We start from the raw sequence: 64,660 nt of genomic DNA, 5'->3' as shown, positions 1-64,660 counted from the left end.
TAGTTTTGTGTGCAAACGGAGACTTGAGGGTTGGTTACGGTAAAATGCAAGCATCCGTACTGTGGCTAGGCAACGGTATATACAATATCCAAATACCATTGGGAGCAGCTGTATCTCGCCTACCTGGCAGTTGAAGGTTGATTACTGCCAAACTACAACCTAACAGGCTTCTGTACTTCTGGATACCTTGCTATCATATGGATATAATCGTGCCAAGTTGCCCTGCGTGGACTACTTATGCATGGGTGAGGGATTGATATAGAAAGAAACGTTAAAGTCCTAATTATGCGCCCAATTATTTCCTAGTTGGTTCGGGCATCAACTGTAGCACTTCCGAATCCAATCCAAACAAACTGTAATATCTGACCGAGACTAGAAACAAGTTAACTAGGTACCAAGGTATTCACACTTTTGAGAATATATACAGATCTGATATCTCTTTATTAGTTACACGTGTGTGATAAATCGCCGGTAAACTGCATGATGCCCCCAAATAATAGCTGTCATGGGCATATGAGCTATCACATTCAGCTCTAATGTGCGAAGGGGCCAGCCAATCACTTGCCCAATACTTCTCGGAAAAGGAAAACGTATGATGGCATATAATTAACCCACTTCAGGTTGCATATAGCGTCTTTCCTTGATGTGGCCTTCTTAATTGCCCGATTATCAATCGTTGAGTTGTCATAGTGAAGTATTTCAATGCGAGGCTATGACAGGTAAATATTAACGTGGATAAGATATTGACCAAAGCCTTGTCCTACTTCCATACCAAGAAGTCTGGAAAGATCTGCATAAAAAAGTCCCGGAGGTAAACAATCATTTCAGGGATTTGTCCTTGTTGAAGGGATAGGTTATAAGAAGTACCAGCGTTGAGGAATCTTGAGGGTAGCTCAGTGGATGGCTGGTACCTAACTAGTACTCACTGAAGTACCTAGGCAGTAGGCAAGAAATGACTGGAGGTTATGGTGAAGACAATATGAATACTTCCTGCTGTGACCAATCCATGCCATGCGGATATTTTAATCTTCGGCAAGTTGCTGTTGTTGTCACGGCTACAGTTCTGACTCATAGTATACATCCTTTTCTGTAGGTAGTAGGTACCTATGTAGAGAAGATGGTTTAAATGAGAGTATTGGGGCTGAGGAATATGTTGCGTGTGGGATGGAAACTTCACCTAAGAAGATAGCAACTGGCTTTACCGGTCCAATCATCGCAATATAAAAAACGCCATGTCGTCGATCATGAAGATTTTGCTTATGTAAATATCAGTATCCTAGCTGCATAATAGGTAGATATTGCTGAGTGTAAGGTAAGATACGGGATATTATGTACTTAATATGTATATGCATATATCAGAGAACTGGTGAGTCTTGGCTTTGAGACTAAAACAGCCTCTTTTCCATTTAACAAGCTTCCATTGGTCAATTGACTCGTAAATGTGGAGTGGATCCTTGTCTTGAATCCGTTCGTCCAACTTAAAGAACCTAGGTGATCGCCCAGTCGTCCCACTAGATTCAATTTCTCCACTCATCCACTCACGAGTCACATACACCTACCACGCGACCTAATTCCTTCAAGACGCGCCAACCCCGTATCAAAAATATCATCTGTCTAGGTACATAGGCGCATTTAGCCAATGTTAGATAGCTAATATTTCCAAGAATCGAGAAGTGTTCATCCAACACATGACCTAGTGTAATACCTGGTATCCTAGGAGATAAGGCACTAATCAACAACACCACCCAACGTACTTATTGAACCAATTGTTCTTGTCCTCCTAGTGTTCAATACTATGTCACCATCCGCCAAAGCTATCGAGAAGGATCTCCGCGACGGAGTTCGCGCCATCGTCGACGAACGCGGCTGGGACGATGTGACCGTGAACAATGTTCGCCAATATGTCGAAGAAAAAGCTGACTTGGAGAAAGGGTTCTTCAAGGAACCAGAGTGGGACGCGCGAAGCAAGAAGATCATCAAGGAGTTTGTTGTAAGTGCAAAGATTATACCCAATATCTAACTATTTCTATTGTATATAGCCGCTCATATATGACATATAGTCCAAGTTACTAGCCGAAGAGGAAGAAGCCCCACCATCCTCCCCTGTAGCTAAGGTCAAGTCTGAATCTAAGAATGGAGTGAAGCGCCAGTCGAGCGAGGAGCCATCTCCCATACCAAAGCGTCAGAAGAAAGCCGCTCGAGCCGTGCCGCCTAAGAAGACTAAGCCTAAGAAAGAGGACTCTGAATCGGAACTTAGCGACTTAGATGACATGAGCGATCCCGAGGAGGCACCGAAGAAAGTGACTACAAAGAAGGCAACTAAAAAGGTAGACTCGGATTCCGAACTGAGCGATCTCAGCCTATCAGAAGACGAACCGAAGACAAGCAAGGCGAAGAAGCCAACGTCGCGTCGCAAGTCTAAGAAAGAAGAGTCTGAGTCTGAATTAAGCGACCTGGAAGACTCGGAGGAAGAACCCAAGAAGAAGGCGAAGAGCTCGAAAAAGGCCGCGCCCCGTCGCAAGTCTAAGAAAGCTAAAGATGAGGGGGCCAGCGATTTGGAAGACTCGCCCACAATCAAGAAGCGCAAACGCGCAGCGCCTACAAAGAAGGCCACCGCCAAGCGCGTTAAAGCGAAACCTGCTAGCGAGGATGAAGCAGTCGACGAGAAGGATGAAGCGGCTTCAGATGTTAATGATGATACCAAGGCCGAGACTAATTTGGAAGCAAAGGCCACAGATGCACCTAAGCCCGAAAAGCCGGACGAGAATACCAAAACGGAGGGTGTGGATGATGAGGATAGCAAAGAGGCAAAAGCGGAAGACTCAGACTCTTCATTATCATCCGTCTTAGACGAGCCGCCCCCGAAAAAGCGCAAGGCTAGAGAGTCCAAAGGAGCATCGAAGCCAAAACAGACGAAGGAGGTATCGGGAGACGATGCAGAGATCAAGAAGCTACAGGGGCAGCTAGTCAAGTGCGGAATTCGCAAAATATGGGGTATTGAGCTAAAGAAGTACGGCGACGACAACAAAGCCAAGATCAGACATCTAAGAGGGATGCTCCGCGACATAGGGATGGAGGGTCGCTTTTCCGAAGCCAAGGCAAAAGATATTAAGGAGAAGAGAGAGCTTATGGCGGATCTGGAAGCAGTCACCGAGATGAATCGCAACTGGGGCAGCGGAAGCGGTGGGCGCGCCTCCAGAAGCAAGGCTACCAAGAAGCCTTCGAAGGCAGATATTGAAGATGACGAGGATGAGGATGGTAATGATGATGTTGATGATAATGAGGATGAGGACGAAGTTAAGGCAAACCCGCGAGTGTCTAAACGAATGGCTGATCTGGCTTTCCTTGGAAGCGATAGCGAGTCGGACTAGGGAGATAATAAGGCACGCATTTCTTGCAGGCAAATGGCGAAGCTTGTCAGTCCTTGGGCATATTATGAAGAGGTTTTAATGAGGATGTGGAGTCATGTTGCAGATATCCCTATTTGCTAGCATTCATCTTCTGAGCTACGAGACTGAAGACGGCAACTGAGCCCATGAATAAGACAGCATTGTAAAACTACGGCACCTATGTTAGCTGGCTTACAAGAGATGATAGTAATCATTGAATGGGCTATAGATGGTAGTACTCACAGCTCGACGTGAAACTTCTCTCTCTTCGTCATCTGACCTTGCCTCGATGAATAGCCGGCGGAGATTGGGGAAGTTTGCCTATATTGCATGAGCTTGCTACTGCAGGTAGTCTAAGCTATACGTTTAGACAGTAGATATAGTCTAAGCTCACCATGTGATACTAAGCTCGGAGGATCTGATTCTGATAATTACAATTGTATTGCTTCACAGCTTTCATATAAGTTTCTTTGCCGCTTGCCACTTGTAGAGATAGGAGGTACGTAGTAGAGTCTAGGTACCTAGGAGCTTGGGCCATTTTGCAAAGTCCTATCAAGCATGAAGTGTGGCTGATGGGTTACACGTTTGTGGCTTGAGAGTTTTTAGCGGGTACAGGCATCAGGAAACTCCTTGTAACGGTGGCAGTTAAACGAGTTAAACGGCCAGGGGTTGATTCAAATGGGTGGCATTCTTTCAACTTGCAACTTTCAACTATCCTCACCCAACCCGACGCTCTTTCATATCCATACCATACAAACGGATATATACAGCGAAACCCTGTACAAGGAAGAGGTCAAATATACCGTTATAAGCCCTGGAAGGGCCTCCTATTCTCCGAACAGCCTCTTTTTACCTCGCACTTCATAAGCCATAAATCGCTACGTCAAAATGTCGGCGGTCAGTCGCATTCGCGGCGCTTTCGCCGTACCTAGGAAGGGCGAGACGTTCGAGTTGCGAGCTGGTCTGGTATCTCAATATGCCTGGGAGAGGAAAGAATCAATCCAGAAGACTATTATGGCTATGACGTTAGGCAAAGATGTGTCCCAATTATTTCCAGATGTCCTGAAGAATATCGCGACTGGCGACCTCGACCAAAAGAAGCTAGTCTATCTCTATCTCATGTAAGTCGTCATTAGCTCCGCAAGTCCATTAGAACAGTAAATTTATGGGAGTGATAGGAACTATGCGAAGTCGCATCCGGACTTGTGTATCCTCGCTGTCAACACGTTCGTCCAAGATTCAGAAGACCCGAACCCCCTTATAAGAGCACTTGCTATTAGGACAATGGGCTGCATCCGAGTAGATAAGATGGTCGATTACATGGAAGAGCCTCTGCGGAAAACGTTACGAGACGAGTCGCCGTACGTACGGAAAACGGCCGCTATCTGTGTCGCGAAACTCTTCGACTTGAATCCCTCCATGTGCATAGAAAACGGATTTCTGGAGATTCTCCAAGAGATGATCGGCGACCCGAATCCCATGGTCGTTGCAAATTCGGTACAAGCGCTGGCAGAGATAGCCGAGACGGCACCAGAGACGAGGGCATTGGTTATAACACCAGCAACACTCAAGAAGCTGCTAATGGCTCTCAACGAGTGCACGGAATGGGGCAGAGTGACGATCCTTTCGACCTTGGCAGACTACCCCCCTCAGGATGTGAAGGAGTCGGAGCATATCTGTGAAAGAGTAGCGCCGCAGTTCCAACATGTCAACCCAAGTGTCGTGCTGGCTGCTGTCAAGGTAGTGTTCATTCACATGAGATTAATTAATGGCGATCTCGTGAGACAGTACCTGAAAAAGATGGCACCTCCTCTAGGTTAGTAAACCGTGCTCTCGTCTGAGTTAGTTACTAATATGTTTAGTCACCCTCGTTGCATCCGCCCCTGAAGTCCAATACGTCGCTCTACGGAACATCGATCTCCTTCTGCAAGCCAAGCCCGACATCCTTAGCAAGGAACTGAGAGTATTCTTCTGCAAATACAACGATCCCCCGTATGTCAAACTCCAGAAGCTCGAGATCATGGTGAGGATAGCAAATGAGAAGAATTATGAACAACTCCTGACCGAGTTGAAAGAGTACGCCCTGGAAGTAGATATGGACTTCGTTCGAAGAGCCGTCAAGGCTATTGGGCAGGTCGCGATCAAGATCGAGGGCGCAAGCGAGAAATGCGTCAATGCGCTACTAGACCTGATTGCTACCAAAGTTAACTACGTGGTTCAAGAGGTTATTGTGGTCATCAAGGACATCCTCCGGAAGTATCCTGGTTACGAAGGGGTCATCCCGACGCTTTGCAATCACATCGACGAGCTAGACGAGCCTAATGCGCGAGGTTCGTTGATATGGATTGTCGGAGAGTATGCGGAGAAGATCAACAACGCGGATGAGATATTGGCAACTTTCGTGGACGGTTTCATGGAAGAATTTACGCAGACACAGTTGCAAATTTTGACGGCCGTTGTCAAGTTGTTTTTGAAGAAGCCAGGCAGCAACCAGGGATTAGTGCAGAAAGTTTTGCAGGCGGCGACAGCTGAGAACGACAATCCTGATATCCGAGATCGAGCGTATGTCTATTGGCGACTTCTGTCAGGGGATCTCGATATCGCAAAGGTATAGTCCCTGGCCCCCTTTTACTTTCTTGGCTGCCAAGCTAACGACCTTTAGAACATCATTCTATCACCGAAGCCAGCCATCACAACAACAATGACAAGCTTGCCGGCAACTTTACTAGAGCAACTTCTTGGAGAGCTGTCAACGTTAGCATCTGTCTACCACAAGCCCCCTGAGTCGTTCGTTGGCAAGGGACGATTTGGCGCCGACGAAATTCAACGGGCAGCTATCCAGGAACAGCGACAAAATGCGGCCGAGAATCCGATCGCCGCGTCGGTTGCCGCGGCTGGTCAAAACGGACAACAGTCACAGAACAACATCGAAAATCTGCTGGATATCGATTTCGACGGCGCGGCACCGGCGTCGCAGGAGCAGAACTCGGCATCTGCCACGCCAGAGCGCGTAGCAAGCCCGGCCGCCGGGGCCCCATCCGGCGGAATGGCAGACATGATGGGTCTCTTCGACGCTCCAGCGCCTCAAAGCAATATTGCGGGCACTAGCGGCGGTGGTGTCAACGACATTATGAACGGGTTCGGTGGAATGGACTTAAGCGGGTCGAGTCAACCTCCGCCCGCGGGGGTGCAACTCGGCCACGCAAGCGGAAGCGCAAGTACGGAGCAGAAGACTTCGAACAATGATGATCTACTGGGTCTTTTCTAGGCGAAGCGAGGCCAAAAACTTCACTAAGCTGACATCCAAAATATCTGGGCTGATAGTAGCCGAGGGAAGGGGAAGGGGAAGGGTGACCCCTTGGATTTGCGATAGAGTGGACTTCGTAAGGTGTCACGATATAGTGGCAGTGTGCCTGTCAGGGGGGAAGGTTCCCTTAAGGAAGAGTTAAAATATCGGTACCTTGATTGGCAATCAGACCAAGGCTCAGTTTATTTTATGAGAAATCATGACGTGAAGTATTGCCGACTATTGTCTCTTCAAGCTCGGTGTTGGGCGCCTAGTTATGCCCTATGCCAATCAATGTCCATTGCTCCATTCCTCTTGCTTTAGCAAGCTAGTCCCAGTGCCTCCTGTGAAGACCTCGTCTCTTCCCCACGATGGGCATTTCGCTCAGGCGCCTATTCGTTTAACATTGGTATCTTAATCCAGCCACGTAGTTACCTATTCAACTCCAATCGCGACCTAAGCCAAGTCATCGCACGCCATCCCCTATTCTTCCTATCGTACAGGTCTTAGAAAGTGATTTGACATGGCAGACTCGGGCCAGTTATCACACAGGGGTCTCCATGCCATACCATGCCATGCTATTCCATGCCACTAGGTATCGAACCATACCCATATATGTATATACCATACACAACCAACCCCCTTCAAGCATCAACGCCGTCAACTCGTCCCTGCACGGTGCCTTCCAGAGGCGGGCCCTCGGTTTTAGCGTTGCTGGCCTTGTCGCGCTCCCACTCCTCGGGCGTCTGGCACTTGGCGCTCCAGGCGTGGATGGCGGCGATCTCGTCCTTCACGGCGGCGTTGACGGCGCGGTGCCGCTTCAGGCTGTTGAGGCCCGCGAAGGTCGGGGAGACGATTAGGGTGGAGAAGGATTGGCCGCAACCGCCTGTTGTTTGAGAAAGGGGTGGATAGTTAGCGCGGGAGAAGAGGGAAAGTAGGAATGGGAGAGAGTGGACGTAGAGATGGGTTATATGGACGGGTTGTAGGAATAGGAAGGAGCAGTTGGGAGGATGGGAGCGGGATGTTGACGGAGGAGGGAGGAGCGAATGATGTACCGGACATGTCGGTGACTTCGACGTGAACTGCTTGGAGACGCTCGGTGAGCGCCGCTTTCAGCGACGTCTCGGTGATTGTCGACTCACTCATCTTGGGCGGATGTGTGTGAGCAATTCGATTATGTCGATACTTTTGTAAAGTAGCCCTGGAGGTATTTATAAGTTGGCCCTGGTTGTTCGCGCGCACAATGACAAAGCGACGATTGCCCCGCGATGATGAAATAATATATCGGTTAGTAATACACACACAAGTCCGATGTTGGAGGGTAAGTGGGGTGTGGGGTGTGGGGATGAGTGGCTGAAGCTGCTGAGGTGGAAGCTTGGAACCCACTATTATTGACGTTGCACAGGTTTGCTGTGTCTCATCCGATAAGATAAGGTATACTACGTACATCCATCAATGTTCAAGGCTAATTTATCTAATAAACTTGCTAGTTAGTGATTGATCACTTCAGAGAGGGCGGGCTCCGAATGCGATGTTCTTCTATCGACAGTCTCATAACCTAAAGATTCTACCAAAACATATCTCATTATACTGTCCTCCTACTCCCACTTATAAAATCGGGAGAGCAAAGTTGATATCCAATATCGCAAACATCGGTGGACGTCATAGCCTTGTACTGCGAGATCAAACCAGGGGCTTTAAAGCTCATTACATGTTCAAACAACAGGAAAGGAGCTTTAGCACTTCTGGAGTCATGGCGGCACCACCCGCAGCTTCTCTTACTGATGCGGTGGTTGCGGCGATGAAAACACTGTCAGTAATCTCTATCGTCCCCTTTCATAGTATTACCTAAACCATACGTCGGACTAACGTGTTGGTTACACATAGCTTCCCGGAAGAGCTAGCAGACAGTGCATGGGACAACACGGGGTGTAAGACTAGCTTATATGATCTATAATATCATTTTTGAAACTAACGCCGACGTAGTACTGCTTGGACAAGCGCCATTGCCGCCGTCACAGAAAACCGAAAAGGAGGTTGGTAGCACAGTCCTGCTAACGAATGACTTGACGTCGGCTGTTGTCGATGAGGCTCTACAAGAGCGCGCTAAGATGATCGTTTGTTACCGTATGAATTGCGCCTCACTAATACGTATGCCGCTTCGGACAATGATACCACTAACCAACATCTCACAGACCCGGTCATCTTCAGACCCCTGAAATCCCTTACCACCAAGGACCCCATGCAGACCCTCCTCTTACGCCTAGCCGCCGAAAGGATCTCGGTCTATTGTCCCCACACGGCCATGGATGCAGCCAGTGGAGGGTTGAACGACTGGTTGTGTGACATCCTTCTAGACGGCGAACACCAGGTAAAGCGTACAGTGGTCCAACCTATTTCCCGACCTCTACCGGAAGGGCACGAATATACCGGGTACGGAAGAACGGTCGAACTAGGCCGACCCGTGACCTTGCAAACTCTCCTAAAACGGCTCTCTGCCGGCATAGGCGACCAGCGTTACATGATGATAGCCCTACCGCCAACCTTGAAGGGCCTTACCAACACGCAGGAAATCTCCAAGGTGGCCGTCTGCGCGGGCTCGGGTGCAGATGTACTCAAAAATACCGATGCCCAAGTACTAGTAACAGGCGAGATGGCTCACCATTACGCGCTTAGACATACGCAACTCGGCCAGATTGTGGTGACCGTATTCCACAGCAACTCGGAGCGCAAGTACCTGGAGACGCGACTTAAACCCATGCTCGAAGTCGAATTGGAGACCACGGCGTTTGGCGATACGCGTGTCATCGTCAGTAAGGCGGACCGTGACCCGTACGAGGTGATTGACGTTAGAGATTTAGCTTGAGCTTCGGAACTGGGACGTGCCGACTTCGTCGAAGTTGAAATAGACGCGGCAATCATGTACCATTTGTCGAAATTTGCCCAATTTGATGAAATAAGCCGTGGGATGGCGATGGAGGCCATCAGTCTTAATGGTTAGGACATCACCAGCTGTAGATACCCGATAATCACGAGTTATTCGTATTCGTATCTCGCCAATTGCCTTTACTCGGTTCACCTTTAAGAGCTGCTTCGCCGTCTTCTATGCATGCGTCCACATCAATGCCGCCGAGACCTTGCTCTTTCCATACCAATAGAAGCCTTCGCGGCATCTTCCACGCCTGTCTTGCATCCTCCAACCGTCCTTCACTGACAAGTGCTCGTATTTTGTCAGGGGCATCCAAGACTTCGGTAGCAAGTTGTTTCGTCCGCGCTCTCCGCTTCCGTGCCTCCTCCGCCTCGGTCCTCGCTGCATCCGGTGGCGCGACTGATTTCCGTAGCGAATCTCGTATTGCCGAAGCTTGCGAGTATATCTGAGTGATCGCCGGGTCGAGCGTAGAAGCCATCGGGTTCAACGGGTCCATATTCGTTCGCATCTTCATGGAGTATCAGCACCTCAATACTTCTTACACCCAATCCAACTTAAATGTATCCAATCAAGTCAGTATAAAATAGAGACACAAACCTTCCGTATCGTCTCCGTAGCCGTGATCAACTTGCTGTAATTATCATAAACCAACGCCTTCTTCTCCGCGTCCAGGGCCCGCGTCTCGCCCAGCACCCGCGTGTACAGCCGCAGCAGCTCCTCCATGCCGTTCTCGGCCAGCGCCTTCTTGACGAAGGCCTCCGCGTCGAAGCCCGGCTTGTCCATCTCGCTCGGCGCCACCTCCGAGTATTGCTCGTGCTGCGGGCCGCCGGAGGTCTCGCCGAACGGGTCCGTCACCTCGACGACGGGCGCCGCCGCCGCCGTCTGCTTCTTCAGGTTGTAGTACGCGCGCAGGGCCGCGCGGTTGCTCTTGTTGCTCGGGCCGGTGGTGGACGCCGGCGCGGATGTCGGCCCGGAGGAGGGGAAGGGGGCGCCGGAGAGGTTGGGACTGCCGGTGAGTTTTGGCGAGCCGATGGGCGAGCGCGAGGCGTCGAGGCTGGGCCGCGTCGAGGATGTCGGCGTCGTGCCTTGGTACGAGGGTACGCGCCGCGGGGGATCGCGGGGGGAAGCAATGGTGGACATTTTTGCAGTAGGTGGGTGGTGGGTTTCCTTGGTGATGACGGCGGGCGATTATGTAAACAGGTGGTTTAGGAAATACCTATAGGGGTATCGTAGTGGTGATGTTGCTTGAAGTTTACAGATCACGGATCTAGGTTCGGGCTAGGTGAGGATTAGTGAGGCTTTAGTGCATTAGTGGCAGATCTCCCGGCGGCCATAGCGCGCGAAGCCACTGTGGCGGGAGCTTATCCGCTACTGCCCTTGCTTCCAAGTGTTTGCTACCGAATCCCCTACCAACTTACATCATACCACTTTCCAGGGGTTTAGTTCATTATATCGTAACTTTATGGGCAACACTTTAAATCAACGTCACCAGCCTAAAACATACGCTTTTATGCATATATGCGAGGATGTCAGAAAAATGAGGGCTTGCACCAATAAGGTCACCATACCCCATTCACCATGAGCGCAGACCTCGCACTACAAATCCGCGCGAGCCTGCAAAGCCAGGGCCTGCCCGCCCCGTCGCTAGCATGGATCCAAAGCGCGCTGCCCAACCGGAACCCGCTCCCGCCGCTGCCCGCGCTCGTAGCCACGGTGAAAACCCGGCTCCTCGCCGCGGACCTGACCAACCCGGCCCTCCTCGAGGCTCCCGGCCCCGCGTTCCCGGCCAACCTGCTGGGCAACGCGGAAGTGAAGGAGACCAAGCTGCCCCGCGACGTGCCCGTCCAGGTCCTGGACATCGACAACTTGTCCAAAAGCAAGTGGGAGCAGGTGGAGGAGCTCGAGGCCGTGGCGCGCGGCGAGCAGACCCGCGGCCGCGAGATCATCCGGCTTCCGACGGGTAATGAGGACGGAGAGGATGGCGGGGACGACGCGCCGACGCAGCAGCAGGTTGCGACGGGCAGGGACGCGGCGCCCAACGCGAACGCGGCGGCCGCGTCGAAGGGCGCGACGCACCGCCTCGTGCTGCAGGACTGCAGGGGCCAGAAGGCGCACGCGCTGGAGCTGAGGCGCGTGGACCGGATCGGCGTCGGCACGATGAATATCGGCGAGAAGATGGTGATCAAGAGGGGCGCGACGGTGGCGAGGGGCATCCTGCTGCTGGAGCCCGCGACGTGCGTCGTGCTGGGCGGGAAGGTGGAGGCGTGGCAGAAGGCTTGGGTGGACGGGCGGTTGGCGAGGTTGAGGGAGGCTGTTGGTGCTGATGCTCGGGGGTGAGGTTTGACTGGCTAGGGACTTGCTTATCTCCTCGGTGCTAGGGGATTACAAATGAATTCATTGAGTGGAGTGTGTATTTGGCTTTTTAATATAGTCTCCTGGTGGCGGGCTCTCTTCGTTGTAACAATAAGTAGAGAATCCAAGTATTTGGCAGAAGCGATTCTTAAGGGTTCTTTTGACGGTTACAGGTTCACAAATACCAGGCAATTATCTTCTTTACACGAAGGGTTGTAATGCGTGTATGCTATTAGATAATATGTGCGCATATGTAACTTAAAAGTATAGTAAATACCATCAAATAAGTATAGATATACTTATAGTATAGTGAAATTTGACCAACTATACTTATAGACTCGCTTAGCCATCCAGCCTTTTGCATAAAATCCGGGATACCTGAGTAAGGATCCATCTGTCGGGTACCTAGGGTTCTGTAGGGGGCTCCTGCAGTCCCTGAAAACCGGGTCCGGGGCCGGCTATTTTAGTGGACCTGACTTCTGTAATTTCCGTTTCGACACGCTATCAGCGTTGGATTGAACTTCAACCGTCCAACAACGTATTACCTAAGACGTCCATATGTAATACCCAATGATTGTTGTTATCGCCCAAGTAATTCTTCAAAATTCCTCAGTTCCATCTACAATAGGTACACGATATACCAAGTTTGATGACACGTTGCTCGTTCTAGGTCCTATGAGTTGCCATTATCGTCAGCAACACTACGCGAAGTCTGACCTAAGAATATGTCTGCAAGCTCCATATTTCAGAAGGCCAGCGGCAGTCGCCGCACGCGCGATGACAGCAGAGCTCTACTAGAAGATGATCCGCTAAGCATCCCGCTTGAGACTATCAACCCATCTCCCCACCCAGCTCATCGGCGGCCGGAGATAGCATCACGGATCCGTGAATATACTGGCTCAAGGCGGAGTAGATCATGTGAGCTCGTTATTTACCTTGCCATACTAGCAGGACTGTTGTTGGTAATACTGTTACCTCGCCGATCCCCACCCGCTCCTACTCCTGTCAAAGTTTATGAGGGTTTGTTGCCATGCGGCAGTTCAAGCTACTCAATTAACAATGTGAGTCTACCCTCCATTCCGGGCTCTAGACGATTTCTAAATATAGAAGCACACATGTTACCAAGGCAGTTTCTTGTGTCCGGTTATTGATAGAAAGCGCACATTGAAGTGTGGTAATGATTGCTATCTCCTTCACGAATTTTCGTAAGCTTTTCCATCTACAACGGATTTCCGATACTTCCATTAACAAATTAAAGCTGCGATAATGGAAAGTTGGTTCAGGTCCAGACCCCGGATCCAAGCGAAAAACCCCCAACTCAAGACACTAGTCCTGAGCCGTGTTCCCAATTCTATGAGCACTTGAGCGACCCTCCATATGAGAATTACTTCATTTACGATTGTAGTGGTGCAAGCCAAGTCGTCGTAACAAGTCCGCTTGTTGGTAGTGATTTAAAGATCATTAGTCCGAGACTACTCGTGAGAATCATGGCCCAATTAGTTCATTCAATTGCTACATACCTGTAGTGATACTGACACGCTCTAGATTGCTTGGCCGGCTGGGAACAGTGGCATTGTGGCTTATTTCTCGCCAGTAAATCGTGTCAACGGAACGCTCGGCATAGGGCTTGAGAAAAGCAACAAAAATCGAACGTTAGGCCCGCTTGTCGGCGGTGTCACTGGTCTCTTAACTCTTAACTCATCCGCAATACTAGACTTGGCCATCTTAGGGAGTATCAGGACAATAAGGGAGTTTATCGAAGGTCCAAGTTCTCTTTCGCCTAAGATTCAAGATGCGATCAAGATTCAACAGTTGCCTGATGGAGGCATCCAGCTCAACCGCCAGTGGCTTGATAAAACAACGGAGACATTCTTGACATTTCACAGCCTTAATCAAACACCAATTTCTATTCGGGATGGCCGCCCTCGCTTCAAGGAGGGTACTTATGTCTTCAACGCGTGGTCCAATTATCCACAACTTGACCAATTTGAAACGGAGGATATCTTTGCTTCTGGAACTATGATCCCGCAAAATTCATCGGATATACACTCGCTTACCTTCCTCTCTTATAAGACAAAGTTCCTTGCTGGTGCCTGGAGATTCCTAACGTACTTTGGGCGTGACAGTCTGATCTCGCTTCTTCTCCTGCGGCCCATCCTGAGCGAAGGGGACGGTGGAGCTGTGGAAGCTATTCTAGGAGCGGCTGTTGAGCGTATAAACTCTAAAGATGGTAGTGTATGTCATGAAGAGACCATCGGCGACTATGCTTCGATATTGAACGAACAGCAAGGTATTGACAGCACAGACCCCTTGTGCGATTACAAGATGATTGATACCGATTTCTTCCTCCTGATTGCTATCAACGAATATTTCGTCCATTCCGCCATCGGAAAAACTCGCCGCGACGCATTCTTCACTAGAAGCGCATCAGTCCTACCCGAAAATCGCGGGCTCAGTTATGGAAACCTTGTATTAGCTACTGCGGAGAAGGTCATGAGGTTGACCGCTGACTTCGAGCAATCTCCCGTACGGGAGAACCTCATTCATCTCAATAGGGGTCAAACGGTGGGACAGTGGCGCGACAGCGGTGACGGATTAGGTGGAGGTCGTATACCGTACGATGTAAACACGGCCCTAGTGCCTGCAGCACTTAGGTCAATCGCGTCGTTGTCGAACAATGCTTTCTTCCCTTCGCATCACGACTGGGAAACGGCTTCCAACAAACGTGCCGTAGTTTGGGAAGACAAGACACTATCTTTCTTCCAAATCAATATTACGGCCGAAAGAGCTCAAGACCTTGTCAAGAATTATGTTGACGTGTCGAGATTTCCCGGCGATGTCAATTTTTCCGACTTAAACTCACCGGTCGTATTTCACGGTCTAGCCCTTGATGGCAAAAACCATCAACCTATCGTCAAGGTCATGAACACTGACGACTGCTTCCGGCTTTTTCTTCTCAACAGTACCGACCAGACCCAACTCTCCGCTTTTCTTTCTCAAGTGGCCGACAACATACTACGCCCCTTTCCGCTCGGCCTCTCCACTGCCGTCGGACTGGTCGTTTCAAACCCGGCATACGGAGAGGAATCTGTAGATATAAAGGAATTCACGGAGAGCGCGTATCACGGCACGGTCGTCTGGAGTTGGCAACTTGTCATGATGGCTGCAGGGTTGGAGAAGCAGCTTGGGAGGTGCGAATTCGAACAACTAGCGTTTTGTACCGACACGGCGCTACACGGCCGCGTTGTTGAAGCGTATAATCATCTATGGGACCTAATCGATGCCAATGGTGAGCACTTACGCAGCGAAGTCTGGAGTTGGGTCTACAGGGATGGCGGCTTTCAATACACACCTCTGGGTGCCTTGCCACCCGCGGCAGGGCAGAGTCCAGTCGGTTCGTAAATGACTACCATGGAGCCGAAGGCAACCGACTAACTCGTATGACAGAAAGTGATATTCGGCAACTTTGGAGCCTGGCATTCTTGGCGGTAAAGAGAAATGATGTGTATACCAGGGTCTCCCAAATCCAAGATTCGGGGCCCCTGAAGCGGTGACCACAATGTCGAGATCGACCCCTGCAAGGTTCGTTATCATTCCTTTCTCTCCCTCGGCCTCACACTAGCCAGGCGTCCAGGAGACGTAGCAGATGCAGGAGGCCTAATCGAGGTCTCATGCACCACTACATCCAACAACATAAATTAGACCTCATTTCATAAACTGCGAAAAGAACTGCACGTAGGTGGAGTTCTACCATGTTTTTCGTCATGCGGCATGGCTAACGTTGAAATTTCAGGAAAAAATCTTAAAATTCTTAATAAATAACTTACCTAGGTAAACAAGTATGAATCCAAATTTTTTTAGTGTTGGATGCATAATTTGAGAAGCGAAAGTACTACAGGGATTGGATAACTGCCATCCCAGCTGTGTCTCTGCAGCCCGTTAATAATTTCTTTTAGCATGCTGACATCAACCTGTCGCAATTAGGCCACGGTGTAGGCCACGTCCAAATACAAACCCTTAGGACAAGACACCCCCCCGATGTCACCCTGGACCCGGGACACGAATAGGTCCAAAATACGCCTAGAAGTTCGTCTCTACTTCTTAATTATGAACGTTTCGAAGGGTTGCTTGCATGTTTCAGTCGAACGTGAATTATTTTTCCTGGGTCAATTTGTAGGTAATCTCACTAGCAAATGTATTTTACACTTATCTCATCGTCTTGGCAAATAATGACCTAGTCTTCGTTTCAGGTATACTATTTTGAGGCGACTGAGAAAAGTAAGCACTTACCTAGGTACCGGTTGACAACCTTTCCCTCTTAGGCCCACCACCAAACTCCAATAACCAGGCTGCTCCGTCGAGCGAAGAGGCCGGGTAAGGGCCTAAGCTAAGCCCTAAAGAATGTTGCGGAATATTGGGCGACTTCGCGGAAACTTGCGAAATCCGAGATTGTTTCGAGAAGGGTACTTTGTTAATGTACTACCTGTTCCTGGAATAAGGCTGAGAGCCTTGAAGTTGCCTTGGCGAACCAAGCGGCCTAAATGTCAGCAAGATCATCTCAGATTAGGTATATGACCCCCAATAGCTACACAAAGGGTACTTGGCTTTGGGTAATCTAACGAGACACCCTCCCCACTCACTCACTCACTCATTCACCTCACCTACCTTTCCTACGAAGTACGTACTAGTATTACGAAATTATCCTTGACTGGTATTTCCAAATTATCTTTTACTGGTATTGCCAAATCATCTTAGCTTCGCTGATAGGTTTTATCATAGCAATTATACCTTGAACCAAACATGGTATATGCACATCACTTCCCCTGGCCACCCCTCTGGTCCCCTGATAACGGTGTCAAGTCGGTTGACACCCTAATTTGCACCCGGGGCACCGATCTCAGCTGATCAGTTCAACCTGCTACGACGATTCCTAATTCTGGACCCTTCTCATGCCAACCAGGGTTGTTGCGTGTACGGGGCACGCTCAATTCCTTTCTTGTATAGACTGCCCACTTTGTCTTCTTGCAGCAAAATTTGTCTTCTTACAGCAAGACACCCATAGTACCTCCCCCAACAAGCTTTCCGTCAACCGTGGATGGCGCATGGGTCACCAAGATGCGTACCGGCTTTAGTAGATCGCTAACAAAATTCGCGGCTCGATTCCTCGGGGCCGTAAGTAATGGTTAAGACTGGGGCGATCTCTGGAGTAGACTATCTAGGTATGGACCATACTTTATAAATATGAGCTCTCGCTATCTAGCTCGACGTCTTCATCCTGCCTGATTCTATGATCTCCAAGACACTCCCTTCGGTTACTTGAACCTAGAAGATCTAAGGAACAGCATTATACTCCCAATCATACAATCAGTCCAACCCCCTACCAACGACTCCCCCTTTTGCATCCACACTATCAACCCGTGGCCCAGTCTACCACATCCATATCTCACCAAACTTCAACAAACCTCTTCTCACTTTCTACGTCCAAGATGGCTAGCCGAACGTCATCGGTTGGACTCAACTTTAGCAGTTGCCAATCCAACCCGTCAGTCACCTTTACTTACGAGCTACCTAACCTTTAGCTAACTTAAGGTCTTCCTAGTCACCAATCAACGACCTCGACCGTCGAAGACGCAGATATGCGAGCCCAACGCCTCGCGCCAGTTTCACAACCTGGAACTGACAATGTTACCGATCGTCTCGTCAACGGCACAGGTACCGCTTCTGACCATAGAGCGAGCCTGGAAGCAAGGATCGCTGCCCTCACGGCAACTATTAACAACCCGACAACTACGAACGGAAATTAACGACTTGAAACAACGGCCATGTTGTCACGCATGACGATTTAACGACCTTTACGTCGAGCTAGGCCACACTCTAAACTACTATATTTTCGTCCGACTCCTTAGCCAACATGGACAAGCCATGATGGTGATGTACAACAGAAGATTTCAACAAGATCCCGCTAAAGCTTCTCTGATGTATCCGAGAAAGTCCTTCAAAATACCACTTCCCCTATTTTCCGATTGCGGACGGAAATGCTGGCTCACAAAACAGCGCTATAACGATTTCATGTATAATACGAGATTCTTTTCTTGGCATGTATAACTACCTGTGTAGTTTTTGTCTGGCACTTGAAGATTTCATTCAATGTGCATTTTCAATTTCATCTTGGAAGATTTTGTGCTGGTAGGATGTGTGGATTATTACCTAGGTATCCCTTTCGGCAGATCAATACAACTGTACCTTGACTCCTTTTTAAGTGTAGCATCGCACAATCGGTAATATGACATAACCACGAATGTACATGTACATGTAGAAAGGAATCAGTAACATCGCCGTGGCACTTCATCAAGACTCCTACTAGGACCCTTTCATCGGGACTTTCTTGTCTAGGTCCTCGTTAGAATGCCCTTGTTAGGCTTAATAAGTACGCTGATACCCTGTTCCCCCCACATGCGGCAAGGAACTTTAGAGCTAATCTGCCCAGATCGCGATTCATGATTATGGACTAGCCCGGACCTCAAGTTAGGAGGTTGTGGCTCATGGCACGACTTGGCGATTTGTCAACTGCGCACCGATCAATCGGAGAGACCGGCGCATTGTAACCCTAGGCTGGCGGTCCGGTCCAGCGGGGGACCAAATTTCCCCACGGGCGCCTAAGGCACATGCTCAGGGCCGTCAGCAAAAAGAAAAGGCCCGTTGAGCACAGCCCTTTGAAGATGCTGGAGTGTATCTTTGCGGCTCTTTTCTGCGCCGCCGCAGCTTAGACGCATACAGGTGAGGTATTCGATATCATAACACTGGAAAGGTGTAGCTACTACCACTTTTCCATTTCGGCCCTCAGTAAGAAATTGAAGTCTAGATTATTACTATTTTGGTTGATGGCAATAGACGTGGTTCTCTTTGGCTTTCTATCCGGCCCGCCCTATTGACAAAAGATTGATCGTTCCCCTGAATACATCAAGTCCAAATTAAGCAATTGGTTTTTACACATTCCAATGAACCCTGTCTCCTCGGAACGATCAAGAGCTACCAGAGAACTTCCAATGCATCGCTACGCGCGTAGCGATGCAACATCCATGGAGCACGAGGAAGGGGTGTCTAGGTAGCTGCTAAGAGGCATGTCTTACCTGTAACGTACTAATGATTCTCTCATATTCAAGAATTGACGAATGAATTGAAACATCAGGGTCCTGGGATCCTGACAGGTTGAGATGTGACGAATGGGCGACCCTGGAAGACCCCTCCCGCTCTCATTTCGGTACACGTCAATGCACGTTGTTGACCAGGATAGCACGTGGCGGCCATGCATCAGGTCTGCCTATTGCGTTGTAGATTATTAAGGAATGATCGTCGCCTAAAAATTCCTCGAGTCCCTCGTCCGGACTTGGTCGATGGGGATTTGCCCTGCTTGTCAAACCCTAAGTACCCGTGCATCATGGATGGCTCTAGGGGCGCATGCATACCTCTTATCCATCTGCTTACATGTCTGGTAGGTACCTACTTGCATAGCATGCCGCCGAGCGAGCGGCCACCGCTTGGACACATTGCGCACGAAATATTTCACGCGTCTCTCGAAGCAACGGTAAAACATTACGACGAGCGGCGCTACCGCTCTTTCTAGAAGGTGTCACTACTAGGACTTTGCGGTGTTAATCAACCAAAATCCCGGCGCTTAGGAAATGTCGTTTTTAGAATACTTATGCTGTGAAGATCACTTCCACTCCTGCCGTCATCTTCATTCACCGCACCTGACACGCAAGAGATTCAGTGCATTACTTATGATATCTTACGAGGTATGTTCATACATAATTTCGTGCCTGCTGTGTACCTCCTTATGTCAGGTACACCAGGCACGTTACGTTGCATGCCTACTTACTACTCAGGTACCTACCTACCTGTCTGCCTGCTTGCTTACCTATGCCCAGACTGTCCATGGAGGTGACAGGTCAACAGTACCTACTACCTATACAGTGTGCGGCACCAACCCAAATCCAGAATGCCAAGGACAAGAAGGTTGATACGCCGACGCCTCAGTAATCGATGTGTGCGTGATCCGGAACCCCTGTTTATTTCGTACCTATTCGCTTTCGCACCGACGTCGTCAAGCACTGAGCACAAGATTAACAACACCCACGTTTTTTCAACCCGAGACCCGAAAATAGGGAGCCCCTTGCCTCTAATCCCTACACGCCCACGTGGTGACGATGCAGATACCCGCCAAGAATTGCAAGGGTAGTGCGGTACTTCATAGGACCGAACTAATTTCTATACCATGCCCAATTGCTTCGAAGGACTCGACAAGCACAATGGAGAGGTTTCCCGCCAGTTCGTAACAGTAATCCAATACGGCAAAGCTAGCTTATCTGAGCTAGCACTCTGGAATGCCGTCGTGCGCCGCACAGTCACCCTTGCATCTTGGCATACCCGAGTCGGTTGACAACTTCCTTCCCGAGAAGTTTCCCAAGTTTCCGAGTAAAAATAACCCAGGATCCCTATCCGCAAACCCAAAAAGAGAATTGGCCTGCCCTCCTTACCCGGCACTGCCTCCCCCACCAACAACCACCAGCGCGCCGCATTCAGACAGCTAAATGACCAAACCGTTCTTTACCGATGCCGAATATGGGAAACCGCCACCCACCTTTCGGGCTAGCTCTTACCCCGTAAGAGCCCCGCGGAAGTGTCTACGGACCCGCAAACGCCACCGGCCCCAAATCAACCACCCACCCCCCCTTCGCGGCTGTTCCTTCCGGGTTGTACAGAAGAGAGATCGAAGGAGTCCCAGAACTAATTCCTGCAATCGCGTACACTTGCAGATTTGAAACGCGCGTGATTTGCAAGGGGAATTCTTCATTAGTTGTATTCGGCTGTCTGCCGTCGGCACGTCCGACCTAGGTATAGAACCTTGCACCTACAGTGATCTACTGTACCTACTCTACGTACGTACATCGCGCATACATACCTAGATACGCATTATGTACCGGCGCTAATGAACATCCTGTCAGCGCCACGTTATCTCATAACGCTACCCCTCCCTGCCAGGGCCTCAATTCCTCGATTCATCGGCAAGTGTTACGGAACGCGTCTGTGCGGCTTACGGAGCTTCCAGAATAGCTTTTTAAGGTACGTACGTAATCTGGACTTACTTCCGCATTAGGTAGGTGTCAGACCGGTGTTAGTTCCGCGGTACTTAATATCGATTAGATGCGTGAGGCTCAGCAGCCAGCCGCTAGGTCATACTGTAAGTATGTAATCCATGACACGTCGCGCCTACGGGAACCTATAGGGAAGCTGAACGTTAACCGAGCCCTTGCTAAGTCGCGCGTCTAATTCCTAGTTACTACCTAGTAACTGACTAAGATTGTCAGAGCTTAAAGCTTAGCCCGAGCCGCACGATACCACTTCACTAGGCAATCTTTCCCCTATTCAACTTCTGCGAGAGTACGGCGCGGCGCCCTTTTTAAACGTCGTGGGAGGCGTTGGAGATGACGCGCGTAGGAATTAAGATGCTGAGAGAGACCTGAAACCATTACGTTGGGTTCTTCCGAAGAACGCTTCGTTGTGAGGCACGTACATAAAATCCGGCTACATGGACGCGGCTATTGGGGTAGGTACCTGGCTGGCTGGATCGGGAGAGGCTCCGTAGATTGAATTCTTATGGTTAAGGCGTCCTACTAAATGATCTGATAGTCAGAAAGCCGTCGTTACTGTTAGTGAGCCTTTCCCCAAATAAGGATCTAAGCCTAGGATGTATGTGAAGAGCTGTAATTGCCTCATGCTGCAAATAGGATATGCCTTGGAAAGGCTCTCTATGACGGTGATTCACGGCACTATGCTGCGAGAGGATGTTAGAAGGGAATATCATTTTCATGATTGCATATACGGTGACGACCTCTACGCGTTTCTAACTACCTACTAGACAGATGAGGAATGCCTTCCGATAGATAGAGGAGAATTCATGGTCTGCCTTGACAGTTGTCAGCAGCCATACGAAACCTTTTCGAATGATGCCATCATCATGATGTTTTGCCCGACTATAGTATAGATAGACCAATCTGTAGCGTAGTAATACTCGCTACGGGGAAACAAGAAGGGGTGGAGCGGAAAGTTAGGGGTAAGAGGGTATTTGATTCGATGCCAAACTTCAGCCATGCATTAACAGTATCATGATCAAGACTTCATTAGCGAAAGCAGAAATGAAGTTGCCTCAACGGTATTATTTCATCTCGGTTTCAAAATGGATGCTGCCTACCTATGTAGTCTGGTTTTGACCGGTCACCTTGCAAAGGACGGTGAAATTGGTTTGGGTGAAGGCCACGACTATCTAGTATTGCAAGGATCTATTTCTACTAGAACTCGGTTTGAAAGTCATCATCTCCTTGTATAATAAATTTAGTCGTGTTTGGTAGTCCATAGGCACACACGGCAGGTCTGTTAATATCATTAGGCAGCGAAGAATATCTCTCAGCTGGAAATTGTGTGAACAATACCCTAATTATTTATAGGTACTGTCTCCAAATCATACCTACCTACGGCAATTAAGGAGATGGTTCCCAAATATTGCTGCACATCATCTTACGTACGTATATCAATTTTAACCGTTACACTTGGTTTCAGTAACAGAATAATAAATGCCATGTGTAACCAGGTATAATCATACAATATGTATCTTCATATTTTACTTACGTTTACTTACATCTCTTAATGCAATAATTAGCATAATAGGATGCATCTAGAGACGTTTGTAGACTTAAACCAGCTAATGGGATAGATTCATACTTTTAATACACCTACCTAAGGTTCTTACATCCATTCAGGTAATTTAGAAGAAGTCTCAGGTTAAGGGCTATCATAATATTGTGCGCTCAACTTCCTTCCAGCTTTCTCGTCGTTTGAAGCGTAATTTCTCCAATGATATGGCCCAACCTATACTCTCACGAAACTATTTACGTTCGTCAAGGAGAGACAGGATAAGACAAAAGTTCAAAAATCCTCTTTGGGTATTCTGTTATTTTAAGTCTAGAGCTTACACCCAGCTTACACTTAGTTAGTTTACACGGTAATTCTTGCCCTAAGTCAGTGGTCTACGGAATATGACAAGTCACATACATCACTGTCGGTCCCGATGTACAATATACGATGTAATAACCTAGGCATGTAATATACAATTCAGAGTTAATCTCAAACTTGTAATCATAAATATAGGTATATTCAGGTGGCTATACTACTGGTACTCTTATAATTTCGGGGCTTAAAACGGCCTGCATGAGAAATTTCAGGGTCCTTTCCGCCACAACGGCTGAGTTGTCTCTTTTCTGGACCATCTATATACCAGTCGAAATAAGATTTATCAGTGGCATGTAACTCTTTTCGCGATACCTATTGGCGGATATGCTAAACTAATTCTGAAAAGGGGGCTTCAAGGTCAGAGACCCACCTTGATGCCGTACAAGCTTGAAGCAACCCTCTACACAATTCAAGCAGAGTAGCACGAGAAATGGAAATGCAATGCAGATATTGACATTGCCCGAGACCTACGATCATGAAGTTTGATATGCAAAGGACGTTTGTACTTACTAGTTCCTTAATCTCTCGATTGCAGACTAAGCCCCCAATACGGCCTGTAATTAGGTTCTGACCCATGGTAGAGTATACTGTGTTCTCCGAGTTATAATCGCCACTTACCATAGGGCTTAGTCTAATGTAACGCCTTTGCCCATCTAGCCAATCCAGCCTGCATAGGAACATCCAAAGCACCATGCGTAGTATATCAGGTATGCAAGGTACCACCTAATCTTACCACCATCGAACTGCTGTGCCTCCAAGTGCTGTATGTATATGTTGTAGGTCGCTTGCTACACACGTATGATGCAGAATGCATGCACGTATCTACCTAGGTACCTAGCTATAGCCCTATTATCCGTTCTTTATAGATTCTTATTCCATCCCACCATACTACCCCAAGCCACCATCATCAGCCTGCCTCTCTACCTACCTACCTCCCTACGTCGGTTCATACCTACCAATACTAGAATTCCCAACCCGAGCGCGATCCGAATGACACCCCAACCCCAAACCCCACTGACCTCCTGCGCCGCCCGAATACCTCGGATTGGGATGCAGAATTCCCCATCTGCCGACCTGTGGCTGCGCGGCGGCGGAAAGAAGAATAAGGGTGCCTAAGGTCAATCATACCCTGGAACATTAATAATAGGAAAGAAAGAAAGAATGAAACCTCCCTATTACCCGGGTACCTGATGAAACCCGTGGATTTCTACTTGCTCGCCTTATATGGATGCTACATAACCATTATTACGCACACCATGCGCTTCGTTGCTCGCGTGCGTCTCTCTTTGCCGTCGCCGTCGCCGTCGCCGTCTTCCGCGTAGCGTTACCATGTGAGCGCGGCTCCTTCACTCGCTCTCTCGCCAATTGCAACCCTGGCCCTGCGCTCGCTGAACCCCCAAAAGAAAGAAAAAAAAGAAAAAAAAAGCAGCCCGGCGTGCGCTTCCTCTCCAAGGGCCCTTTTTCTCACCTGAGATCGACCAGCACTCCCATCTTAGCTAATCCGGCCCCGAAACAGTAGAAAAAAAGAAGTCTTTTCCCTTATCTCCCACCTAGGTAGGTAGGTAAGTAACGCTGACGACCGGCTCCCCGCTGAAGAAAGCTGGCCGTCTTACGCTGGCCGTCCCCACTCTCGTCAAGTAGGTAGGTAATCCACCTAATCTGTACCGCCGGCCGCATCCTCATCAACCTGAGACTTAAAAAACCCTAATGTCGCGCATAAACTTGAAACGAGGCCCCCGATTCTATTTCTTCTATGCCTATACGAGATACGACGCAACGCACAACGCTGAATAGCACGGGTATGTAGCGACTATGTATCTATATTATAGACCTTAAATTAGTAATCTATAACCTCACCTACCTATAGTCGAATGATTCTACCTGTAGAAAGCTGCCGCCGAATCGCGTCGACATCCTCGAGTTCCTTCGCCCGATATCACTCAAAGTTGCAACGTCCGCGTCACGGGGGCCGAGATGCTAACAAGTATACCGAGCAGTCTTGAAGAACTACTAGATAATTGCTGTGTCTATGTATATACTCACATAGCAGCAGATAGGCAAATGTTGCCACCTAAAACACAAGCATGCCGGCCATGAGGTGGCATATTTTGGTCCCGAATACATATTCTATGTCTACCCCAAGCTTGTGCAAAGGAATGCCTCTATCTCAAGATGATCGGACGAGTCCTGTTCGGGATATTAGTCCGATCTTTCGCCTGCGGCCCCTTTTTTTCTGGGTTTACTTGTATAGCCGTGAATGGATCACGATAGTTCGTATGCACGAATAATGTCCTCTAGTCTGAGCCCTGACCACCCTAGCGCCACGCTTGTCTATATTGCTTCCCGTCCATAATATAATCATAGCTTCGATTTCGCGAGTCATTGAGGCACGTGGCCTTCGAGCCCGGCGACGGTTGCCAAGTTGACTTGGCTCAGTTGCTCATGAGCTTCACCACTCAGGCCAACTCCGGCCAGGAGAGCTATGGCCTCAACGACGTCCTGCGGTTCCAGCATGTGCCATTTAGCCAGAGTGACCTTCGTGCTAGCACCGATAGTAACAGTGAACACGTGGTCAGTCTCGACTTGCGTACCGCTGAGGCCGTTCAAGGCCCGGAACATGTCCTCGTCAGTGAAGTCGTCACCCATACATAGCACAAAATCCAGCTTCCCTTCCTTGGCTTTCTCACCTTGTGAACCACTTTCCGGTGGAGCTATGTGCGCGATGTCGGTGTTGTAGTCGTTAACCAGGCGCTTAGCGATCTCACCCTTGTTGATGAAAGTAGGCCGTACCTCAAGATTGGCTTTGCCTTTCATCACATCTACATCCCACTTTTGGACCACGGTCGCCTCAAGATCCTTGTGCAACGCTTGTGATGAATGTAGGCCTTGCTCGGGATCAGCCTGGCGGTAATGCCAAGTCAACGCACATCGCTTGCGCTCTATGAACGAGCCTAATCAAGACCGGTTAGCAAAAATGTCCTCTAATTTTTCGTAAAGCCACATACCAGGCACACGGTCGGTGTATTTTTGGAAGACTTCAATCACGTCCGCCTGCCAGCCCATATCTAACTTCTCAGCCAGGTTCTCCCATGTGTCGTGGCCCGGATGTCTAATAAAACTTCCGTGCTCCGCACTGAAGCCCAACTCTGGGATATGACCTAGATGTTGTTGTAGGAAGTCTTGGTCTCTGCCCGAGATGATCCATACGGCATTGCGGTGGTCTGCCGCCAATGCCTTCAGGGTTTGGATGACTCGTTCCGATGGAACAGCCGCCTGAGGGTCTCTAACAATCGGAGTGAGTGTACCATCGTAATCGAACATGAAGAGACGCTTGTTGGCTTGGCGATACTCTTTCAACATGAGTGTGCGGTCAAGCAGCGGTGTGACGTTCGCGTTCTTATTGGACGCTAACGTGCCCACGAGTTTTCGTAGAAACTTGGCGATCCAGCTTTGCACATTCTGCGTCGTGACATGTTTGTAGAGACTCGACTGCATCGCCAGGCGTTTTTCAGCGGACATCGTGAGAGCGTTGTTGATTTGGTGAGCAACGGTGGTGAGGTCCCAGGGGTTTATGTGTATCGCATCCCGCAGGCTTCCTGCGGTACCGCTAAACTCCGACAGGATTAGCGGGCCATGCGTGTCGCGCTGGCACAGGACGTATTCCAGACTAGTCGTGTTCATGCCATCCCGAACCGATGTGATCAACCCAATATCTGCGGCTCTCAACAGCGCGAAATACTCTTCGGGCGACAGATATTGCGGATAATGCTGTACCGGCGAAAACCCTAGGCTACCATACGTGCCGTTAATTCTCATGACCAACTCGTTCACCCGACTTGCTATCTTGTTCTCTGGCTCTTCTCCTCCCTCCTCGATAGTGTTTGGCGAAGTGACCTGAACAAGAACAACCTTCTCTCGCCATTCGGGATAGAGCTCCAGAAACCTCTCAAACGCCATGAGCTTTTGGGCGACACCACGGACACTATCCAGCCGGTCACGCCCCACAATGATCTGCTTGTCCTTGTAGAGCTCCTTTAAAGCGTCATACATATCTGAGACTTGTTTCGACCATGCCATCTGTTCGACCTTGGCCACGTCGATGCCGATGGGGAAAACGCCAACTTCCACGCGAGCCCCATACGCATCGACACCAACAGAATCCGAAGGGAAATCAAGGATCCGGGTACAGCAGCTGGCGAAGTGACGTGAGTAGCTATACGACTGGAAACCGACAAGATTGGCACCGAGCATGCCCTCAAGCACTTCTTTCCTCCGCGGCAAGCATCTTAGGAACTCGCTGCTAGGAAAAGGACAATGAAGGAAGAATGAGATGTACATGTTTGGCATTCTTTGCCGCAACATGCTAGGGAGCAACAGGAGATAATAATCGTGGATGACTACGATATCGCCTGGCTTGTAGATCTCGATGATCTTGTTAGCGAACTTCAAGTTGGTGCGGAAGTAGTCAGCCCATTCAATACGCTCGGATCGGCCATCGTTGGGCTCGTGTTGCTTGTAGTGGAACAGGGGATATATCGTGTGCTCGGCATATCGCCTCCAGCGGGCTTGGTCATTCAGCGTGATACCCTCGTCGCTCGTCTCGGTGTCGTCTGCGAGCCACACAGGAACAGTCTTGATACGTTTATCATGGGACAATAGCTGCTCCAGCTTTACCTGATGTTCTCTTGGAATCCATAAGCCATCAACCTCAGGAGGTGTAGGTGGCGTTTCTCCATCCAACGGTATCGGGGCAGATAGGTGATTTAGACCCGGAATGCTCGAGGTCGTATCAGGAATGATATCTGGTGCAGACAAGGATTCGGCAAGCGATTCGATTTCGCCTGTCCACGCAACGACGGTATGATTCCAAGGCGTTTCGTCGGAGGAGAGGTAAGAGAAAGAATCGAAGAGAGCTGATTGGCCGCGCCGATAGCCCAATTCCTACTAGGGATTAGTCACACAACTTACTTACGTCAGGGGTAAGATTCTACTAACCCAATCGCCGCTCTTGTGATACTTCAGAGAGTGAGGGGTCGTGAAGGTAGCTGAGATGATGTTACCACTAAGAGCCAGGTCAGGCGCAGCGGCCTTGATTTCCGTGATAGATTCTCTCCGCCCACTCAATGATACGCTCATCCGACGCAAGACCTCATGATCTGAACTGGCCCCCTGTGCTAGGTTCGTGGGAGAGGAAGTCTCTGCAGTGGAACCAGTCGCCGACTTGTTGGAGGCTTTGTTCCGATTCTGATTGAAATAACTAGGACTAGGAGATTTGGTAGACTCGACGCTTAATCCCGTCGCATACGTCGAGAGGTTAATGCCCGGAGTTACGGGCACTCTTGTAACAGAATTTCGCTCGTGGGGTGGTAAATCAGGCGATTCTTCGGAGTCGCTCTTAAGAGCGGACTCTCGAGGGGTGGAAGACATTTGTTCGGCCTCTTTTACAACGTCGCTAGCGGTCTTGACTTCGGCTTCTTGCTTGCTTTCTGCCATCGTCGTCTTAGCTTTACTCTCTAAAAGGTATTAAAACGCGGCGTAAAGTCGGTATGTATAGGCAAACGATTGAGACACAGCGGTGACGCAGAAGAGGAGACGGAAGGGTACACAAGGGTAGCTTGAGTGGTAATTGGCAATTAAAGGCGATTACAGGCAAATAAATGAGTGCGAGATTATCGGCGAGAACCGTGATTTGATGAGCCAAACGGTGAGGGCAGCACCGATGGCTGTCAAAGCCAGAAGAAATAGCGTAGGTAAGTTAGGTAGGCATAGGCAAGTTCAAATATGGGTAAAGTACAGCTGGTACGGGTAGGGGAGGTAGAATGCAGAAGGCTAGAACAGCATAGGCTCGTGGCGGGGCTCTCGTCGTCGTCGCGATTATTGGCTTGTTTCCCACCTTAGGGAGGATAGTGGGGCATGAGCACCAAGTGATACCAGGTTCGTGATAGCAGTGGAAGAGTGATAAAGTATGGTAGATGCAACCTGGAGGTTTTGCTCCAGGCCGTCTGGGCGGAGTGTGGGTTACCTGAACGAGGGCTAGCAGGACTGGCCAATTCCTGTGAAAAGTGCCAACCGCTGCGGGAAAATCGTCTCAACTCAAAGAACGATCAGAATGATCTCGGCCTTTCTCGTCCTAGATCGAAACTTAAACGGTTCGTTCCGACTGCGGCACTACATGCGCAGAACCGTAGAGGTGGGCAGATCAGGTACAAATTTTCGAAAGTGGTGTGCTTATTCTGAAGGAATTTTATGTACTAAATTAAACGAGAGGAAGACGAATGAGAGACGAACGAGCACTTTCAACACCTGAATAGCACAAGGGACACTGAACCAAATAATAAGACGACCCTAGTTTAGGTTGATACGCACAGAACTCGACGAACGGACAGATCAATGGCCCTAGATCAACAATGTACTATGTATGTCAAAAGTGTGTAATTAGAGTGTAAGTGTAAGGCGGTGATGCTAGATGGTGGGGTAAGTGTTGTGAGCCTGTGACGCTGGCACATGCTGAAAGACAGGCTGAGAATTGTTTGTGGAGACCGTGGAGTTTGTAGAAGGAATCAGAAATCATAGAAGAAATGTGAAAGGCATGGAAAAACATTGGCCAGGCGGGCCACTAAAGGTACGTACCTTAAACCAATGACGTAGGCGGGATGAAAGAGGGATGTAACACCTCACCAAAAAATACATAGCCTGAATACCGTAGTAGGAAGACCGAGGCAGCTGCGAGGGTATTTATATTGAAGACCTTGATCATAAAAACGTGGAGCTAACGGCCGAGCTGCTTTACGGTTATCCCCATTGAGTTTTCCAGGGCATGGATGAGTTGGATACTTTGCTTATACATGCGTACATGCGTGGATAGTATGTAGATACGTTATCATACATAGTACATTCATGTACGCATATGTATTCATACCCAGTACTAGACGTTAATAAGCGATATAAAATTGATCTCTATTGGACATCTTAGCTCTCACGGACACCGCGTTTCTAAAAAGCTCCCACATCTACGAGTGTTGCGATGATAATGGATATAATTACAGCACCCGCTATAGAGTATGAGCAGGACAGATTCTGTTAGCATACCATATATCTAATCTCTCCATGTTTTCTGGGAATACCGATTGGAGGCGCCAAGTATGCAATGATGTCTTAACTCCTAACGAGTGGGAGCCTTATTACGTTCGAGACTGGTCTATGCAGAAGTGGCTCAATTGCAGCCAAACGGCCCGTTTTTGGGCTTCATAGGTTGGAATATTGGTCAATTTCTTCTGTGGATTTCTAGGGATGATAGACACTCTGAAATGAGGCATATAAGTATGAATTGACCTCAACATTAGTGCTGTCATGTCGTATCAAGTCAGCCATATTGGGTAATTTTAATGAGGGAATAGATAGGTAGGTAGTGAGGTCATTTACGGCCCGGTAAACCCCGTGATGTAGCCGACCGAAGTTTGATTGCGTATAATATCTAGCCGGTTATCTTGAAGATACAACTCAACTAGGTATAGAGCTTCGTGATCGAGGCCGCGGCAATAATCATACCCCAGATTCTTGCTCAAACTGCCCTCTAAGGCCATCCCGGACTCCTCTTTCGCGGGGTTCATATCATAGTACTACGATGCTTGCTTTTAGGAAATCGTAAGCCGTTAATATACTCTTATTTACAGGTCGGCCAACTAATAGCTTAACCGGGTAGACATTCCCGTCCTGCTGTTATCACCTACCGAGGTTTCCAATAACACTACCAACCATAACCGCCACCTCCCTATCCCATCCACCACTTTTTTCTGGATCTCCCTTGGAAGATTTCCCTTTAGTGGCCGTAACGGTGCTCGGAGGTTGACTGCCTCGGATGACGCATTCCCTAATAGCCTCCCCTACACTATTTTTATTGGTCTTCAACGTACGTGCCGAAACACCGCCTCTGTTGACGATTTCCTGAACCCTCGTTGCGAGACTGCTTGCCATAGTCCTCCAGAAATAGGACGCTAGAGAGCCGGTCTCAAGATACGCCAGCAAGTACTGTAGAAGATTCGACTTATCGGAAGGAGTATGTTTATGAGCCGGCAGTAGTGGGTGAGGTGGCGCATTAGTCGTGGAAAGGATGATTTCCATGGCGACTATATTTTGGCATCGAGCTGATACTTCTGCCAAGGTCCGGTCTAGGGATGGCAATGTTGCGAGCGACCTCGCTAGCGATGCGATAGAGCTCTGCAAAGAGTTGCGCAAGTAGACTTCGAGGGCCTGGAGAAGCAACTGAGGCGACCACTTGTCAGGTTTGGCGCCGGGTATTGGTGATATCAAGTAGAGCGTGACGGCGGCAGATATGATTCGCGCCTTAGCCTCCTCGCTTTGAGCGAAGGTGGTAGTTCCCGAAGCGGAGCCAACGTTAAACTCCCGTACAATCTGTTCCGAGGTGCTCCTGACGGATTTCTCGATTGGACCTATAATAGAGTCCTGCAAACTCCTAATTGCATTGACTTTATCGAGGCCATGCCCCTCTTCACCTGGCGCCTTTTTATCGAGTATCTCCCGCAATGACAATAGCGTATGCGCACAGCGTACCAATGCTCTATGATCCTCTTTCCTGGCGCCTGATCCTGAACTACTTATTTCCGTATGCTGGATCTCAAGTTGTCGTCCTAGCTGGAGACAGCGGCCAACAGATCTGCCTAGCTTCAAGGTCTCCCATAACCGAGCAGCAACTTGGCGCACCTCGTCGGCTTCGGCATGTTTTTGTATGACTTCCTTCTCTAGTTGCTTGTAACTCTCGTTCAAGCTCTTTACCTGGTTATCGATTTCTGTTATTATCCTCCCGCTCGCTTCGGTCTGTTCTGTAGCATGTGAGAGAAGAGGAATCGCAGAGCGGGTTGTAAGGAGATCTATATGGGAGTCGATTTCTTGAGCATCGAAGAGTACTTTGGACAGCGGCGTTGAGAGATCTAGCGGAGTGTCGTTCGGATTATTTGTGGCAAGGACAAGGCTATTAGCGAAGGACGAAGGGCTAAAACTTGGATCAAGAAAGGCTTCGTAGTCGACATACGACGGACCTTCATCCTCATTAGCTGCCATTTGAGCGATTGACGGAATTAGGACGCATCCAAGGCCCCAGTGAATATTTGAAGCTTCCAAGTTTCGTTTAAGCTTGGTGTAAAATTAGAAGGGTCCTTCATACCACTACTAGGTATATGAGACCCCAAATTTCTTAAACGTTACCCCACAGTTCCACTAAAAGATGCGGGACATGTCAAGCCACACATCTTCGTTAAGCCCTACCTAGGAGCTCTCTTTTCTAGCCACACTACGAGTTGAGTCGAACTAAAGCCATCTCAACATCCACTACTGAGTATTTTATGTTCAATTTGCAATTATATTATATTTGTGATATTCCCTTTTAACCCCCATGATATACCAGGCCCAAGGTCGCATACACAAACGCTTATACTATCATGTGCTCAAATGCCGTAGCTCTTGAACCCAGAACCTTCTTTCTTCTGTGGAGCACCGCCAGCACCAGCGACACCGCCCACGGTGTTTCCCACCGAATCCGTCACGCCGCCGACTGTGTTGCCAACACCTTCGGTAGTCTTCCCAACGGCGTTTCCGACTCCTCGTGTAGTGGAGTTCAATCCGTTGCCGAGTCCTTCGGTCGTACTGCCCAAGGCACCGCCAACACCTCCGAGTAAACCACCTTGGCCCTTGGCTTTCTCGCCGCCTGTGAGGACATTGTCAACTCCGCCAACTAGACCGCCGAGGAGACCACCACCTTGGTTGTTTGACATTGTGAATTGGATTGTGGTAGTTGTGGTTCGTGATTTGATTTGGTTTGAACTTGGATGACTAAGAAGCCTTGATCGTTGAAATGGCGATTCGCGTGTCTTCTCAAGAGATGCGTTGTTTTCCTGAATGCTAATTTCAAAAATGAAACGAGGTCGGATATTCGAAAATCTTCACCTTATTATACATTCTGAGAAGACGCTCCCAGAACATGATGTCATCTTCTTACCCAAGGGATCGCTTTCATTGACCTAATCGAAGATGAAAACGCCACATGAACGCATACGTCTTGTGGCTTTCGTCAGACCCTTGAATTGGTGTGGCTAGAAACTTGTTTCATTCACATCCTCGTCGGACCCGAGAGCCAGGATTCGATTTCTTATGGACCATTCAGAATTTCAGAAGGCCAACTTGCGGCTCGGGGACTTCTAGAACGCTGCGTGATTCGCCGATCTAGATCTGCAGGTCTAAAGTCATGCTAATAGGGGCCGTGTTACAACTGGCGTCATCCATGGAGAGATCATCGATGATCGGTAGATCAGACAATCTTTATCAAGCTATGTAATTCAAACGGAAGGAAATGGACGATGACGTCGCCCTTTAATCGGTGACTGGAAACCCTTTACATACTCGACCGTCGTGGAGTTGCCCGACCTATCCGGCTTGGGTACCACAACTGATAAAGCATTATGCCGAATATAATCTGGCTGGTGGAGTGGACCAGCCGAATCAACGAAAGGAGCAATAATGCTGAATGCCGGGTATGGCCGGGTGTTGAAATTCATATTCATACGCCCGATGAGAGCAAAATTACATTAATGTTCCGGCTAAGATAAGTCTGAAATGACTATAGGGTTATGTGTAACAGAACTCTGTTACATTTGCAAGTTGAGTTAGATATCGTGGAGTTCCCCATTAATAGGGCCGTGCAGTAAGTGAGTATATTGTTTTAAATCGATCCTAAAGCAATATGTTACATGATTTTATCAGATATATGCTACAATCATCCATTCCACTAATAATCGCCAAATGTACCTCCCAGTGACACCTCAACAGAGGAAAAAGACGTGATAAACTTAGTAAACAAAAACGAAATCTTCATTCTCGAGGTCAGTCAAGTTGTCGAACGCTCTGTCGCCGGGTCTTTCTGCATCATCGGCTGAAGCGACGGCCTCGTCCGCATTCTTGGCGTCTCCAACCCCGTTCTCGCCCACGGACTTCTTCTGCGCTGCGGCGGCGGCTGCTGCTGCTACCTCCTCCGCAGAGTCCAAGCTGGTGTCAACGATGACGGCGGGCTTGCCCATCGCCACTCGTCTCTTCGCGTGGCTCGCGTTTAGGTATTTGAGGTGCGCAAGCGCGATTCCGCATATAACGATGATCGCGATATAGAGCGCCAAATTCGATCTAAGACCCCTTTCATATCCCGGCGCGTCCTTTTGCGTGTATAGTTGCGGACCGACGACATTGCCTATGGACTGGCCGATGAAGAGGATGGCGTTGGTGCACTTTTTCTTGGTGTCGCCGGCGGTATTCTGCGACGCCAATGAGTAGATCATTGGGGCTGGAAGATGTCAATAATTGAACAAGGTTGCATTACATGGAGAGGGCTTACTTATTCCTGGATAAACCGAAATAAGGTAATATCCAGCTAGAAGAGCCCCCTGGTGCGAAGTGTCCCGGGGAAGCACCATGAGCATCACACAGCCCGCTATGGGGGGTAGACAGAGCCCCATGATGACAGGGCCCTTCATCTTGATCTTTTGGGCGAGGAAAGCTCCGCCTACAGTAGCGACGAGTTGCACGAATCCAAAGGGAATGTTGAAAAGGATGGTCGTAAATTGGTCAAACCCGAATGTCTTCACGATCAGCGGTCCGAAGGTAGAGATACCTCCTGACGGGATGCTGATAGAGAACATGAGGGCGAACCAAAACCAGGATTTGGGATCAAGTAAGGCCTCCTTGAGATGGTCGTTTCGCCACTCGCGTGAGACAACACCCATCTGGTTCATGCGCAATCGTTCGACGGCAATCAGCTTGTCGTTGTCATCCAGAAATTTTGCTTCTACGGGTGAGTCAGGCATAAAGGCAAACATGACGAAGCTGAAAGCGACAGTAATCAATCCGAAAAACATGAATATTATCTAGGTGCCGTTAGTAAGCTAATTCGTCACCGGTGTAGCACGATTAGAGCGCCCAAGTACCTGGTAGGAATGAAGGTGCGATGTTACATGTCCCAAGCCGTAGGTGATCAAGCTGCCGAACTTCGACACCGTTAGCTATTACGCTATATCGCATATCTCATTGAACTCTACTTGCCATGTTCGTTATTCCGTTCATAGCGCTAGAAGATTCACAGTTAGCTTTATGGTAAAGTGCCATTGATTAGATCCTCTTGGATACTTGAGAAGTCATCCGAAATCCATCGTGAGGGCATAGCCCCTCATCGAACTTCATAAGCCCAGCTTCAGTTTCCTAAGATGAATAAAACCGACAGAAAAACGAATACAACTTACTACCAGTAACTGGTCCTCACAGTCTGCTCCCGTCTCCTCCACCACATTTGTGTGATGGCAACGAAGCTAGGCGCAACGCTCGCCTCGAAAACACCCAGGAAGAATCGCGTGGCCAGCAAACCACCGAAGTTATGCGCAGCCGCCATGCAGGCAAGAGAGACGCCCCAGAACAACACCATAGTACTGGTGAACTTAGCGATGGGCAAGCGAACCAACAGCCAGGCCAGCAACGGCTGCATCACCAACTGCGCCAAGTAAACGATACTTCCCAGCCAGGAGTATTCGTCGCCGACGAGCCCCGTGTCGGCGATCAGCCCGAAAACCGACGCATACGCCAGACACGACTTGTCTAGCGCCTGGAGGAAGTAGACCGTCAACATGATGGGCAGGATGACGAGGTCGATGCGTCGTAGCACACGCGCGGAGTCGGCCAGCGTGACCTCGATCCTCTGGCCCTGCCCGTGCTTGGCGAGGAACGAGGCCACGATATCCTTACTATCGCCGCCATCTCTGCCTCCTTGTTGCCCCTGCGAGGGACCCGCGTGTTCGATTTCTACCGCGTCTGTCGTCGAGACGCCCATCTTTCGATACGTAGGTACGTTGGCTGCGTGCGACCGTTCCTTGATAAGTTCCCGCTGACCTAAGGGCGGGCGCTCCCTTAATAAGACGACGCCGGTGCCTTATCGGAATACCTTTCCGAGAGGATTGGAGATCGTATAGGTTAGACGGGTAGGGATGTACGTAAGAGCGCCCGTTGGGCGTGTTACCGGCTCCCAGGATCGGGAATGAGGAGTAAGTAGGGGGGAAAACGTGGGGACTCCGCACGCCTTTCCTCATCCAGGTATTCCAGACCACGCGATTATCTTGATGCGCGACGGGGAAGGTTGGGGGAAGGGCGGTTTTCCACCAATTGACGGGCGTTGTCGCTGATGTGTCAGTTTTCGCGCCCGGCGCCAGCCTCGGTTTGCGGGATAATGTTGGGGGGTAGGGTAGCCTGACTTCCCAAGGGCTGAAAAAGTGCAACGTAAGATGGTGGGATGAGGCAAACATGAGTATAGAATCTTGGAACCGGCCGGTTGGCTTTTTTGCATGCTCTATCTCGGTCCCATGGCCTGCGATTATACCTCTAGCCGAGTTAAGCCAACGTGTTCTGCTTTAGCATTTGGGCATTTGGAGCAACGAAGACTGAGCTCCAAACCTTCTATTGTCACTCCAACAAGGTTGACGAATGGGGATTCCTACCTACCTACCTAGGTAGCCATGTCTCATAAAGATATCTCTTATTTATATCACCACTTGTGGGAATGTTATTAATAGAGATAATCAAAAACCATTTCAACTTTGACATCAGGACATAGCACACAGAGGAACTGTGGCCTGCCATTAGAATCAGACGCAAGGAGACCTTGCCTTTGATACCTTACTAACTTCCGCTGTCAGGTAAGAGAACAAAGCTCCTATCTTTCACTGCAATATCTATCAACGCTAGGTAGAATACAATCTGAGAACGTGTCTTGTCAGAGCGTTTCGCAGACGTTAGATGTATGTAGTCTTAGCTTTTACCACTAACATTGATAAGAATCCGACAATGTCAACGCTCGGGGCCAGCAATCAGATTCAGGAGACCACTTGTCATCAACACGTCTTGACACTAACGTGTCTGCCACCCATGTGTTCACCTGTGCTCTCAGATAATCGATGAGAGCAGCAGGTAGAACACACAGGACTACCTATTATTTTAGTCGTAAGCCCGTGCAACTGTTTCATAGAGAGGTAATTGTTTATAAAGATAAAGTTTGGCTTGTTGTTGATACCAAACCACAGCCAACAGCATGAGATAGCTGGACATATGTTTGTCATGATATACCTACCCCTTGATAAGAATGCAGCATAAGCGAGATAGTCTCATCCGACGTATTTAGTGGGTTTTGCGAGACCCTACAGTTATTTAGCTTAACCGTACCTATCTAGATTATTATACGAGAAAGTTCTTGAAGTAGTAGCGACAAGCTGATAGATGTAAGACGTAAGGGGTTATCTCTTTGGTTGGCATAAGACTACAGTCTCCATAAAACCGGTAACTGTACATCGGCGATAGCGCAGGCCCTTAAAGCCTGTGAGCGTTGAGGCTCTCACAGTGATCTTCGGAGGCGTCTAACCAACTAGAAGTAAGATTTTATGGAACTCAGGGGTTGCTGGAAGTACAATGACTAATCGCGGTAGAGCTGTAGTCTTATGCTAACTAAAGAGATAGCATACCTAGGATTATATAAATTCTATATGGTGTATTAATCGTTGCTTGAGTGATAGCTTCATGCGTCTCCAGTCTCCTTGCTTGGTAAGCCATTAGAATTCATGCATACCATATCACTTGGCATAGGTAATGGGTGACTGTAGCTTATATTAGGAGTAACGTCCGGCTTGGTCAGCTTGTTTTTATCTGGGTTTATACCTGCTTGCTACCTGTTAGTTGCCAAGGAGACAGCCCAAGCATTCCATAGGATTAACACCATATTTCTCCTCGCGACTCTTTCTAAGCGTTATGGTAATATTGTGAAAATGTGTGCTTGGTCTAATTTTGGCAAGGGATCTTTACTATGAAATATATGAACCAAGAAACTTGAGGCTCAAGTTAATATACGGATTGACATGAGCTAGACACAGGTTGGCATGCATGGTGATGCCATCGAATAATTAAAACATCGAACGACGTATTGACAGTAACTACAAAGCGCTCTATTTAGAGTTGAGAATGGTCTAGGTAATTTACTTGGGTAGGATTTGAAGTGTCATCTTGCATTCGGCAGTATGAGGTTACATGTCGACTTGGCGCATGATGCGTATCTTGGTCGGAATATATTAAGGAAACAAATAATAAAAAATATGAGGTTTCATTTCCACCGGGTCGGAGTAGGTTTCTACTATGTATGTGAGGACATTTAACCGGTATGCAAAACTACGTAAGTAAATCTTCTGATGCTGATCTCTTAGCGCTGCAATCATCCGGCGAAGCCTGCGGTTGCTGCCGTTCCTAGGACGTTTTGGTGATAGGGTTGAAATGTAAGGTATCTAAGATATCAATCTCAAGAACGCCCTGCATCTTCAGCTTTCTTTTAACAATTTCTCGGCAGCTGACTCGGAGATTAGCTTATTATGGCATGTCTTCTAGTTACCTAACAATAAGTCAGGAACAGGCTTGTTTTCATTGGTAGCCACGTACGAGTTCACGATCGAGGGCACGGGCTTTTCCTTTTTCAGGGAAATCTAGATTGGAGCAAGGCGGTAAGTATTAACGAGACTTGGCGAAGCGGCATCGAGAACCCAAGCATAGACGGCTCTCGGACGGTGTAATTTACCATTCGTTTCAACCTCAGCCATCTTTACGTGTATGTCACATACATTATGTGGTTTCAACGCGCGTACATGCATATCGATAATTTTTTGAGTAGGGTATTATTCCTAGCTACAACGGTTTGCCTTGCTCGCAACGTCTGGAATTACTCTTCCCCCTTTTCCACTAGGTTAACAATAAAAAAATTTTGACAAATTTTTATAGCAACTCCGCTATATATTGATATGATTGTGAAAATATGCAGATGCGTGTAAGAAAGGCATGGCAACAATATGAACACACAGAAAACTCGTATTGATGACGCCCGACGCCCCCATGCAAGGGGGGAGAGAGGAACCAGGGGTCATTTACTGATTCGGCATTAATAGAGCGAACAACGCCCGGGGTTCCCCACATTGGATGAGTCGTCAAATCAAGTTTATGGCAACCGCAGGAGGAATGGAGAAAATGGAGCAGACTACGATGAATACAGATGAACTACGATTAGAGCCTTATTCCCCCACACGCTTATGCCGATAATTCTCCAATCTTTGCATATCCCTTGAGATATGCCTAGGTTAGTGTAGATGTGCCGTGCAGACGGTGCCGCTTAGTGACGGCGGGCGGTCAGACATTTCTCACCCGGATTCTTTACGTCTCGATCACGCGGTCTTGTTTACACTACCCTACCTACATGCTTCTCTACAAGGGAGATGGGAGGACTGTTGGCGAGCACGTTGGAATGTGGTCAGCTTGCATGGTTCGGCATTGGTCACACAGCCTCGAGCAGGGACGGTAGATACAGGGAAGTAAAACACTCTCGGGTCTGGACGCGGGACGGGGGAGTAGATAATGGAATCTCGTCAGATGATGTCGTGGAATGCCAATAGCCCGCCCCAGACACCGTTACAATAAGTATCCCAGGCTTGCAGATATATGAAGGCTGCGATGTCCGCGTCGCAATATGGCGCTCTCGCACGCGACCCCTTAATCAAAGCGACATCTCGTCGGCCTCCCGCTCGGAGCACCCCGAGACCTCAGACTTTCCAATGGTTACGATCAAGGTCGCCATCCTGTTGCTTTGCCAGCTATTCTGCCTTGTATTAGCTGTCGACCCTACCGTCAACTTAATATGCAACAGGTACACGGGCTACTCTACTCCGAACGGCATCACACAATGGCTTGGCATTCGGTACGCCGCGCCGCCACTCGGTGATCTTAGATTCGCACCTCCGCAAGATCCGCCATGCAATTTTACCGCCACCCAAGAAGCAACCCAGGTGCGTATCACGAACTGACTATTATATTGTTTCTGATTTCGAAATCCTTGCTGAGATCGTTCCCCTATATTAGCACGGGCCACTCTGCCTAGCAGTTGGCTCATCTCCACCAAGCAGTGGAACGTCGGAGGATTGCTTGTTTCTTGATGTGTACGCGCCAAGCAATGCGACGCGGAACTCCAAGTTACCGGTTTTTGTTTTCATACAGGGCGGAGGTTTTAGCGTCGATAGTAATCCGAATCTCAACGGATCGGGCTTGATCGAAGCTAGCGACTACAACGTCGTCATCGTTACCTTCAACTATCGCGTGGGTCCGTATGGCTTTATCACCAACGGCAATCAGATCAAAGCCAATAACGGGCTGCGCGATCAACGGAAGGCTCTTCAATGGGTTAATCGGTATATCTCGGCGTTTGGCGGCGATCCTGGCCGTGTCGTTCTAGGCGGAGATTCTGCGGGCGCCGCTAGCATAAGTCTTCAGATGATAGCTTATGGAGGCAGAAACAGCGGATTGTTCCATGGGGCAGCCGCAGAATCAGTATCATTTGCTCCGGTTCTTACCATCGCGCAGAGCCAGTATCAGTATAACAATTTCACGATGCGTCTTGGCTGTAGTAATAGCACCAATTCTTTGGCTTGCTTGCGAAGCAAGACCTCCACGGAACTGCAGACGGCGAATACAGTATGGCCTTATCCTGGCTTGAGCCAGGCACCACTGTATATGTGGAATCCCGTTCTAGACAACGACTTTCTCACCGACTACACTTACAGTGCATTCGCTAAAGGGAATTTCGCTAAAATTCCCGTGATCTTCGGCGATGACACTAATGCTGGGACCGTTTTCACGCCGCAAGATACATCAACACTTGCCCAGAGCAACCAGTTCATTCAAGACCAGTTCCCAAACATAACACAGCAGCAACTGGAGAAGATCGATGAAATGTACCCGAATCCAAATGATACCTGCCCCAATACTGGTTGCTACTGGCGGCAAGTCAGTAACGTCTATGGCGACATGCGCTACATGTGTCCGACTCTGTATATATCGTCGGCCATGGCTAATCACGGCGTCAGCAGCACATACACCTACCGATATAATGTCGAGGATCCAGCAGAAATAGCAGCGGGGTTAGGCGTGCCTCATACTATCGAGCTAGCAGCCATATGGGGCCCCCAGAATACGAACGGGAGTCCGCCGAAGAGCTATGTCTCTAACGGAACTAATGCAGAAGTCGTTCCCGTGATCCAAGCGTACTGGACCAGTTTCATCCGCACGTTAGACCCGAACACGTTCAAGGTCCCGGAGTCGGCGACCTGGGAGAAATGGGACTCGGGTGAAGAGAATAGATTATTGTTTGATACAGGAGGGAAGACGTCGATGGAGAATGTCGACGAGGACACGAAGACACATTGCCAGTACTTTGCGAGTATAGGCGTCGATATACAGCAATAGAATTAAGTATATATCTTGGCTGTATTGTTTCTAAGAAGATGACACAGACCACAGTTCATGTTGACCAGGTATATACATACGACACTACGGTAAGCACTCTCGTGATGTATTCCCCTATGTCACAGTCAAGTCCACTATAAGGTAACGACTGCCTTTTATCTTCTAGACTGACAGAAGGCAACAAATTGGGAAGACACCAGTAACGCCACATCCTAGGTAGGCATAGGAGACCTTTCCCGGAGAAAAAAAAATCTAAAGCAGTTCCATTATTTTCCCTCCTTTTCTCTACCTACCTAGTCAAGGAAACCCAAACACAATCCCCCTCATCCCTCAACCCAACATCTTCCAATTACCACCCGTAGCTGGACAGACACTCTCAAACAGAATCAAGGGCTAACCCCAATTTACCCATCGTAGCCCTCCATGGTATATCACTAGACAGGCAAGAGATTAGCGATATAGTCAATGTTATTGTGAGATGAAGGGGGAATACTCAAAGCACGAAGCCCTTCCTTGCAACTGCGGTCGGCTTTCTAGACTTTCTTAGCCTTCAGGGCTCGGTTTTCACGACGGAGCTCCTCCACCTGCGCACGCAGTTGGGCATTCTCATTGCTCATCTCCAAATGCTCCACCACAAGAGCTGTCGTCTTCTGATAAGATGCCTCCTTCGAGCTAACAGCCGTGTCGACTAGTCTACGCAGGTCATCAAGTACAGCATCTCGAGCCTGTTCTTGCCATTTGTCCTCACGAGCGTTGCGATCGGTGCAGTATGCGTTGAATTCTACTTGTAGCTGCGCATACCGGGCTTTCAGATGTGTGTACTTCTGGAATAGTCGATCATGAAGTCTCTTGGCGGTAATGGCCGTGTCGTGATAATTGACGACCAGTTCCTTTACGATAGGAACGATTTGGATGCGATGCTTGCGCACCTCGGACACTTCAACATTGAGTTAGCGAATGGTCCCTTGCGCGAGGAATCCTTTTATCTCGGAGGAATACTCGATAAACCCAATTAATTGAGGCATCCTTGAATATGACAAGAAGGAACTATAGGTACTACTTACATGAGTACTCGACTTCTGCAATGTCAAGATCGTCAGATGGACGGTTCGATTCCATTTTGAGATGTTTACCGGCTGACACAAAAAGAATGTCAATATAATTGATATGTTGATGCAGATGGTTAGAGCCTCGGCCTGCGATTATTATGACCTAAATTCTTCAAAGGTTCTTATGGCATCGGACCTTGTTGGTAAAGTAGAATTTTTCGGCTCGATTGCAGTGTAGCAAAAATGGGAGGTTGCCTAGAGGTAATGTTAATATTATATACAAATAAGAACACGGAAAAAAAAAGACACCAATAGGTGGGCTGGTGACAGTGGAAGATGTCAACTCTACCTACACAAGCAATCACAGTTGCAACAATGCCTGATGCTTTGCGGTTGCGAAGGAACAGTAAAGGATGAACAGAGATTGGTGACAACCGGTCGGATATCAGGTAGGTACGCGTTCTATTTCCTGCCCCATCCACGCTCAACACCGATTCGAAGGACCTAGACTCCAGTAACGACTCCTTTATGAATCACCAAAACTCATATCTACCTACCTAGGTACCCACCTAGGTACCCACCTATGCATACTTAAGCACCTCTACAGCTTAGCCTCAACCGCATCCTCATCCCTCCGTATCTCATCCCGAACCTCCTGCAAATCCGTAGTCTTCCCAACCCTCCAACTTATATCCACACCCGCAGCATCACTCCCCTCCTTCCACCGCCACCTCTCCCTATCCTGGCGGCCCCTTTCCAGCACCTCCCTCACCCACGCCCCAAGCGTCGGCAACATCTTAAACGCATGCGCCGAGTCCCCCGTCACGACAACCAGCCCCTTCTTCCCCGGCACAAAGTCAATCACATACTCGCTATCCGCCGTATCCGCGCACCAACACACGCGTCTCCCGACCAGCGGCCGCTCCGCCAGCTCCGGTAGCGTCTCCCTTAGCAAACGACGGATCGCGGCCTCGTCGCGCGCCGCGACGAACGAGTTGTCGGAGGGCGGCAGCGAGAGGAGTCCGGAAGAAGTGGCGTGGTGATGGTGATAGTGAGTGTACCCGGCGTTGGCGGGGCAGAGCTTGAGCTGCTGCGTGCGCACGTCCGGCTCGAAGAAGAAGCCTAGGTCTCGCGCGTACGTCACGGGGATGCCGCGCAGCTGCGCTGCTTCGCGGGGCGTGAGTTGGATGTGCGCTACTGGCGAGCCTTTGGCGATGATCTGGCGTTTGATCTGCGGCAGGATCGAGGCGAGGGATGCGCCGAGGGTGAGGATCGTGGTGGAGGCGGTGTAGTGCGTGCCCTTCGTGGTCATGGCGCCTGTGCAGATGTCCCCTGAGTCGGAGTAGGTTAGGTTTTGGACTGTGGAGTTGAGGTGGATGGTTACGCCTAGGGCAATGCATGCTGAATACACCGCCGTCATGGCGTCGGCGGCGTGCGCGTAGCCTGCGTAGCTGTTGAAGTAGCCTTTCCAAAGCATGGGGCCGTCGAAGGCGGGAGCTACTTTCCGGATGTCATCGCGGGAGTTCACCGGCGTGATCTTGTTCTCGAATTCTGGACGCTGGCGAATGGAATCGAGGGACTTCTGGAGAGAGATTTTGGACTTTTCAGGGGCGCCAGCTGAGTTACAGAGTAGGTAGCCGGTTTCGTGGTAATAGGGGGTGAAAAGGGGTGATTTCCAGGCGTTCATAGCCTCGAGGGCTAGCTCGGCGTAGAAAGGGTCCTCATATTCGGCTCTTATGATCTTGTTTAGATCATTACCAGCAGAGAGCTCGGGAGGGAAGGTGGCGGATTTCTCGAGGACTGTCACGTTGGTATAACCAGCCTTAGCCAGATGATAGGCTGTCGATAGGCCGAAGGTACCTGCACCTAGGATCAGAATTGATGCTTGCTTGTCCATATCTACGATTGTTCGCGACCTTGTATACCAACATAGACTATATTCAGAAGGTATGTCCTGGTTTTATTCGAGGCATCGCTAGAATACACGATGGCTTCATTTTGGGATCTTCTCTTACTTTACACTCTTCTACCGGCTTAAATGTCGTCTTTCCCTAGAGCGGTTTCGGGCCACGATATCACGACATCGGACACAGTTTACGTACAATATGATATTCCTCATCGTTCTAAATCGACGTCGTTCGAGGTTTAGGGGTAAGTATCATAGTACGTACATATGTATTTATTGGTGCGATACATGGACGGGGCCGAGGAAACGGGAAGCGACGTGCATATGCAGGTTACTGCCTAGTACGTACATGATCGTGGGGAAATGGGGGAATCTGGACCAACCAACCCTGATCCCGGTCGGCACATCGGCGGACTCGAGGTACTTAGGTACTTCTAGAGTTATCCGGATTTCACAGTGTGACGGGACGGAGCTGCCTATCTTAAATGTTGACATTGATAGCTTGCTTATCTACTCCGAATCCACTAGTGTGATAACGCCCTAGGGGCCTACCTCCTATCTCCAATACTCGAAGTGGAGAGTAATTACCCCGACCTTACAACTCCTCTCGACTCATTTACTATCTTCTAGTGTATGTCCGTCTGTCCATGCGTATGCGTAGAAGCGGTGATGCATACCTCTCAGAGTCCCATAGTAATAAATATCACGTTACTTGTTGATCGTCGGCGATCCCTGCCTGCATCTGAAGATGCGGAGCCCTGCTAAGACCGAGTTGCGAACGCGAACTGGGTGCCGGAAGTGTCGAGGTGAGATCGCATTCTCAACTCTCATATAAATATGCACCTCCTAACATCTTTCAGAGCGGCGCGTCAAATGCCCGGAAGAGCGTCCTGTGTGCCGCCATTGTGAACGGCTAGGCTTCACTTGTCGTTATGAAATCAAGCTGAGCTGGCAGGACATCGTCTTGTTTGAGAGTCACGAGAATGTGCCACCAAGATTACCACAGGATCTCATGGTTTCTATCCAAAGCTGGATGTTCCTCAACACTATGCAAGCGGATTATAATCCGGATACCTTTCAAGTGAATCACGACTACCATCAAGATCGTCTTCCAGCTGAGGACATCGAGTATCAGGTAGAGAAACCTGCGCCTTACCGGTATATCTCCCCCTTTCGTCTAGGGGAAGCCGAGGGCTATCTCTGGAGCTACTTCAATGAATATATGACCACCCAAATCGTTATAGACCCCGGCTTCAACCCATATAGAGATATTGTGTTGAAGATGGCAGCTTTCTCCAAAGAGGGACCTTTGTTCCAATGCGTGCTAGCGGCATCTGCGAATCAACTTCAGAGTATTGGGCGAAACGAATACAGACAGGCCATGTGGCTTCATAGAGCTAAGGCATTGCGTCTCCTAAGAGCAGAACTCGCCCATCTTGCATCAGGAGAAGCGTGTGGAGGAGTCAGCGGGACATCCAAAGATCAGATCATTGCCTCGACTATTATGTTGACATTCTTTGAGGTAAGTGAATAGGGGGTGACTATAGTTCCCACTCAGAAACGAAAATAGTACTAATTGTTCGGCCAAGATTTCAAAGGATTGCTCCAACTCGTGGACTGTACATGCCGACTTTGCAAGGACTTTTCTGGCCTCCCGCCTGAAAGACCTGGGTGCTCTGACTGCGGATCAAGAGGCACTCCTCTATTTCGCAGTGACTTACTTCGTTTCGCACGATATCCTCGCTGCTACTGGAGGTACGCTCACGGAGGCCGCTGAAATGGTCACTGAAATGTGTAAAGCCGTCGATAAATCGACGATTTTGGCCCTTACTGGATGCCCGAGAGATTTGCTCATCTTAATTTCAGAAATAAATCAGATGAGCTCGGTAATAGGGCAGTCAGGTCAAAGGAAACTTTCGCCTACGATACAGCAACGTCGAGACAAAGTCGAAAGGCTTCTCCACCAACTGCACCAAAATGTCCCTCATGAATCTGCATCATTAAATTCGGAGTTTTCCGTCATCGCCGAGGTCAAACGACTTGCAGCTATCTTGTATCTCTATTCGCGCGTAGATAATGCCTCGCCTTATGAACCGAAAATGATTCGAGTAACGTCTCAAATTTTGTCGCTTATTCCCAAAATCTCCCTCCGGACCCACACGGGTCTTTGGCCCCTATTTATTGTAGCCACACTAGGCGTCCGGGATTGCGACGAAGATAGGAAACTTATTCTGAGTCGACTCGCAGCTCTCCAAGAGACAAGACAATTGGCAAGCGTTAAGAAAGCCAGGTTAATCATCGAGGATGTGTGGAAATCACGAGACCTTTGGCCTGATAAATCTCAAGGATGGAGCATATTACAAGGGAGAAGACACGGTGCTATCAGCTTAGCATGATTCATTGCTACAGTTGCTTATCAAATATAAACGTTCCATGATACCCAAATATCATCAACTTCCCCTCGGCTCCAAACTGGCACCACCCGCGGACACTTAGGTGGTATAACGGAAGTCATGCTGCTTCTTATCCGTGACATCCACAAAAGTCTCCGTCATACCTTCAGCGCCTTGCTCCGGCTTGCCGTATTTACGATCCCTGGTTTTATTCTGCCAAGATGCGAAGAGCCAGTATACAATCAAGAGGAGTATGCACACGCAATAGCACACCAGCATTGCGATCACACCGCTCTTATATCGAGGAGCTTCCTCGCTTCTGAAGGTCTGGGGTCCAATTAGATTGCCGGTGGCGTATCCGATGGTGACAAGACTGTATGTGATGGCTTTCTTGGTCACTGAGACATCGAGGATTAGCGCTTATCTTCAAATTTTGGTGGATGAACTTCATGGATAGTCACTTACTTCCAGCGGTATTTGCTTGGATAAGAGAGATTCCAACGATATAAGGGGCTATTGTCAGTTAGTACAGCCTACCCACATATATCAAATACGGAACTTACGCCAATAAAAGTACATGAAGTAGAGTCCCACCATTTGGCCGGGGACATTTGTTCGTGGCAAGCCGTATACTAAAGCGGTTCCGAAAATAGGGAGTAATAACGAGATACACGCAGTAAGAGCTCGTCGGTTATGCCACCTTGCAGCAAGGTATGAAAACGCCCAAGCGCCACCCGTGGCTACGATACCGAATGGCATGGTCAGCAGGCTAGAAACCAGAGCGCTATAACCTAGATTATTAATAATGATCGATCCGAAGGTCTGCAGACCACCGTTGGGAATGTTGATGGCAATGTTGAATAAGACGATCAGCCACACTTTAACATCAAGTAATGCTTCCCATACTTGATCCCATTTCCACACCTTATTGGCAATACCGGTTTTGTTGGAAGCTAGCCGTTTTGTAGCATGATACCTCTGTTCTGGCGTCAAGAAGAACGCGTTCATCGGGCTGTCGGGTAGGACAAACCATAAGAAGAGCGAATATAGGCAGTTTATTGTACCTGTTAACAGGTACAGATACTGCCATTTTAATAGGGGAGCTGTCGCAGGAATGTATCCAATTACCCAAGCGAAAAAGCCGTTGAATATCGATGAGAAGTATGCGAAGATAACTACGAGTGGTTAGTAAAACCTGCAGCGTTGGGGATGAAAGATACTTACTCCCGTTCCTAGGGGGCTGCTCCTCTTTCTTGTAGAAAGACGCAACGAGCACTGTGAAGCATGGGACAGATATGGCCTCCAGGAAACCCAGAAGGAACCTGAGTCCCATAAACCCCGACCATGTCCTGCACGCGGCATAGCATAACGTAACAGCCGACCAGAGTATAGAGCCGACGGCGAGGAGTTTCCCAGGGGGAAATCGCTGGACTAGCCATGATGCTGGAACTAGACCAATCAAAGTCTTGAGGGAGGTAAGCAACCGCACCGAATTATTCCGGATATTCACCTACACCCAATGGCAGAATACTTCCAAGCCAAGAGTAATCCTGCCCGGTAAACCCATTATCCTTTTGGAAACCGTATAAAGAAGCAGTTCCAATCTCGACTTTATCAACGGCGGCGAGAGTTGCGCAAAACACAAGCTGTAAGAATAACGTCAGCAAGTTGTGTTACGGCTACATTCTCAAGTTGTGTGACCTGAGGGTTATCTCGTCGTACATTGGGGATGAAAAAATTTGAAGGGGGCATACTAGAGGAATCATCCAGGCATCGATCTTCTTCACTATGATCTTCTCTTGCTCTGGAGTCATGGGTCCGAACTCTTCATGGTTGGCGAGATATACTGCCGCTTCATCTAGAGTGTTGTCGTTGGCCATCTTTGTCGTCTCGCCAACCACGGCCGAGGTGACGGGCTGGAGGGCATCTTCCTTGACGTCTTGAGACATTGTATCAAGTAATAGGTAGGATTGAAGAAGCCAAAACTACTTGGACAAAACTTGAGGGTTTTGGATGTCTGTCGCACGTATATCTCGGTGAATACCCGGTTCATTGGGTCTGGTTTTATAGATAGGATGGTCTCACCACTTCTCTTGACGGCACCAAAAGCTTATCAATCTGGGGTTGGTGCCACTACATAAGGCCCAGATTCAAGAAGTATGAATGAACTATCATCTTGTAATTCTCCACATCTCTCGGTAACCATGTCAGCAATGCTTTTATCAGTCAATGAGAACAGGCACTAGAATTACATATGTATATCTGAGCCTGTATTTTGGGACAGATTAGCTTACGTAGCGTTTCCATGATAGACAGGAGAGCATGCCCTAGGCTAGCTTGTTCCGAAGTCTTGCAGTTCCTAGGTAGGGAAGGATAGTGTATTCTCTAATGGGGGGCTTGCATGGTACGTAAGTGGTTTAGGAGAAGTTGACGAAGATGATTGGTCAAGATATTACATAAGTGGCGCCGTGATAAGAATCGAGAATTTGGGAGGAAGTTCGAATCGACGAGCATTAGTCTCCGAGAGACATAGTATCGGGCATTCGCATCGCACTGTGTTCAATTGCGGGCGAGAAGATCCACTTCTGGCCGGGGTTGGGGTCGCGTTCGCGCAGATAGCCAAGACTATCTCATCGAAAGTAACAACAATAGCATCACTTGATTTACCGGCGACTTGGAGGCAGTTCGAAACGACACTCCAAGACGATGGAGCCCTATCACCGGCCGCCAGTCAACCTTCTTCCGGTGCCGGACTGCCCCCGATTCTTCGTGATGAGGTAGGTATATCAAGGCGAGCTTCCTCAAGCTTATCAAGACCCATGTATCACGTAGAATCTCCCATCCATCTCAGACATATTCGCAGCCAAGATGGCCGTCGATACACTCCCCCCACCGGTCCAGCCTAAAAGCGTGAAGTTCGCTATTGGTTAGTTTATCCATGCTTGCTTTATGGATTGCGGCTAATGATTCTTCTAAGATCGAGGTGGCACCTTCACTGACGTCTTTGCTGCTGTGCCGGGTCGGGAAGACATAGTCCTCAAACTATTATCCGTTGACCCCGGTAGTTACGATGATGCACCAGCAGAAGGAATTCGCCGAGTGCTTGAGATTGTCTCCGGCCAGCCTGTTCCACGAGGTGCTCCGATACCCAAGGACTTAATTCACTCTATTCGAATGGGAACGACAGTCGCTACAAATGGTGAGTATATAACGTCATCCCCTCTATGAGCGGGATTCTAATCTGTGATAGCGCTGTTGGAAAGGAAAGGAACAAGGCATGCATTTGTGGTCAATCAGGGGTTTGGCGACTTATTAGAGATCGGCTACCAGTCGAGGCCAAAGCTATTTGACCTTGACATCAGGAAACCGGAACTACTCTACGACAAGGTGGTCGAAGTGTCTGAACGCATCACAGTCGAAGAGTTTGACGAAGATGTTACGAAAGATAGCCGTCCGCCGCTTCAAGAAATCCCTGGTGTCCTTGTAAAAGGCATCACCGGTGAAATTCTGCGCATCATCCGTCCCCTAGACGAGACAGAAGTACGGGGAAAGCTATATCAGCTTAGAGAAGACGGGATTGATACGCTTGCTATATGTTTAGCGCATTCATACATTTATCCGTTCCACGAACAGAGGATCGCGGAAATCGCTAGGGAAATGGGATTTACACACGTCTCGACGTCTTCTTCAGTTGGCGCGAACATGATCAAAATGATCTCGCGAGGCAGTTCTGCCTCCGCTGATGCGTATCTCACGCCAGAGATCACCCGTTACGTGTCGGGCTTCGCAAAGGTTTTCGCTGACGGCAATCTAGACGGCGTCTCATGCGAATTCATGCAATCCGATGGTGGATTAGTCAGCCATAAGAACTTTAATGGCCTAAGGGGTATTCTCAGTGGCCCCGCCGGAGGTGTCGTCGGGCACGCTAGAACTTCCTACGACGGGACTTCTCCTATCGTCGGCTTCGACATGGGTGGCACGAGTACAGATGTCTCGCGATACGGAGGGGCCTTTGACCACGTATTCGAGACAACAACGGCGGGAGTTTCTATACAGTCTCCGCAGCTGGATATCAATACAGTAGCTGCCGGAGGTGGCTCCATGCTTTTCTTTAGGGATGGGTTATTCGTCGTCGGACCGGACAGTGCTGGAGCTCATCCCGGACCTGCTTCTTATAGGAAAGGAGGCCCACTAACAGTTACAGACGCAAACTTGTTTCTTGGACGATTAATTCCAGAATATTTCCCTAAGATCTTCGGCCCTAGTGAAGATCTTCCTCTCGACACGGATATCGTGGTGCAGAAGTTCGAGGAGCTCGCTGCGCGGATAAATGCTGAGACTGGGCGCTCGATGACTCCACTTGAGGTTGCTCATGGCTTCATCGATGTAGCTAATGAGTCCATGGGTCGTCCTATTCGCGCACTTACCGAGGCTCGCGGGTATGAGGCTGCGCAACACAACCTTGCGACCTTCGGCGGCGCTGGTGGCCAGCACGCTTGCGAAATCGGGAAGAAGCTGGGTATCAAGAGAATAGTGATCCACAAATACTCTAGTATCCTTTCAGCTTACGGCATGGCTCTAGCGGAAGTTGTGCAGGAAGCCCAGGAACCGAGCTCTGAGATTCTATCCGAAGAGTCTCTAGTTCGACTGATGGCCCGGATGCAAGACCTCAAAGCAAAAGCTACCCAGAGTCTCCTTGCGCAGGGAATTGCAGAGGAATTCATCGAACACGAACAGTATCTTAACCTTAGATACCAAGGCACCGATACTAATTTCATGATCCTTTCTCCGGCTGATGGCGATTGGAGATCATCGCTTGAGAAGGAGCATCTCAGGGAGTTGTCATTCGTCTTTCCCAGTGACAAGAAGGTTCATGTTGATAATGTGCGAGTTCGTGGAGTCGGTAGGAGCACAGAAGTTAGCCACGATAACTCGAAACTTGTGAAGGAACTCAAGTCTCACGCCGGCTTGGAAGTTCAGGGTGGAGAGGATAAAATCGTAAGATCATCACCTACTCCCAGCGTGTAAGTGCTGGAAATCTAACGACACTGACTTCATATAGACGCAAGCATACTTCGCAGCTGGCGGCCTACAACCGACCAAAGTCTTTCGACTTAATAAGCTAGCCCCTGGCAGCGTCGTGTCTGGCCCGGCGATAATAATCGACAATACCCAAACTATAGTGATCGTACCGGGATCCCAGGCACGAATTCTATCTTCGCACGTTGTTATCGATGTGGTTGACGAGAAACCCCAGCAGTCTGAAGAGGAACATGAGCTCGTAGTGGACCCAATCAAACTTAGCATCTTCGGTCATCGATTCATGAGTATCGCAGAGCAGATGGGTAGGACTCTACAGAAGACAAGTATATCTATCAACATCAAGGAGCGTCTGGACTTCTCCTGTGCCATCTTTAGCCCCGATGTGCGTATTACCAAGGGCCCCTTCCCGAACCCCGTTTTCTAAAGAAATTACTGACCGTGGTTGCTGAAAAGGGCGACCTGGTGGCGAATGCGCCTCGTAAGTGAACCTAACATTCATCCTGGAGTAATTATTGAAGCTAATCTTTCTTTAGATGTTCCCGTCCACCTTGGCTCGATGTCGTATGCTGTCAAGTATCAACACATCCTCCACCAGGGGAAATTGCGCCCTGGCGATGTATTGGTTTCGAACTCGCCAACTTGCGGAGGCACTCACTTACCAGGTATCTTCGGACCAATATTGTCGTAATCGCTTGGCCGTTCTAACGAAGCTTACTAGATATCACCGTCATCACCCCCGTGTTTGATACGGATGGGAAGACAATTTGCTTTTACACAGCATCAAGAGGTCACCACCTGGACATAGGTGGCTATCGTGGTAACTCCATGCCCCCGTAAGTGATCGAAGTAATTGGGGTGAGGCGATGGTGCTAACGTCTAGCCAGTGACTCCACTGAGCTGTGGCAAGAAGGCGCCATTATCGAATCCTTCTTTCTCGTTCGCGACAACCATTTCGATGAGGAGGGTATTGTCAAGATTCTCCTCGAACCCGGGAAATACCCCGAATGCAGTGGCTCTAGACGGTTGAATGATAATTTGTGAGTTTCTGGATCTCACACCTACATATAAGGACGTATTAACTGACTTAAACCGCAGATCCGATTTGAAGGCCCAAATTGCAGCAAACACCAAAGGCAGTAATCTCATCAAAGCCCTGATGGAGGAATATTCCAAGCACATCGTCCATTTCTACATGAAGAAGATCCAAGAGAACGCCGAGGTTTCCGTTCGTGGGTATTTGAAATCTGCTTACAAGAAATACGGATCGAAACCGCTTAAGGCAAAGCAATTCTTAGATAACGGCTCCATGATGACCGTCTCGATTACCATAGACGAAAGCGGCTTCGGTACATTCGACTTCACTGGGACAACTTGCGAAATGCTCTCGAACATGAACGCTCCTCCAGCCATTACATATTCAGCGCTGATTTACACGCTGAGATTATTAATCGGCTCAGACATTCCCCTGAATCAAGGTTGCCTAGCGCCGACGAAAGTTATCCTTCCCAAGAACTGCTTCTTGAACCCCTCATCCGGACCGGCCGTCTGCTGCGGCAACACCCTAACCTCTCAACGCCTAGTCGATCTCCTTCTTGATGCTTTCAAAGCCTCGGCCGGGTCCCAGGGCTGCATGAACTGCTTCGGCTTCTTCGGCAACTGCAAGGACGACTCGGGCTCACCCCAAACCGGGTTCGGCTTCGGGTACGGCGAGACGATCTGCGGCGGCAGCGGGGCGGGGCCGACGTGGCACGGCGCGAGCGCGGTCCAGGTCCACATGACCAACACGCGGACGACGGACATCGAGATCATCGAGAAGCGGTACCCGGTGCTCGTCAACGAGTTCTCGATCCGCAAGGGCAGCGGCGGGCGCGGCCGGTTCAGGGGGGGCGACGGCATCGTCAGGGATTGGCTGTGCCGATACCCGCTCACGTACGGCCTCATCACCGAGCGCCGCGTCCACCGGCCCTACGGCCTGATGGGCGGCGAGCCCGGCGCGTGCGGTGCTAATTACTGGGTCCAGAGGCTGCCGGACGGCGGCGAGAGATGGGTTAATATCGGTTCGCGCGGCCAGATTAATATGAAGGAGGGGGATCGGTGTGTTATTCATACTCCTGGTGGCGGTGGCTGGGGTATGCCGGATGATGATGGTGATGATGAGGAGGTTGGCGGAGTGACGAATGGGGTCAATGGGACTAAGGTCGCGTATCCGCGAGCCGCTGGTAGTTTGCACGCGTATTCGGCTGCTCAGGAGGCGTCGTCTTAAGGTTTACGGCTGAAGGGATGGTGCCCTGGGCTTAAAGGGGTACGTTTAAGTTTTAGGACATCGATAGGTACCTATGTGGAGAAGGTCGTTGGATTCATAGAGCGTTGTATATTGAGTACTTCTTGATACATATTCATGCTAGGTAGTAAGACAATCTAGGCACAAGTATACCTATGGAGCACCGTCTGTTTCCTACGAAAACATCGTCTACTCAGACGATCCGTTCTCCCACAAACTCAACTTCCCAAAACTTGGCGCATCGTCGATAATATCCTAAATGGTTTCTCTCACGTTTGACTCCTTTTCTTCTTTTTTGGCCACGGCCACCAACCTCTCATGGGCATATCGTCGTAGATGGCATTATACCAAGTCTCCGGGCGAAAACTGTCGTATAGATAGATGTATTGTTCCCTATCGACACACCCTGCGTATGCGGCATATATGTTCTTCCTAGAGAGGTTTCCGAGCCGCATGTTCGCTAGAACTCTGTTCTTTGCGGCGTAGACCTGGAGGTGAGCGACCCATTGCGATGGTACTTGAAGATCACAGAGAAAGTAATGACGGGTCTTAATGAGCCCAAGTTTATTACAATATTTGATCTGTTCCTTGTCAGGTGGAGTACGGTCGGATTCGGCTGGCGTGGCCTCGATGTATCCGTCCTCCCATCGAACATTCTCCAACGACCAGTGCAGACCTTCGCGCATGAGCTGCGGGACGTTGTCGGTCTTGAAAATGAGTCGAGCGTACCAGGATCCTTGCTCCTTAACCTCCTTCTCAGTTAAATAGGGAGGGTTGGGGCATAATCGTAATTCTATGGATTACATTGCTTGATTTGCGAAGTAGAACTGCCCATATGTTGCCGGTGGTGGTATCGGTAAACCGTTGTTTCCTACGCTTGCATGGACATTGTCATACGCGGGAGGTGCCACGTCCGCTGTCGGTTGAGATGACCTATTTGAACTCATTTCCAAATCCGCATTCTCTTCGGTCGCGATATCTCGCTGTGGGGAATCCATGATTGTTCTATTGCGACTGTGATGTATTCGTCTTGCCGGGAAGGGGATGGTGGTCAGGGTGGAATGAGCACATATTGAAGGGTCGAGCAACGCCTACTCTTTTAAAGTAAACATTTGTCGAAGAAAGCTCTATCCTAAGGGAATATCTGCTCATGCAATACTAAGTCAAAATATTATACTCGGATGGGAAAAGTCTGTTGTAAACTTACCTAGGGACTAGACGCCACAGGAAGATAGGGAAGGGAGAGCCTCGCAAATACTTCGTAGCCCTCTTGGGATCCCCAAGGCATTGTAGACAAATTACCTATATATAATAAATTACGTTATTCTAGTAATTATCCTATACTATGGTGGTTTGACATGTCAACTACTTAAAAATATTGCCATTTGAAATTGTCATATCAACGTCGAAGGAAATGCATATATAACTATCTAGGTAGGTAGGTACCTATTTATATACTCACAGATTTATCTCGTGCCTTGATTCGCACTTTCCACGGGACCACATCAGGGAAGGAGTTATTTCAATAGTAAAACCTTCGTTGAGATGTCAAATATTAGTAAGTTGTGTCGGCCTATATCGTAGCGATTCCTAACACTGACCTGGAAAGCCTAAATGGAAGTTGCGAGGGATTGTATCAACAATACGTGCTCAAGCACTCCTGAAGGAGTTCACATCAAGAGAAGGTACCAACTATATTATAAAGGGTATATATAACACCTTTCAACTTGTCCGAGTCCTGGAAACCTAGACTAATACAACATCTTCCTGAGTGATCTGCTCATGATCCTGAACTTGACTATTTTCTTCTCTACACATTTACACCACCACACATTCGCTATCATAGCCATTTTTTTTTAAAAAAAAAATCCATATCCATTCTTTAAATATGGATAAAATCAATATGGACAAGATAGCCCCTGTCGGAATAATCCTATTCGTCAGCCTGGCTATTATTATCATTATCATCATTTCTTATATTATTAGATTTGCTTCCAGCATTTTTACGTATGTGTTTTCTGATATTTTCAATCTCTACTTCTTGCTGGTAGGCTTTACTGATACAAAATCTACAGCATGGGACACATTCCACCTCTTCTCCGCAGTATCAAGGAGCCTCCTGCTCCAAAAGATTCCTCCGCAGCGCCCTCCAAGTCCGTCGACTTAGAGAAATTAGGTACCTAGGTCATCCGAAAATATCTCGTCGGCGGCGACAATGCCCATCAAAGAATATCACCCGCTAGTCCTTGAGTCCCCGACAAGCTTCGTAAGTTTGGATCATGCGTTATGACATTCATTGATTAACATCCATTTTAGGTCAAACTTGACTTCTAGGTCAGTAAACTGGCTTCAACCAGCTGGCGCAACGGGAGACGTGGCTAGCCCGTCTGGAGGGGTGTTGTGGGGAGGCGGGAGGCATTGGAGAACGAGGTGGTAACACACTCATTATCCCAAGCGCAGGGTGCATTTACGGCTGTATCATGCAGCGTATTTTTTGCATGCCTGATGATCGCTGGCTCCGCAGTGTGGCTAGCGAAAATATTTTCTAATCATCCTAGAGATACGGCATTGCGCCACGCGGTGGCTGGTGCCCTGTGGAGCTAGGGCCAAAAGGCCTGGAATCAGATACCGTCACGTGATCAATCCTTATCAGAATATTATTAAACGGATACTAAACTCCGCGCCTTAGGGCTTTCGTTCGATTTAGTTCCATAGAGTACAACTTTTTCCGTGGCGCGTATACTTAAAACTTTTTCTGAATCCTCTGTCGGTTCTTAGGACTCTACTTAGACAATACAACTTTTTACGTCCCCAACAATTCTACCTTTTTCTCCTAGGCGACATCATCAGAAACATCAGCCGAGCTCCGTCACCGTCAAGAAAGAGGCGTATACAAATTCTACTTCCGACCAAGGCTCAACTGGAAAAAACAGATGGAGGCAACGAAGCAGACGGACACAACGGCGGAACGTGGTTCTTCTTTCGAGAAACCGTGGAGATGATAGGATACATGTACACATGTATCGAGAGCCACATGCGCCACAGCTTTAGCCACTACTGTACTGAGCACTAGATAGCAGCTTTGAGAGAACCCCCTAGCTTAGCTTGAACCTGAATACTATGTCTTCATTCAGAACACCATCACCAACCTCTATCAATTAGGTAACTAGCTTTTTGAAGCAGGTAGGTATATAGCGTATTCTTATCGGTGGAATTTCAAACAGAATAAAAAGAATGTTTCCTTTACCATGGTTATCTCTTTAGTTGGGAGTTATTCACAGATTACCTAGGATTAGGAGGCGGAATGTGCTTGGGCACCCCAGGTGTTGGAATATTAGATGGCTGGATGCCCACGCCTGTATATCAGGCCTAATTTAAGCCTTACCCTCCTTGCCTTTGAACTGCATTACTTCCAGTTTCTAGGTTAAGATATTCCACTGAAACTATCAAACCGAATAAATCAGTCAAAAACACAACTTATCCATGAACTAGAGAATTATAAGTTGTTGGAGATTCAGGAATGCAATTGGGAATGATATCTTCGGGAATCGAGGAAAGACCGCTTTCGGCGTCACGCTGTCGCTGGCGCTTACGAATCATGCAAATGTCGATGGCAACCAGAATCCAGGACACGGCGGAGAAAATCAGTAGAAGAGTAACAAAGACAGCGACAACGACTTTACCTTGGGCCTCGACGGCTGGCGATCTTTCAAGATCGCGAATTTGGAATGGATACATGATACGATTTATTTTGAATTCTTTTGTGATGATAGTACGAGTTCCTTGACCAAAGAGTTCTTAGAACCTACTTTGTTCGCAAGTTGCTTAGCTTGGCCTTAGCGCTCATATTCTTTGGCAAGTCCTATATTATAAATACAGTTGTCTTTGGTTAAACAACTATTTTGTTGGCGAACAATGCCCTTTACTAAGGTCCTTCGCTGATATATAGAATTGGTACCTAAGTATTCATGTAATGGTGGATCAATTCTAGCTTAATATAATATATATTTAAAACTATATCAGATACCGCATACTTATATACATGTTAAAATAATTTGGTTTGGTTGGCGGGTGGGTGTTGCCCTCCGACGGGATGGTATCTGGCAGCTTGCCAATTCCCGATACCCTCAATATCAGGACACCCTTCAAGTAATCCAGACTTGGTTCTAAGTGTCGACGAATAATAAATGAGTCAGAGATCGATGTTCCAATATATCCTGCGAAAGTTGCATCCCCGAGCACCAGTTAAATCCCGGGATACTGAGTACCTAGGTAGCTAATGTTGTGAAGCTCATATCTTGGTTGGCTGGGGCACGCCACCTGAAGCATTCGATCCTGTCACGGCTGGAGGAGGTTGATCGACGAGATCTCTCTCGCCAGGGGCAACTGGCGTAGGTTCCGCCGGGACCTCGGGAGGCGCCGTATGAGTCTCCACATCTTCGTACATGCGGCGCATTATCTCCTCATAATCTTCCAACCATCTACGTAGCTCTTCGTCGTCCATATCGTCAACATCGTCCTCGTGACCATCCCAATCCAGGTCATCCGCGTCGCGGTCCTCGAGGCTTAGAGTATCGTTTACGGCGGCCACGTCGACGAAGCTACGCTTTTTTGGCTTCGTAAACTTAGGAATCGATGGCAAGACTCCCCATAGCTCCTCTGGAATCTGTCCGTCCCCGGTACCTACCCATTTATTCCACAAGTCCTTCTCTGTCTTCACAGCGAACGCGGTCATCATCCTTTTAATGTCAGCATCCCCCATAGAATCAAGCTTCTCCCCTTTCTTTCTAGCCGCGTCGACCTTTATCTTAGCGGCATCAACTGCGGCTTTGCTAGGCGCTTTCCGGTAGTTGGCGATATTCTTCGCACTTGCCGGGTGCTCTTTATACCATTCATCGTCCGTTAGAAGCGCCCAGCCGGGATCGTCGACCAAGTCCTTCGGGTAGCATGGGTTCTCCTCCAATCCGTCGTCGTTTGCCTTAAGGCCTTCAAATTCGGAAATACTGAAGATGGCCCGTAGTGTGCTAACTTTAACAGTTGAATGTATAGCTACATGATGTCGATGTTAGTGCAACGTGCTCGTGCTATAGATACCTAAAGTCTGCTGACAGAAGACGTTGAGACTTACTCTTATCCTTGCCTTTGGGTTGCTCCACTGAGGTCCTAGCCTTGTCTGATTTGAGGTTTGCGCTCACCACGTAGGTCTGTGTTGGTTTTTTTGATATTATCTTGGTCGATTGGGCGTTATGGTCGTTGCAGAATCCCTTCCACTAAAACCAATAGGATCAGCACAATGTGGATAGAGTAAATTCCGAAGATGTGTGGTCGTAAATGGCACTTACTAGCTGACCAGCACCTCGATTCTGGTCTTCGGGGAGGAATCGTACCCATTGTCTCACTGCAAAGAAAGCGAGTCAGTAATCGGGTTTCATCCAAACACCAGCCCTAATTGATACAATAGATCATACTCACTATCCTTAGGTGCTTTGTCGTCGCCCGGCCAAAAATACCTAGGCGGGAACTCATCCCTTTCGCATCCGTGAAACATCGTCGCATGGTTTTTATTTGTCTTAGGCTTGCCATTCTCCGAAATAATATCCCTGTATACAAAACCATTGGCCCAAGGGAACCAATGCTGAGTAGCCGGGCTATTTATCCTGGTGAGCGCCGTTGCACCCCAGTTATTCGTAGCCTTTCCGTCATTACCCCAGGATCTTTTTCCCTTCACGTCTCTCCAAGTTTCGGTTGCCATGCATGTCCATTCAGTCATGCTCGACGTCTTGGACCATCTAGACATAACGGAGCTATGGAATATTTATCAGCTAAGTCCACTGTCCGATGCTAGCTAGTAACGATAGCCGTCGCGGTAGGGTTGTCATAGCATACCGGTAGTGGTAGCACGCTTGAGAGTGCTTCGAACTGCAGGTGATCTTGGGGATATCTTTTCTGTCTTGGATGTAGTAACCGATATCTGCATCAGTGGTAGTCCGGTGCACAATGGTTGTTGTTTTGCCATTGTTACACTCTTCTTCTTTCCTCTCCTCTACGTCGCCAAATTTGCTCACCAATCTTGTCGGCTCTGGCTGATAAGCCCGCTTCGCCTTGCAGGCCGTGGCTTTATCTGTTGTCTTAGAATTTGTTGTCTTAGAATTTGTTGTTTTAGAATTGGTTGCTTTAGAATTTGTTGCCTTAGGCGGGTCATTCTTCTTGGCACTTGACCCCTTATTCACCTTGCTCGATGTCGCAGGCGGGTTACTCTTCTTAGTGCTAGTTCCCTTGTACACCTGGCTGGACGTCTTGGGATCAGGCTTTGGGTTGCGTTTCCGGCACTTGCTTTTATTCTTCGTGAGCAGACAGCCTGTAGAAGCAACACCCGGGCCCATCATGGAATCTGGTGCATTTACCATATCCGCTAATTGAAATCATCAGTCACATATCTGGAGACTCTTACCCTGTCATCGGACTTACTGAACATGCTGTCAAGACTGAAGCTCCAGTTCGGCACGCCACATGCTTGACCAACCCAGTCAGTATAAAACCCGGCCGCGTCCACTAGGTAGCACATTAGCATCGGTTTCGCAGGCCTTGATTCAAAGGGGCAAGTGGAACTGACTTCCATTCTCATAAGCTGACTTGGCATACTGCATGACCTTAGCAGCACCACTGACAGCTTCACCTCCAGGCACGAACATGAGGCCGACGTCGACAATCTCCTTGATAGCAGAAACGAATACTGCACAGAGGATGTTGTCCAATTTGCCCAACGCCTTGGCGACTAAATCGATGATCTCGGTGGCGATGGCTTCCACATCCTTGTTCTCACATTTGCACGGAGCCGCCACCCACGGGAATCCATCGTCGTCAACATATTTCGGGATACCGCTGTCTTTCTCGATATCTATGCCCTTGTATGAGCTCACGTCACACTACATAAAAAGAGGTTAATCCTAGGGAAGTTAAGCAGTATTTGATAGTATTAATGCATACCTCCGAGTAGCCATGGCCTCCATGGTCAGCACAATATTTAATACAAGGTTGTAGCCCCTTATTCCAATTAGGCTGTCGATTGGTATAGTAGTAAAGACACATTCCCGTCTTCTCGTAGGCCGCAATGGTCTGCGAATCGGGTTGATGGTCACGAGCTATGAGACCTGAATTAGCAGTAGCTCCATGGAGAGTGCTTAGGAATAGCACTAGGATCGAGAGAGGATTCATGATAGAAAGACAGAAGCAGTTTGGAACATCAAAGAGCGTCAAGGTTGAGTAGATCGATAGTGAGTGCCATACCTGTAAACTGACAGCCGTGAAGATGAGGTCTTTATACCAATTCGTCTCCAGATTCTTACATTCAATGTTCTATAGATTTTGGTTTTGATAATTACCCCATGAGCATAGCCATACACTATATCACACCCTCCTCTGCTCCTTTTCTTCATTTTTATCCCCAACACCACGATTCCTGTAGTGTTGGCGGCGAGCCCCTGAGAGTCAGGCACAGTAAATCCTCTCTCTTGACAACACAGGAGATTAAAGGATGATGCGAGCAGGTCAAAGCCTTGGCACCTAGCCTTACCTATAAGTAACTCTGAAAAATAGGACGAAGGACGCCAGGCCAAAATTCACGATAGTATGTTCCTACTGCAGCAACAGATTGCGGCCTTTCTATTTATGGTGCGCCAAGGTATCAGAGAAATTCAGGTATGAATAAGCGTTAGGTCTAGGTAATATATTTCTTACTTTTATAGTAAACCAACATCTTCACCAACTCGGCTAAGATGCCGACCTGCCCTGATTTGAATTTGTATTCCGTTTCCGGAAAAGGAATCTAGTATGTCAACCAGGGGTATTAAATATGTCGAGGCTTTGACATCCCCTATAACAATTTTGAACCGCGATCTTACGAGACCCTTGCCTCTATTAGAAGCGTATTTTGAGTAATTGACTCTCTTGCACTTGTAGTATTCTGCCAATATCATCGTATATTTTGACACTCTTGTATACCTACTGAGTCAGCGCTAGTTGCGGAACAATTCAAAAACAATTCGCGACGATGACGAGGGCTGTAATAAATTCAGGGGTAAAGGGGAACCCTCAAAACTACCTACCTACTTTAACTATCAACTCAATCTGGATGTACCATTGGCTACCTACCTAGGTACCTATGTAGATGTAGAAATTTAAGAAACTAACCAAGATCCATCTTAACTCAGTAGAGTCAATCAAATACGATTAGCTAGCACAGCCTGAGTCGATCAAGGCACTGTAGGAACCGTTGGTAGATATCATACATATAACCAGCTTATTAGAAAATATTACCCCCATTCTTTGATTAAAACAATGCTCTTCTATATTGATCTCTATTTAATCGGACCTATCAACGCTTTTCAGTTACCAACATGTAAGCCAGCCTGCATAAAAAGAGTCATTGCCACCAACAGGAATAAGCATCGCCAAACTGGAGCGCGTAGAAGTAGTGTACTATCAAAGAAGTTTGCTGCGAAAGCATTTTGGCCGGATGCGTGGTCAATGCGCCTTATGTACATATTGGATGTATAAGAAACTCATAACCGGCTATTCCATTATCAATACAACACCACATATTTTTACCTACCTAGGCAACTCATCTCTACAACCACCTGCCAACAGTCTTTTCTGCAACTATCATGTCGACAGAACAACCCTCCAGCACGGGCGCGATATTGTATTCTCATGACGAGACAGTTGCAGCGATAACCTCCTACTACGAACTCGTCGCACGTGCACACGCCATCACTGACCGATCTGAACTGCTACATCCACCCCCAGAAGGTTGGCCTCAACTTAACGATCCCGACGTGGTCGCTGGCTTTGGTTTTAGCGACGAGGCCCTCGAGCTCATTCGTCACATTCCATACTTCGAATGCTCAGAGAGAGTCCAGATCCTACCAGATGTGGAGCCTCACAACTATATCGAGAGGGACCTTCTCCCGGGAGTCGCAGACAGAGGCAAGTCTATTCGCCGCGGCGAGGCTGAATATGGAGAGGATCGCACGCCACCACATCTTGTTCTGCTAGGATTTATCCCTCCGCTACGAGAATATGGATCGGACGTCTACCTGGATACGAAGTTAGGCAATGTCATCATCGGCAATTACCACTGCAATGTTCAAATAGGTCTTGGCGTAGAGTCTGACGCCATCTATCCCGAACCTGACGATAATTCGTATGATGATCTGTTCAAGGATTTAGATTCAGACGGCGAAGGTTCCTGTTATCGTATTAGCACCTTTTTTGCCGCTTGTGAGGGTCTCTTAAGGGAGCTGGAATGGATCCCTGGTATGGATGACGATTCCGAAGGTTATATACTTGTGAAAGAAGATACAATGCATTCCTGCTTGGACTACGAACGCCGGAAGCAGATCATGCTCGACAATGGCTGGCCCGGTGATAACTGGAATCCGGCGGGAGTGGCGGCAGAGCTAGAACGACTAATCGGCCCCGATGGTCCCAAGGAGGAAGGCCCTAAAGAGGAAGAGCGTTTGTCTAGATGTCGGCTCATGTAGAACCCGGACAGCAAGAACAGAAACCGGGGTGGCCGAGGGCGGGCACGACTGGACTTCGGAAAGCGGCCTACCCACAATAGGTACAGTTTTCTAATTAAAACTTCGTACTGTGCCTACTGTACCTACCAATGTACTACCGAACGTTAAAGCCGACCTACATTAGCTTTCCTCTAGCGCAAGTAGAACCTCTGTGCCTCTGTATATTAACTCCATAGCACAAGATTTCCACTTCTCATTCATCGAAATCAAACCTAATCGTTAACACCCATAAAATGGGGATCCCCGCGTCTGAATTTATTGGTCCTAGCCCACCATAGTAGATCGCGAGTTGGCGGGGCCGATAGAATTGGGCCAAACCCACCTCCACACGAAGTTGTCCCATGGGGTCTGGGGATTTGCTGAGATCTTGCTTGGCACAGCATAGCATCTGCCGTCCAAGAGCTCCTCCTCAACACTCACCAACATGATCGTATGGGAACACCAGTACGTAAATTAAGCTACGCATACCAACCCGTTAGGCCTCCATTCCCCTAATTACCTTGTTTATTTCTTTCATATTCTTGTTTACTCCTATGTCGGACCACGTATTGGCGTATGTATTTGGTTGTATGGAGTCTAAGTCAAAGCTGACGCATGTGCCTAGAAATTGATGCCACACTAAGTGGTTCTGCTGGCAACGTCCGGCCCCGGGGCTACGGTAAATTGAGAACCTTGAACCGGTCCTGCCGGTCTATCTCTGCCCGAGGATGGCCAACGTGGTTGATCTACGTTCACAATTGGGTTAGCTAGGTAGTAAACAGTCTCAGAATTGGTCCAATCATTGGCCGACGATGGCCTAGTAATCGGCGCTGCTTAGTAAAGAGATCATGGAATGTCTTGATCTATATCTCAAGACCCACAAGACGCACTCTCATAGTGCTTGAAGCATGACTGTCTGCATAAGCAGTCATGCGGAGGAAACGTCTGGAGAGCATCACCCACCGTTATCCAACTTACAGTTTCAATGGAGTTATCAGCGTCCTAAGATCGGCCCATCCCGCGGGATGGTTGCCGTCCCCGCTCC

General features: G+C 48.6%; 22 protein-coding genes across 22 annotated transcripts; 11 read left to right on the top strand and 11 right to left on the bottom strand.

The window, feature by feature from the left end:
• The first annotated feature begins 1,535 nt into the window (after window positions 1–1,535).
• Window positions 1,536–3,886, top strand: F4807DRAFT_424224 (uncharacterized protein). Its single transcript, XM_047997852.1, has 3 exons — window positions 1,536–1,990; window positions 2,061–3,558; window positions 3,633–3,886. Exons 1-2 carry the CDS (start codon window positions 1,796–1,798, stop codon window positions 3,369–3,371), a joined length of 1,506 nt encoding a protein of 501 aa, XP_047854716.1. The 5' UTR covers window positions 1,536–1,795; the 3' UTR covers window positions 3,372–3,558; window positions 3,633–3,886.
• A 33-nt stretch (window positions 3,887–3,919) lies between these two features.
• Window positions 3,920–6,951, top strand: F4807DRAFT_72870 (Adaptor protein complex beta subunit). The gene is made up of 4 exons (XM_048003405.1): window positions 3,920–4,510; window positions 4,568–5,205; window positions 5,252–5,997; window positions 6,052–6,951. Exons 1-4 carry the CDS (start codon window positions 4,278–4,280, stop codon window positions 6,655–6,657), a joined length of 2,223 nt encoding a protein of 740 aa, XP_047854715.1. The 5' UTR covers window positions 3,920–4,277; the 3' UTR covers window positions 6,658–6,951.
• On the bottom strand, window positions 6,896–8,005 carry F4807DRAFT_424221 (bola domain-containing protein). The gene is made up of 2 exons (XM_047997851.1): window positions 7,731–8,005; window positions 6,896–7,561 (listed from the first exon to the last, which is right to left on the bottom strand). Exons 1-2 carry the CDS (start codon window positions 7,819–7,821, stop codon window positions 7,320–7,322), a joined length of 333 nt encoding a protein of 110 aa, XP_047854714.1. The 5' UTR covers window positions 7,822–8,005; the 3' UTR covers window positions 6,896–7,319.
• Window positions 8,006–8,133: 128 nt separating this feature from the next.
• On the top strand, window positions 8,134–9,661 carry F4807DRAFT_72831 (NGG1p interacting factor 3). The gene is made up of 4 exons (XM_048003403.1): window positions 8,134–8,487; window positions 8,563–8,606; window positions 8,662–8,802; window positions 8,871–9,661. The coding sequence occupies exons 1-4, from the start codon at window positions 8,207–8,209 to the stop codon at window positions 9,539–9,541; spliced, it is 1,137 nt and encodes a 378-aa protein (XP_047854713.1). The 5' UTR covers window positions 8,134–8,206; the 3' UTR covers window positions 9,542–9,661.
• On the bottom strand, window positions 9,612–10,963 carry F4807DRAFT_72852 (Vps51/Vps67-domain-containing protein). Its single transcript, XM_048003404.1, has 2 exons — window positions 10,202–10,963; window positions 9,612–10,112 (listed from the first exon to the last, which is right to left on the bottom strand). The coding sequence occupies exons 1-2, from the start codon at window positions 10,742–10,744 to the stop codon at window positions 9,705–9,707; spliced, it is 951 nt and encodes a 316-aa protein (XP_047854712.1). The 5' UTR covers window positions 10,745–10,963; the 3' UTR covers window positions 9,612–9,704.
• Window positions 10,964–12,032, top strand: F4807DRAFT_72823 (uncharacterized protein). The gene has a single exon (XM_048003402.1). It carries the CDS (start codon window positions 11,183–11,185, stop codon window positions 11,939–11,941), a length of 759 nt encoding a protein of 252 aa, XP_047854711.1. The 5' UTR covers window positions 10,964–11,182; the 3' UTR covers window positions 11,942–12,032.
• A 649-nt stretch (window positions 12,033–12,681) lies between these two features.
• F4807DRAFT_451497 (carbohydrate-binding module family 52 protein) lies at window positions 12,682–15,510 on the top strand (the record flags this gene model as incomplete). Its single annotated transcript, XM_048000242.1, has 5 exons — window positions 12,682–13,017; window positions 13,067–13,161; window positions 13,215–13,434; window positions 13,502–15,350; window positions 15,404–15,510. 5 exons carry the CDS (start codon window positions 12,682–12,684, stop codon window positions 15,508–15,510), a joined length of 2,607 nt encoding a protein of 868 aa, XP_047854710.1.
• Window positions 15,511–16,735: 1,225 nt separating this feature from the next.
• F4807DRAFT_424175 (uncharacterized protein) lies at window positions 16,736–18,260 on the top strand. Its single transcript, XM_047997848.1, has 3 exons — window positions 16,736–17,175; window positions 17,443–17,498; window positions 17,556–18,260. Exons 2-3 carry the CDS (start codon window positions 17,443–17,445, stop codon window positions 17,758–17,760), a joined length of 261 nt encoding a protein of 86 aa, XP_047854709.1. The 5' UTR covers window positions 16,736–17,175; the 3' UTR covers window positions 17,761–18,260.
• Window positions 18,261–24,824: 6,564 nt separating this feature from the next.
• Window positions 24,825–29,715, bottom strand: F4807DRAFT_424164 (glycosyltransferase family 20 protein; the record flags this gene model as incomplete). The annotated part of the gene is made up of 5 exons (XM_047997847.1): window positions 24,825–25,974; window positions 26,029–27,964; window positions 28,019–28,509; window positions 29,312–29,435; window positions 29,654–29,715. Coding segments are annotated over 5 exons (3,185 nt in total), but the record flags the coding sequence as incomplete, so codon positions are not given.
• Window positions 29,716–30,018: 303 nt separating this feature from the next.
• Window positions 30,019–32,359, bottom strand: F4807DRAFT_424157 (oligomeric Golgi complex subunit 5). The gene has a single exon (XM_047997846.1). It carries the CDS (start codon window positions 32,099–32,101, stop codon window positions 30,746–30,748), a length of 1,356 nt encoding a protein of 451 aa, XP_047854707.1. The 5' UTR covers window positions 32,102–32,359; the 3' UTR covers window positions 30,019–30,745.
• On the bottom strand, window positions 32,360–32,817 carry F4807DRAFT_424155 (uncharacterized protein). The gene is made up of 2 exons (XM_047997845.1): window positions 32,796–32,817; window positions 32,360–32,744 (listed from the first exon to the last, which is right to left on the bottom strand). The coding sequence occupies exons 1-2, from the start codon at window positions 32,809–32,811 to the stop codon at window positions 32,485–32,487; spliced, it is 276 nt and encodes a 91-aa protein (XP_047854706.1). The 5' UTR covers window positions 32,812–32,817; the 3' UTR covers window positions 32,360–32,484.
• Window positions 32,818–33,739: 922 nt separating this feature from the next.
• F4807DRAFT_72473 (MFS general substrate transporter) lies at window positions 33,740–36,026 on the bottom strand. Its single transcript, XM_048003401.1, has 5 exons — window positions 35,320–36,026; window positions 35,123–35,147; window positions 35,008–35,067; window positions 34,419–34,947; window positions 33,740–34,367 (listed from the first exon to the last, which is right to left on the bottom strand). The coding sequence occupies exons 1-5, from the start codon at window positions 35,898–35,900 to the stop codon at window positions 33,883–33,885; spliced, it is 1,680 nt and encodes a 559-aa protein (XP_047854705.1). The 5' UTR covers window positions 35,901–36,026; the 3' UTR covers window positions 33,740–33,882.
• Window positions 36,027–39,093: 3,067 nt separating this feature from the next.
• Window positions 39,094–41,396, top strand: F4807DRAFT_424145 (alpha/beta-hydrolase). The gene is made up of 2 exons (XM_047997844.1): window positions 39,094–39,930; window positions 40,004–41,396. Exons 1-2 carry the CDS (start codon window positions 39,700–39,702, stop codon window positions 41,381–41,383), a joined length of 1,611 nt encoding a protein of 536 aa, XP_047854704.1. The 5' UTR covers window positions 39,094–39,699; the 3' UTR covers window positions 41,384–41,396.
• A 359-nt stretch (window positions 41,397–41,755) lies between these two features.
• On the bottom strand, window positions 41,756–42,814 carry F4807DRAFT_72377 (uncharacterized protein). The gene is made up of 3 exons (XM_048003399.1): window positions 42,782–42,814; window positions 42,448–42,687; window positions 41,756–42,320 (listed from the first exon to the last, which is right to left on the bottom strand). Exons 2-3 carry the CDS (start codon window positions 42,500–42,502, stop codon window positions 41,917–41,919), a joined length of 459 nt encoding a protein of 152 aa, XP_047854703.1. The 5' UTR covers window positions 42,503–42,687; window positions 42,782–42,814; the 3' UTR covers window positions 41,756–41,916.
• Window positions 42,407–44,433, bottom strand: F4807DRAFT_72386 (FAD dependent oxidoreductase). The gene has a single exon (XM_048003400.1). It carries the CDS (start codon window positions 44,327–44,329, stop codon window positions 43,034–43,036), a length of 1,296 nt encoding a protein of 431 aa, XP_047854702.1. The 5' UTR covers window positions 44,330–44,433; the 3' UTR covers window positions 42,407–43,033.
• A 653-nt stretch (window positions 44,434–45,086) lies between these two features.
• F4807DRAFT_460012 (fungal-specific transcription factor domain-containing protein) lies at window positions 45,087–46,734 on the top strand (the record flags this gene model as incomplete). The annotated part of the gene is made up of 3 exons (XM_048001458.1): window positions 45,087–45,144; window positions 45,199–45,860; window positions 45,928–46,734. 3 exons carry the CDS (start codon window positions 45,087–45,089, stop codon window positions 46,732–46,734), a joined length of 1,527 nt encoding a protein of 508 aa, XP_047854701.1.
• Window positions 46,735–46,830: 96 nt separating this feature from the next.
• F4807DRAFT_460011 (MFS general substrate transporter) lies at window positions 46,831–48,680 on the bottom strand (the record flags this gene model as incomplete). Its single annotated transcript, XM_048001457.1, has 6 exons — window positions 46,831–47,129; window positions 47,197–47,244; window positions 47,295–47,906; window positions 47,956–48,196; window positions 48,246–48,377; window positions 48,486–48,680. 6 exons carry the CDS (start codon window positions 48,678–48,680, stop codon window positions 46,831–46,833), a joined length of 1,527 nt encoding a protein of 508 aa, XP_047854700.1.
• A 694-nt stretch (window positions 48,681–49,374) lies between these two features.
• F4807DRAFT_424123 (Hydantoinase B/oxoprolinase-domain-containing protein) lies at window positions 49,375–54,275 on the top strand. Its single transcript, XM_047997843.1, has 9 exons — window positions 49,375–49,657; window positions 49,709–49,930; window positions 49,982–51,729; window positions 51,794–52,156; window positions 52,228–52,252; window positions 52,308–52,436; window positions 52,493–52,607; window positions 52,659–52,811; window positions 52,870–54,275. Exons 1-9 carry the CDS (start codon window positions 49,600–49,602, stop codon window positions 54,035–54,037), a joined length of 3,981 nt encoding a protein of 1,326 aa, XP_047854699.1. The 5' UTR covers window positions 49,375–49,599; the 3' UTR covers window positions 54,038–54,275.
• Window positions 54,276–54,324: 49 nt separating this feature from the next.
• F4807DRAFT_460009 (uncharacterized protein) lies at window positions 54,325–55,053 on the bottom strand (the record flags this gene model as incomplete). Its single annotated transcript, XM_048001456.1, has 2 exons — window positions 54,325–54,848; window positions 54,918–55,053. The coding sequence occupies 2 exons, from the start codon at window positions 55,051–55,053 to the stop codon at window positions 54,325–54,327; spliced, it is 660 nt and encodes a 219-aa protein (XP_047854698.1).
• Window positions 55,054–55,904: 851 nt separating this feature from the next.
• On the top strand, window positions 55,905–56,760 carry F4807DRAFT_424118 (uncharacterized protein). The gene has a single exon (XM_047997842.1). The coding sequence runs from the start codon at window positions 55,944–55,946 to the stop codon at window positions 56,220–56,222; it is 279 nt and encodes a 92-aa protein (XP_047854697.1). The 5' UTR covers window positions 55,905–55,943; the 3' UTR covers window positions 56,223–56,760.
• A 1,285-nt stretch (window positions 56,761–58,045) lies between these two features.
• Window positions 58,046–61,270, bottom strand: F4807DRAFT_467289 (uncharacterized protein; the record flags this gene model as incomplete). The annotated part of the gene is made up of 8 exons (XM_048002476.1): window positions 58,046–59,104; window positions 59,184–59,325; window positions 59,398–59,453; window positions 59,528–59,859; window positions 59,942–60,467; window positions 60,524–60,607; window positions 60,669–60,981; window positions 61,043–61,270. 8 exons carry the CDS (start codon window positions 61,268–61,270, stop codon window positions 58,347–58,349), a joined length of 2,439 nt encoding a protein of 812 aa, XP_047854696.1. The 3' UTR covers window positions 58,046–58,346.
• Window positions 61,271–62,399: 1,129 nt separating this feature from the next.
• Window positions 62,400–63,344, top strand: F4807DRAFT_424113 (uncharacterized protein; the record flags this gene model as incomplete). Its single annotated transcript, XM_047997841.1, has 1 exon — window positions 62,400–63,344. A coding segment is annotated over exon 1 (620 nt), but the record flags the coding sequence as incomplete, so codon positions are not given.
• Between the last annotated feature and the right edge of the window lie 1,316 nt (window positions 63,345–64,660).

This window comes from Annulohypoxylon truncatum (assembly GCF_022578515.1).
Source record: "Annulohypoxylon truncatum strain CBS 140777 unplaced genomic scaffold F4807scaffold_14, whole genome shotgun sequence".
Lineage (NCBI taxonomy): Eukaryota > Fungi > Ascomycota > Sordariomycetes > Xylariales > Hypoxylaceae > Annulohypoxylon > Annulohypoxylon truncatum.
The sequence above is the reverse complement of the archived record's forward strand: the minus strand, read 5'-3'. Positions and strand labels throughout refer to the sequence as shown.

Coding starts and splice junctions, on each gene's coding strand:
- F4807DRAFT_424123 (XM_047997843.1), top strand. CDS start 49,600: ATGGCCGTCGATACACTCCCCCCACCGGTCCAGCCTAAAAGCGTGAAG. Junction 49,658..49,708: donor AAGCGTGAAGTTCGCTATTG/GTTAGTTTATCC, acceptor GATTCTTCTAAG/ATCGAGGTGGCACCTTCACT. Junction 52,812..52,869: donor AGACGGTTGAATGATAATTT/GTGAGTTTCTGG, acceptor CTTAAACCGCAG/ATCCGATTTGAAGGCCCAAA.
- F4807DRAFT_424221 (XM_047997851.1), bottom strand. CDS start 7,821: ATGAGTGAGTCGACAATCACCGAGACGTCGCTGAAAGCGGCGCTCACC. Junction 7,562..7,730: donor CGAAGTCACCGACATGTCCG/GTACATCATTCG, acceptor CTCAAACAACAG/GCGGTTGCGGCCAATCCTTC.
- F4807DRAFT_424145 (XM_047997844.1), top strand. CDS start 39,700: ATGGTTACGATCAAGGTCGCCATCCTGTTGCTTTGCCAGCTATTCTGC. Junction 39,931..40,003: donor CCACCCAAGAAGCAACCCAG/GTGCGTATCACG, acceptor CCCCTATATTAG/CACGGGCCACTCTGCCTAGC.
- F4807DRAFT_424157 (XM_047997846.1), bottom strand. CDS start 32,101: ATGGCAGCTAATGAGGATGAAGGTCCGTCGTATGTCGACTACGAAGCC.
- F4807DRAFT_72473 (XM_048003401.1), bottom strand. CDS start 35,900: ATGGGCGTCTCGACGACAGACGCGGTAGAAATCGAACACGCGGGTCCC. Junction 35,068..35,122: donor TGAACGGAATAACGAACATG/GCAAGTAGAGTT, acceptor ACGGTGTCGAAG/TTCGGCAGCTTGATCACCTA. Junction 34,368..34,418: donor TTCGGTTTATCCAGGAATAA/GTAAGCCCTCTC, acceptor GACATCTTCCAG/CCCCAATGATCTACTCATTG.
- F4807DRAFT_72386 (XM_048003400.1), bottom strand. CDS start 44,329: ATGGACAAGCAAGCATCAATTCTGATCCTAGGTGCAGGTACCTTCGGC.
- F4807DRAFT_72377 (XM_048003399.1), bottom strand. CDS start 42,502: ATGGAATCGAACCGTCCATCTGACGATCTTGACATTGCAGAAGTCGAG. Junction 42,321..42,447: donor TGCAGAAGTCGAGTACTCAT/GTAAGTAGTACC, acceptor TCAATGTTGAAG/TGTCCGAGGTGCGCAAGCAT.
- F4807DRAFT_72831 (XM_048003403.1), top strand. CDS start 8,207: ATGTTCTTCTATCGACAGTCTCATAACCTAAAGATTCTACCAAAACAT. Junction 8,607..8,661: donor TGCATGGGACAACACGGGGT/GTAAGACTAGCT, acceptor ACGCCGACGTAG/TACTGCTTGGACAAGCGCCA. Junction 8,803..8,870: donor TAAGATGATCGTTTGTTACC/GTATGAATTGCG, acceptor AACATCTCACAG/ACCCGGTCATCTTCAGACCC.
- F4807DRAFT_424224 (XM_047997852.1), top strand. CDS start 1,796: ATGTCACCATCCGCCAAAGCTATCGAGAAGGATCTCCGCGACGGAGTT. Junction 1,991..2,060: donor AGATCATCAAGGAGTTTGTT/GTAAGTGCAAAG, acceptor TATGACATATAG/TCCAAGTTACTAGCCGAAGA.
- F4807DRAFT_72823 (XM_048003402.1), top strand. CDS start 11,183: ATGAGCGCAGACCTCGCACTACAAATCCGCGCGAGCCTGCAAAGCCAG.
- F4807DRAFT_424175 (XM_047997848.1), top strand. CDS start 17,443: ATGGCTAGCCGAACGTCATCGGTTGGACTCAACTTTAGCAGTTGCCAA. Junction 17,499..17,555: donor AGCAGTTGCCAATCCAACCC/GTCAGTCACCTT, acceptor AGGTCTTCCTAG/TCACCAATCAACGACCTCGA.
- F4807DRAFT_72852 (XM_048003404.1), bottom strand. CDS start 10,744: ATGTCCACCATTGCTTCCCCCCGCGATCCCCCGCGGCGCGTACCCTCG. Junction 10,113..10,201: donor CTACGGAGACGATACGGAAG/GTTTGTGTCTCT, acceptor TACTCCATGAAG/ATGCGAACGAATATGGACCC.
- F4807DRAFT_424118 (XM_047997842.1), top strand. CDS start 55,944: ATGGATAAAATCAATATGGACAAGATAGCCCCTGTCGGAATAATCCTA.
- F4807DRAFT_72870 (XM_048003405.1), top strand. CDS start 4,278: ATGTCGGCGGTCAGTCGCATTCGCGGCGCTTTCGCCGTACCTAGGAAG. Junction 4,511..4,567: donor CTAGTCTATCTCTATCTCAT/GTAAGTCGTCAT, acceptor TGGGAGTGATAG/GAACTATGCGAAGTCGCATC. Junction 5,998..6,051: donor GGGATCTCGATATCGCAAAG/GTATAGTCCCTG, acceptor AACGACCTTTAG/AACATCATTCTATCACCGAA.